The sequence below is a fragment of the Cavia porcellus genome, unplaced genomic scaffold (assembly GCF_034190915.1).
Source record: "Cavia porcellus strain 051 isolate PalLab524CR breed Dunkin Hartley unplaced genomic scaffold, mCavPor4.1 scaffold_7, whole genome shotgun sequence".
NCBI lineage: Eukaryota > Metazoa > Chordata > Mammalia > Rodentia > Caviidae > Cavia > Cavia porcellus.
This window is the reverse complement of record NW_026947490.1, coordinates 18,704,409-18,762,924: the sequence shown is the minus strand read 5'-3', so window position 1 is coordinate 18,762,924 and position 58,516 is coordinate 18,704,409. Positions and strand designations below refer to the sequence as shown.

General features: G+C 40.4%; 1 protein-coding gene and 1 pseudogene across 4 annotated transcripts; both read left to right on the top strand.

Moving 5' to 3' along the window:
* Positions 1–28,444: 28,444 nt before the first annotated feature.
* On the top strand, positions 28,445–29,289 carry Cavporv1r-ps742 (vomeronasal 1 receptor cavPorV1R-ps742 pseudogene; annotated as a pseudogene).
* A 3,961-nt stretch (positions 29,290–33,250) lies between these two features.
* On the top strand, positions 33,251–56,643 carry LOC100716589 (zinc finger protein 780A). Of its 4 annotated transcripts, none has more exons than XM_063252747.1 (6): positions 33,251–33,370; positions 40,518–40,571; positions 42,374–42,500; positions 48,338–48,433; positions 51,597–51,638; positions 52,425–56,643. In XM_063252747.1, exons 2-6 carry the CDS (start codon positions 40,569–40,571, stop codon positions 54,512–54,514), a joined length of 2,358 nt encoding a protein of 785 aa, XP_063108817.1. In that variant the 5' UTR covers positions 33,251–33,370; positions 40,518–40,568; the 3' UTR covers positions 54,515–56,643. The 4 variants fall into 4 exon arrangements, with proteins under 4 accessions (XP_063108817.1, XP_063108815.1, XP_013014593.1 ...); XM_063252745.1 differs by having other exon boundaries at positions 33,252–33,370; positions 40,518–40,577; XM_063252746.1 differs by having other exon boundaries at positions 33,348–33,428; positions 40,518–40,577.
* The last annotated feature ends 1,873 nt before the right edge of the window (positions 56,644–58,516 follow it).

The following is a 58,516-nucleotide window of genomic DNA, read 5'->3' as shown; positions in this document are numbered from 1 at the left end:
CCACGAGAGGAAGCACAGAGAGAGATAGAGAAAGTCCACCGGCGAGAAAGGACTGGTGGCAGAGAGGAGGCCTCGCGGGGCCCACGCGGAGACAAATAAAGGCAAGGTTGCACACCGCCAGACTTTGTCGTGTGTCTTTCCTGCCGGCCGGGAGCGACCCCGACATTTGGTGGCCCGTACGGGGACTGATCAACCCCGAGACACGGCGGTGGTGTGCAACGCTCCAGCGTGGTGCTGCCAGACAGGTGAGTTGGGGATAAGCCTGGGCTCTGGGTGGCGCGCACCTACAGGGCTTTTAGACTCCCCTCAGGCTCACGCGTAGGTGACGGGTTCTCTAAGTCACACGCGGTGAGTTACAGCCCTTAGAGGTTGAGGATGGGTAATTTACCGAGCGCAGAGGCGCGGCCCTTGGTAAAGGCCCTTAAAAAGCTTTTAAAAGCTAGAGACCTCAGGGTAGGTCAAAAAACACTGGAACTATTCATAGCAGAGGTAGATAGGGTGGCTCCCTGGTTTTTACCCACAGGGCATTTAAACCTGCCGTCATGGGAGAAGTTAGGCGGAGACCTCGCCTCGGCGGAATTGGGAGGCGATATTTCGCCGGCTATTCGCCCCCTGTGGGAAATGATACATGTGTGCCTCGACTCCTATGCCGAGTTGCGCCGCAAATTGTGTGCGTGCGCCGCTCAAAAAAAGCAGAGAGAAAAAAAAGGACCCCCGAGAGCTCTCTGGCGGGGAGGAGATAGAGAGCCATCCGCTCCGCCCTGGAGCTCTTCTCCAGAAGCGGCTCCCCGCCGAGAGGCCGCTACAGGGAACCCTCCCTTCTCTCAGCCGGCACAGGAAGTGACGCCCCGTTCCACTCTGTCGCGACCGCCGTCCTATGACGTTGCGCCGCGGGGCGGACGGTATTTTCATGGGCGGCTACTCTGCCGAGCAGGCTGAAAAAAACGCCGGTCGAGGAAACGGGGGCTGGGGATTTAGCTCAGCGGCATAAGCGCCTGCCTTGTAAGCAGGCAATCGCGAGTTCGATCCCTGGCACCGATAAAAAAAAAAAAAAAAAAAAAAAAAAAACGAAAAAGACCAAAAATAAAAAAAAATAAAAATAAAAAATAAAAAATAAAAAGGGGGAGTAAGCCAAGGCCTGCCTCCAAAGGCGCGGTTATCTATGGCATGACAATGGATGGGCCCGGATCCGGTGGTTAGCTGGAACCGAGGCGCGGTTTGTGTTTTTCCACAGGAACCGGAATGAGAACCACTGTGGGTCCCAGAGAGGTTGACGTGACAAGTCCCTCGACTGAAGATCAGGCCTGTTCCACCAGAGGCCAACCGCAGACCCAACAACAAGATGAGCCCTAAAAAAACTGCAGAACAATCCCTTTTTGGGGAGCCTGGAATGGCTTGCTCCCCTATGTTTTACCATTGTTAGGTCCCCTGTGCTCCTTGCTTCTGCTCTTACTTGTAGGACCATTCTTGCTCCGATGGGTCACATCATTTATTAATGGGCGCCTTGCGGCGGCCCGGCGTCAAGTACGCCTGGTTGCCCATGCGGCCCTGGCAGCAGCCCGTGATGGGCACAATGACCCCCAGGCTTACGCATGGCTCGCTCGACTGGCCTACGACCGGGTCTAGATGTGGCGGGTCTTCCGCACTCCTTCCCTATTGACACTACACAGCTGGGTGGGTGAGTCAATGATGGGTAAGAGCGTGCCTCCCCAGCACGACTCGACCTAAGCCAGGCCCTACCCCATACTGCACGAAAGCCGCTGGATTACTAGAATCTGCCCAGATCTAGATGCCTCTCCGAGGGGATCACACAGAGGGGCATGAGTGCATGCCTATGTGCATCCAGGTTCCGTCCAGTTCACTCCTGGCCCTGGAAAAAGGACGAGGGTCTCAAGGCCTTGGCGGACCCAGGGGCGGCCAACCAGGGTCCAAGCCAAGGGCCTACGGTGGGCCTCAACACAGGGCATAAGCCTCTGCACTCGATCCAGGGCGGGCTGTGATGCATACATTCATTCAAAGTAAATAAAATAGGGGGAGATGTTGGGAGCCGCGGCCGACACCGGTCGCCTTACTTGGCGGACGTAGGGCCTGTGGGTGGGAGCGGAGCCTGAGCTAGATTGCCCCTCCCATCGAGTGAGCCAAGTTGGCGCCTGCTTTCTGCCCCCTGATTGCGCTGGCGACTTAAACAACCCGCTCTGTAAGATAGTCTGCCTAGCAACAGCTGATGTTAGCCAGTCAGCCCGCATCGCGCGCTTTAAACTGATTGGCTACTGTCACCCTATAAAAGTGAATGCCTCTCCCGCCACGAGAGGAAGCACAGAGAAAGCACAGAGAGAGATAGAGAAAGTCCACCGGCGAGAAAGGACTGGTGGCAGAGAGGAGGCCTCGCGGGGCCCACGCGGAGACAAATAAAGGCAAGGTTGCACACCGCCAGACTTTGTCGTGTGTCTTTCCTGCCGGCCGGGAGCGACCCCGACAGTAACTTACCAAGACCCTGTCTCAAAAAGGGAGGGGTAAGGGCTAGGAATGTAGTTCAGGGTGAAGTTCCTGGGTTCAACTCCCAGAATCACACATGCACAGAGATACACACAAAGTGCGTTTACAACCAGACCATGCCAGGTCATGTGTGAAAATAGTGTCTGGGTAAATGACTTGGGGATGACAGTGCGCAGTGTATGAACCACTGTTGCCCCTGGTTGAAGTGTTTTGAAATTTTGTTGTAATTGTTTTCTTCTTGTTTTTCTTTCTTTTTATCCTTTAATAAAATGGATTTGAAAAAAAAAGAAGAGGCCAGAGGTTTAGCTCAGCAGCACAACTGCCTGCCTGATGAGTGTGAGGTCCTGAGTTCAATCCCTGATACCAAAAAAAAAAAAAAAAAAAAAAACAAGTTTCTGAATTTTCATGTCGATCATTTTGGCATGGACTGGGACCTGGAATCCTTGGATACAGAATTAACCCTGAGCAGAATTGAGGCTGGTGAACTTTCCGTTTGGGTCTCCCCCACCCTTGGTGGATACTGAGCAGTGCTTGCTCCATGAACAAATTGTGAAAATCTGATTTTCTACCCATTTTCCCATCGAAATGCACACTCTTCTGCACTGTGCACTGTGTTCCAGCAAAGTCTGCTTTCTACGAATTCCATCATCCTGTCCTCCACCCACTTCTTGGTTTCACAGAGATGGAGGCTGTTTTCAGATACTAATGCCTTAATTCGGAACTCTACCATTTGATTTCTCTTTCTGATCTCAGTAAGGTGTCCTTTTTAAATTTTTTTTTAATTTTTTATCGGTACCAGGGATCAAACTCATGACCGCCCACTTGCAAGGCAGGCACTTAAGCCACTGAGCTAAATCCCCAACCCCATCAGTAAGGTGTCCTGTGTTTCCTTCAGTGGTGCCTTAATCAAGAGGAAAGACCAAGGTGTGTGGGCTCCCACCCTTTCCTACTCTGTGTCATTGAGTTAGAAAGCTAGTTGATGTGTATTAATTGTGCCTGTTCATTTAAAAAGTAATTGTATCCTGTTCCTAGCTTTCAAAGACTACAAATGCATCCGCTCATCTCTCCCACACGATTCCTCCTGCGCAGAGAACCCTAAGGCATAGGGAAAATTAAAAAACAAGGGAATGTCTGTTATGAGCTGAACTGTGCCCTTCCCCTCCACATTCACAGGGTGAAGTCCTAACCTCCAGCACCTTAGAGTATGATTGATTGGAGACAGGGCCATTAAAGAGTACCTGAGATAATACATCCTGGTTCAATCTGACTAGTGTCTTATAAAAAGAAAAAACTTAGGGCTAGGGGTGTAGCTCAGTGGTAGAGGGTTTATCCAGCCTGCATGAAGACATGGGTTCAGTTCCAGAGAGGGAAAGAGAGAGAGAGAAAAGGTCAGGCGAGGACACAGTGAGAAGACGGCCACCTGCGTGTCACAGAGAGGGCCTTCATGAGAGATCACACCTGCCAGCTCCTTGGTCTTGACCTTCAGATGTGAGAAAATCCATTGCTATTGCTCAAGCCACCCAGACTGTGCTACTCTGTTATAGCAGCCTGAGCAGTCTCCAGTGGGACAGATCCAGATGCCGATTTGGCCCGGAGGGAGCAACTGTAATGTGATGGGGGTGGGTGGGAGAGAGGAGTAACACATGACCTTTCACCTTTCTGAGCTGTCCACATCCCCACGGAGTGCAGGCTGGCTTGGTAGATGGCTCAGAGAGCCGGGACTGGGATGTGGTCCCTGTCATCTCCCCTGCGTCTCTCTTCAGGGTGTCATTTCCAAGGGCTGCAAGTCCTTCCACCAGAAATGGGTCTGAGGACAGGCAGTGCCCATCTGCTGAGACTCCAGAGTTTCGTGGATGCCTGGATAGAGGTGTGTGGGGCCCTCTGGGTGGCATCGTGCTGAGGATTCAGGGCTGTGCTGAGGAGGAGGGCAGGGAGAGGTGTGAACAGCAGGAGCTAGGGAGGACGGGTGGGAGGGAGACACTTGAAGGCATAAAGCTGCTTTCTCTCAGGAGGACTGGGGAGCAAGGCTTTCTTTACCCCTTAGAGCTGAGATGGAAACCAGGGCCTCACCATGCTAGGCAAGGGCTTTGCCGCTGCAAGGCACCACCAGCCCCAGGCCCTGCCTTTTATGAGGTCTAGGAGCACGCCGGGAATTGCAGGAAGGGAAGGACATCAGGCGGGATGGGGACCAATGGTGACCCAAGGGTGGCGCAGATGTCTGGGCTTCCAGACTTTTTTTGCACCTCTTTATTAAACCAGTGCTATGGTCTGAACCTCTGTGTCCCCTCCCCTAAATTCTTGTGTTGAAACCTACCCACTCCAGTATTGGTATGAGGAGATGGGGCTTTTTGCTGGGGGCCATTATGTCACGAGGGCCCTGCTGAGTGTGGCAACACACCCCTGTAATTCCAGTACTCAGGGAGGCTGAGGCAGGGAAGTGGCAATTGACACCTGTCATTGAGCCAGCCTGGCCTGGGCAGTTTAGTAACTTGGTGAGACCTTGTCTCAAAAGTAAAAGGGCCAAAGATGTTGCTCAGTGCAAGCCCTGTGTTCAACCCCCAGTTCAACATACACACATAATACATACATGCATGCATGCATCCATGCACACATACATTCCTAAATACAAATGAGGACCAGGGCTGGGGATTTAGCTCAGTGGCAAAAGTGCCTTCCTTGCAAGCAGGCAGTCGTGAGTTGGTACCGATAAAAAGGAAAAAGACAAAAAACAAAAACAAATGAGGGCCATCCAGAAGTCAAAGAGAGGCTTGGAGCAGATCCCTCCCTCATGGCCCTCCAAATGAACCTGCCAACACTTTGACTTTGGAGCTCTCACCTCCAGAACCACGAGACAATACATTTCTACTATTGAAGCCACTGTGTCTGTGGTACTTTGACACAGCAGCCCTTGCTAACTAGCACACTGGCTTGGGCACATTTGCAGCACAGTAACCATCTTACCACTCAGGAGCTGCTCCTTATTCCTTAGTCTGAGTTCTTGCCAAGGAATGCAGGAGGAAGGAGGGATCCCACAGTGAACTACTTTTAAGATAAATCAAGCTGGCCATGCAGGACATTGTGGGCCACATTACTGCAGGGTCTCAAGGTTCTAGGCTTCTTGTATCACAATTGTCTCAGTCTGTTTTCTGTTGCTGTAATAAAACCCCTGAGGCTGGGTAGGTTAGAAGGAAGAGAGGTTTATTTAGCTCTGACTTCTGGAGATTAAAGGGCACTGGCTCAGCTCTAGTGAGAAACTCATGGTAGACAGCACTGCAGTGGTGGAATGTGTGAGAGAGGAGCCAGTGTGGAATTCAGAGGATTTCTCCTTTGTAACACCCCTCTTGGCTGGGTGTGGTGGTGCACACCTGTCATCTCAGCAGTCTGGGAAGCTGAGGCAGGAGAACCACAAGTTCAAATCCAGCCTGGGCAACTTAGTAACTTAGTGAGACCCCTGTCTTAAAATACACACACCCGCCCCAACAACAAAAAGTAGACTAGGGTTGTTGTTTAGTGCAAAGGGTGTGGGTTCAATCTTTAGTGCTTCAGAAACAAAAACCAACCAGCCAACCAAAAAACAAAACAAACAAACAGAAACAAAAACACAACCCTCTGTTGAAAAGTAACTGGGGTCCCGGAGAGCTAAATCTGTTTTGAGGCAGATGCCTCCAAAGATCTGAGAATTGCCGGTAAGCCCACCTCTTCAGGTACCACTGCTTCCCAACATCACCACCAAGCTTCCAGCGCATGACCCCTTGGGGAACAAACCTCGTGCAAATCAGCCGTGTCAAAGCCACAGGAGGTCTGCAGAAGGCCCTGCAGGGTCACACAGCTTGCAAATGCATGCACTGAGGAAGGAAAGAGGGAGGTAGGACTGCAGCTCAGAAGCGGTTTTGCCTCATATGTGCTATTTATTTATTTTGAGACTTGGTCTTGCTGTATAGCCCAGGCTGACCTGGAACTCACGGCAAACCTTTTGCCTCAGTTTTCCAAATGCTGGGATTATAGGCATGAACTACCATTCCCAGCTGCTTTGAGAAAGAGAGGAAGAAAGAGGAAGGGAGGGAAGGAGGAAGAGGGGAGAGAGAGAGAGAGGGAGAGAGAGAGAAAGAGAGAGAGAGAGAGAGAGAGAGAGAGAGACAGATCCACATCACTTTCTTAACCACATAATTACACAAGCTTAATGGCCTATTTATTTATTTAGTGGTACTGGGGACAGAACTCAGAATCACATCCCCAGCCCTTTTTTATTTCTTATTTTGAGACAGTGTCTTAAGACACTGGGTTCAAACTTGTGATCCTCCTGCCTCAGTCTCCCAGAGTGCTGGGATTATAGGCACATGCCCCCATGCCCAGCTTTAATGGCCTTTAAACTTAAGAAAAAGGTTAGTAAAGTATATTTTTTAGTATTTGATCTGATTTTAGAAATCATCTTTAGTTTTCCAACCAACATATGCTTTTCACTTATAGATTTCAGTTAAAGCTGTTTAAAGCCATAAGAAGAATTCCACTATAAATATCTTTACAGGAAAGAAAAGCTTCACATGTTTCACTAGCACTGGGAGTATTTTTTCTGTCTTTTTTTCTCCTTAGGTGTCAGAAACTCCAGAAGAGTAAATATTGTGCAATTCAAAAATACATTTGCTTTGAGATTTTCTTTGACCTTCAAACGCAGCTAACATTTAACCTATTGAAAACTAATTCCTATTATTAAAAGGGAAGCACATATTCTGATTGTGTATTTTCTCCAAGAAAAGGGCTCATGTGCATTGTGTTTAGATGAGGGTCTTGCATATTCAAAGCATAGATCTTGAGACTATGATTGCTTTAGGAAATTCAAAGATTCATATATCTCTGGATTATGAAGCTCAACAGAGGAGTATGGGCTGTAAGTGGAGATAGATTTGAAGAGCCTTTTAAGTTGTGTTAAAGTGCTGAAATGTCTGGAGGGGAAGGGGAAATTAAAAAGGCCTACAAAGTGATATGTGTATCACATACACATGTGCAACACACATGTACCATCATGTGTATCACATGCGTGCAAAACACACATTTGCATTTTACATGTGCATCTCTTGTGCTACACATACACATATGTGTGTCAATATGTATCACATTTACATGTGTATCACGTGTGTGTCACATATGTGCCACAGTGAGACACATGTGAGATGTGTGGCACATGTACATAGCATGTGTCTCATGCATGTGTGTCACGTGTATAGCATGTACATGTGAGGCATGTGTGTTGTATGTGTATCACATACACATGTTTCACATGCATATCACCCACGCATCAAGAGTGTCACATGTGCGTCACATGTGTCACATCAATGTCACATGTATGCCACACACATGTAGTTCACATGTATACCAAAGCATACCACACACGTACCACATGTACATGTGTGTCACATGTGTACTGCACCCAACTGCACCACACATGTATCACGTGTGTCACATGTACATCATATGCATTCCACATGCACATGTGTGTCGCATGTGTGTCACATATGCATCACATGTGTAGCACACACATGTGCATTGCATATATCACATGTACATCACATACAATGCATACCAAACACATGTGTCATATTCAGGTCACATGCATTGCACGCATATCATATGCATGCCACTTAGACACATGGTGCATGCATATTGTCACATGTGCATCACATGCACACCTGTGCCACATCTGTATCACATATGTGTTATATGTGTTGCATGTGTATGTGTATCACATGTGCCACATACATGTGTATCCCAATGCAACGTGTTCATACCATGTGTCCTACATGTGCACCCCATACATGTGCATCACATGTTGCATGTGTTCCACACACATGTGCATCATGTGTGACACATGTGATACACATGCAACACACAACACATACATGTAACACACAAATATTACATGTGTGCCACTTGTGTCATATTTGCCCATGCATATGTTTCACATGTGACATGCATGTGCACCACATATATGTGTGTTGCATGTGTATCACAAGTATCCAAGATGAATATATTCACCATATATTGAAAACATGTACTAATAAAAAATGAAAAGTTGAAATTTCACCTGGGCACTACGGTAAATGCTGGTAATCCCAGCACTGGATTAAGCTGAAGCAGGAGAATTCCAAGTTCATATCTCTCCTGGACCACTTTGCAAGGTAGGAGGAGAGGAGGTGAAATGGAAAAGAATTAAGATGTTTTCTATACATGCACTGATTCTCTATGATAAGTGTAGCCATTCCCTCCAGCAAATGTGCACTCATGAAAATGTAAAAACTGAAAAAAAATAGAAACAGAAGGCTGTGAATGTACCTCAGTATGGAGGCCCCAGGGTTAAGCCCTAGTATTGCAAAAAACAGACAAATACAAAGAAGCAAGTTGAAATTTCACCTTGGTTGGCTGGCAGGTGAGTACTAAAAGATGTTTGGAAAGAATCAAATCACCTACTTTCCCATATCTAGAGCTTTTCTGGATGGCACCCCGGGGGCTGGAGTGGAGAAAGCGGGGATCTCAGGAGGAGTCAGATGAGCTGTGATGCTACTGCCTCCAGCTCCAAGGGCAGCCCCCGTCCTGTGTGCTGTGCGCTGGGGCAGCGAAGCTACGTTTCCCTTAGCCCGATGTCACGTGATTTTATCTTAGACTCTAGAGGCGGGTTTGCCAGGAGACTGCAGAACCAGGGTGGTCACCTCTTTGCCCAGGGCTTTCCCACTTTTAGCGTAAGGAGTTCTGCATCTTGGAGCCCTTCCAGGATGGCTGGACACGGCAGTCTGCCTGCTGTTGGTGTACGTTACCCCAGCAACGGTTCTTCATGAGGGTGGCAGCAGCAGCTCAATCCCCTTTGTAGTTTTCTAACTTGCAAAACCAGCTGCATCTGGAACAAGGGCTCCTACCAGTGTCCCTTCTTTATAGCCATTGACCTTCAACTCTGGGGATGATTATTCTTCTTATACTTGCTACTTCTGTAAGAACAGTGGCTCTCAAAGAATGGTTGACAGAACACACCAGCAGTAATGTGAATGTCTAAGAAGTTGATAAAAGTGCAAATGTGCCGGCTGAGGAGGTATATGCCTATAATCCCAGAACTCTGAGAGGCTGAGGTAGAAGGATTTCAAGTTTAAGTCCAGCCTGGGCAGCTTAGTGATTTAGCAAGACCCTGTCTCAAAATTAAAAAAATAAATAAATAAATAAAAGGCTGGGGATGTGGATTAGTGTGACGGCCCAGGGTTCCATCCCCAGTATGGGGCTGGGGAGTAGAGAATGCAAATGTTAGGGACCTGTCATGTCTGAGCGTTAAGGGTGTTGTCATGGAATCTCAGAGGTGATAGATTATTTGATTAAGTAGCCAAACAACTATAGCAGTAAATGAGAGAGTTAGGATTTGAATCTATACTATCTGAACTTAAAGTAATTTTGCTCCTTGCCTCTTTGATGCTAACATTATCTACCATGTGAGCTAAACTGACCACATTTACCTTGTAAGTGGATATAAAGTGCTCCAATTAGGGGTATGTTAGTCTGGGTTCCCTTGCTGTAACAAATGCCTAAGGTAATCAACTCATCAGGAGGAAAGGTTTCTTTTGGTTTATGGCTTTGGGGGTTCAGTCCATGGTCAGTTGGCCCTATTTCTTTGAGCCTGTGGTGCAGTAGTACATCATGGCAGGAAGTGTATGGTAGAGCAATCTACTTCACTTCATGGCAGTCAGGAAGCCAAAAGAAATAGGCCAGTTTGGGTCCCACAATCCCCATGAAGGCCACCCCAATCACTTAGCATCTCTCACTAGGCTCATCTTCTTAAATCCTCCATTACCTCCCAATGACACCAGCATGGAGGCCCAGTCCTTAATACATGGGCCTACAGGGAAAATGAAAATCCCAACTATTTCAAGGGTACATTTAGAAACTCCTAGTATGTGTGTGCTACATAGAGAATGATTTTCCTCTTTACGTAAGCCTGTTTATTAGAGAAAATACTGCTGGCAGAAGATCTACACACATCTCAAGAAATGTTGAATTTCAAGTGACTGCATAGCAAGCATTATCCAGAAAACGAAACTATAGAAATTTATTTTAACAGTACAGAGGTCCAAAATAACACTGAGGTGAAATGTCTGGTTAATTTCTTATTAAAGACGGCCTGACTTCATCAACCAGGCCTCCTCACCTAAAAGGAAAACAAAACTCCACCTACCTGGCTTTCCAGATCTGTATAATTTGGTCTGTTTTGGACTCCTGGAGGTGGTGATTTTTCTCCTTATTTTTTTCTTTATTTGTGGATACTTTTTCCTAACAATACCTCTGTTTTATTAGAGACTGATTAATGGAATAAAACCTTTTAGAAAAGCTAAGTACTATGTTTCTTTGTTTAAAAAAATCCAGGAAAATCTTAAAATAGGAATTCCTAACATTCAGCCAAAAACCAAAGTGTGGTATTTTAAGGTGAACTACTTGTGACCACAGCTAAGTCAAGAATAGAATTTGCCAGCTGACCAGCCGCTCCTCCGTGCCACCTCAGCCAGTCTAACCGCTCCCTGCCTCCAAAATTAACCAGCAGCCTGACTTCTACAGTGGTCTCCTCTGGGGTTTTGTTACTTTTCTCTCTCTCTGACTTGTTCTTTTCTGTCTGTCTGTCTCTCTCTCTCTGTCTCTTTCTTCTCTCTCTCTCTCTCTCTCTCTCTCTCTCTCTCTCTCTCTCTCTCTCTCTCTCTGTCTCTCTCTCTCATATTTTTCTTTTTCCAGCCAATGCTGGGAATGGATTTTAGCACCCTTGCATACAGGGCAAGTGCTCTGGTTAGAGCTACCTCCCTATCACTAGTGTGGAGTTTCAGTAGCTGTGTACAGTGTGTAAGTGTCAGATCAGGACACTGACATATCCACCACATTAGACGTACATCATTTCTTTGTCTCCATGGATGTCTTGCCTCCTTTTATTGTATATTTTAGGCATATTGACTCTCAGTTGTGACATAATATAGACAGGGTTTCACTGTGTGGTTCAGGCCGGCCTTAAACTCACTTTGTACTCCAGGCTGGCCTCAAACTCACAGCAATCCTCCTGCCTCAGCTTCCTCATTGCTGGGATTACAGGTGTGCACTATCACACCTGGCAAGTTGTGAATTTTTTTTTTCATTTTGGATTGTAGTTTTTAGCTTTTGTAGAGTGATATATTTTATTTTTAACACACAAAAGGTTTTCATTTTTATCTGGTCACTTAACAGAAGTTTCTGGCTCTTGGTTAAAAGTTTGGAAAATATATCACCTCCTAGTTCATGAGGAAATTCGACAGTGTCTCATTATTTGTGAGGGGTTTTCTCCTTTTTAGATCTTTGATACACTCAGGATTTAATCTGGATAGTACTGGAAATGGATTCAAGATTTTCTTTTCCCAGACATTTATGTAATTGGTCCCACACTACTAAATAAAAACCTTCCCTGAAGTTTCTTTCTAAACTAAAATAGCTATTATAATATCATATTTATATTTTTAAAATAAACATGATTTCTATTTCTGGATTTTCTAATCCTTTCTTTGATCTGTCTGCTTTATTCACGTGCTGATAACAAACACACTCTTTACACATATTGGGCTTTTTGGAGGTTCTGAGGATTGAACCCGCGGACTCGTGCTTGCTAGGCAAGTGCTCTGCCAAGGAGCTACACCCGTCTTGTTTACATTGATTTTAATTTAATGTGGTAGAACTACCCACTTTATTAGCAGCAGTGGCACCTTCTTTTTTCATTATTTCCCTTTATATTGGTCTATTGTTTTTTCCAAAGTAAACTTATAATCAAGTTGTCTAGCTCTGGGAAAAAAGGGATAATATTTTTATTGGGATGGGGAAAATTTTGTAAAAGAACTCAGGGGTAATTAACTGTGTTGGCAGCCTGTGTTTCTATCCTTGGAATCCAGGCGCCTTCTGGTGGCCATTTTTTGCAAGAGCAATTTTCTAGATTTAAAACCGAAAATTTTAGCGACTAAAAGTGATAAACATTTATTTCATACACTCTTCGCGGGTCGGGTGTTCAAGAGTAGATTATCTAGATGGTTCTGGACGGAAGATATTGACCACAGTCCCAGCCATGAGCAGTCCAGGGCTTCAATCGTCAGACTGCTGGAAAGGGGCTGAGGATCCCTTACAAGGTGGCCCATTCACAGGCCCAGAAGGTGGTGCTGGCTGTCTGCGGGAGGCCTGGGTTCTGCAGTGTGGCCTTCTCCACAGCGTCCTATGGGATGGCCGGGCACGATGAGTGAGCCCAGAGCAAGACAAGAGCTGCAATGCTGGATAATTTTATTTATTTTTATTTTAAAAAGACTACAACCAACCAACCAAACAAAAACAACAAAGCCAATCAAAACAGCCCATTGGTTGCATCCTGGGTGCTTCCTGCCTTTTCTGGCAGTCCCTTGGTGCGGTGATTGGCCTGGGTTCCTCCGAGCCAGTGTGCCTGGAGTGGTGGAGATGCAAGGTTGGAAGTTCACCCCTGCTCCTCTGATGGCGGTGGGACCTCGAACGGGGGTGGGGTGGGGTGGGGCGGGATGCGTGGTTTCTCTGGGCCCATGATTACTCACTGCATCTCTCCAAAACACTGGCCTGGGGCCTTAGGGCATGGCTTCTTCCTATTCAGCTCATTTGGTTCAGTCCATTTAGTCCTATTAAGGCCACATTTAGTTCAGCTCTGATATCGCTTTGCTGATTTTCTGTCTAGTTGGTCTGTCTTTCAGGGATAATGGGGTATTGAGGTCTCCCATTACTACAATTGTGTTATTGCTCATTTGATTTTCCATGTCCACCAATAACTGTCTGACACAGTGGGTGCTCTCCCGTAGTAGGTGCATTTGCATTTATGATTGTTATGGCGTCTGTGCTATCTCCAAATGGCTCATTGTTCATTGACCACCAGCAGTTTTGTGTTGTTCTTCTTGGCTTTGTTTTGTAGCTGATGGATTGACTTCTTATGATCTCTTGCTATTTTTAGGAAATCTTTCTTTTCATGATCAGTAGCTGCAATTCTGTTTAAGATCTGAAATTCTATCCATTCCTTCATTCAATTTGTTTCATATACTTTCCTTTATTTTTTGGTACCAGGGGTCAATGTTGCATATACTTTCAATGGAGATTTTAATCTCCTGGATCTCTTTTTGTGTCTCTTCCATGGATTCTACTTCTCTCCTATGTTGGGCACTTTTTGTGTTCATCTTTTTCTAAACTCACCTATCCTGTTATCTGTGTCTTCTCTAATATCTTTGATTTTAAACATCATATCTCTTTTCTCTCTACCCTTTTCCACTTGTCTTTTCACTTCTGCTGTTATTCAGAAAGTTCCGGTGTTTGACTTCTAACTTCGTGCATCTAGTTGAGGTCCAGGCCTGTCCTGGGTGGGCTGGGGGTCTGGGACTGCACACCCCCACACCTGCATCCTGCCATTCTCCACCTTTTCTGTTTTCTTTTGTCTTCTGTGTTGATGCTCACCAACCTCCCATGATATATAACACTATCACTGGCGTTTGAGGCCTCTCTCAAGGAGGAAAGGAGCCGTTCGTGCCTCAGGATGCTCTCCAGATGTAGATGGTTCTTTATAGCCATCCTAAGATCCTACCTCCTTGTAGTGTTTACAGTTCTGTGATAATGTCAGTGCTGCATCCTAGAGGTGTGCTGGCTATGGAGCTGACCTTAGCCTCTGGAGGTGGAGGCTGGAACTCTGTTGGTGGAGTTCTCCAGAGTCCAACTGGTGTCTCCTAGCTGCAGCTTCACCAAGCTCCTTTTAGATGCGCCTTGCACCTTTAGCAAGTCCTTTTAAGACTTTGGCAGTTTCGAGTAGTACCAATCAAGTATTTTATAGACTGTCCCCACTTTGGGCTTGTCTGATGTTTCCACAGTTAGAGGGAGGTTATAGCTCTGAGCATTGTCAGAGGCAATGCTACCAGGCCTGGTGTAGTCCCTCTCTCCACTAACTCTGACTTCACTTCTCCACACTCACTCTGTGTTTATCCTGTCTGGGCCTCTCTTTCCCGGGACCCCTGTCCTTTCTATACTCTGAGGCCTCTGCTCAATCGTCACCTTCTTGGTGGGGGTGTCCCTGACTGACCCTCTGAACATGCATCTCCTCCTTAACACTCTTTATCTTTTTCTTTAGGCCCACTTTTCTCTGTTGCATTAGCCATCATCTAATATCATTTATGTGTTTAGTTTATTACCCATCAACCCAGCAGAAAGTACAAGGGTAGGGAATTTTGTCCCTTTTGCTCTGTCAAACCTCAAGCACTAGAAATAGGGACTGACACATAGCAAGTGCCCAGTTAATATTTTGAAATGGATGTAAGAATGAATCGTCTGTGCCACTGCCCTTATGTTAGAGTGAATTTGCCCCTTCATGTTCTTTAATTTTAATTACACTATGAGTATATGAATGCATTTTTTTTTGGTACAGGGGATCGAACTCATGACCTTGCACTTGCAAAGCAAGGGCTTATGCTACTGAGCCAAATCCCTGGCCCTATGAATACATTCTAAAAACTTTCAAATAGTTGAGGAATCACTAAAGTTTCTCTACACATGGGTAGTAGACATTTTACACTTTTTTGTAAACCCAGCAGCCAAACATTCCTTCTGTCTTATGAGAATCTTCTGCTATGTGAGTATAGTGTGAGAAAATCGACACCTCCCATTGCAGAAACGGCAGAGAAGTTTTATCATCTGTGGCTGTGGCTTCAGTATGCTGCTGGCCTCATAGAATGAGTTAGGAGTATTCCAAGTTCCTCTAGTTTTGGAATATTTTGATTTTGAAGAGAGTTGTTAATTCTTTGGATGTGTGGTCCTTGATTGAGAGTTTTTTGTTTGTTTGTTTTTTGTACCCAAGATCAAACTCAAGACTTTGCATTTGCCAGGCAAGTGCTTGTGCTGCTGAGCTAAATCCCCAGGCCCCTCCCCTTTTTTTGTCTTTTTGAGACAGGGTCTCACTATGCAGTTCGGGCTGGCCGCTGAGCTCACGTTGTATTCAGAATGGTCTTGAACTTGCAATGATCTTTCTGCCTCTAGAGTGCTGGATTACAGGCATGCGCCACCATGCTTGGCTTCTTGGTTGAGAGTTAAAGAAAGTTCTTCTTAATTTTCAGATTCAGTCTCCTTATTAACATAGTTATGGGTTTATTTAGATTTTCTACTTCTTCTTGTGTCAGTTTTTGGGGAAAGTGTGTTTCCAGGAATTAGTCTGTTTCCTCTAGGTTATCCAATTTGTTGATGTATAATTGTTTATATTATTCTCTTATCTTTCACGTAAAATCAGTAGTAATGTGTTCACTGTCAGTCTGATTTTCACAATATGATCTTTCTTTCTTCATTTCCTTTCCTTCCCTATTCTCTGGAGATTGAACTCAGGGTCTCTGCATTGAACTACATATCCAGGCCATTTTCAATTTTTAATTTTTTGAGACAAGGTGAGCTGGGCATAAACTTGTGAACCTCTAGCTTCAGCCTCCCAGGGTTCTGGGATTACAAACCTGTGTCACAGGTCTGGTAATCTTTTGTCTGTTTTCTTAGTTTAGCTACAGGTTTATTCATTGCTGATCTTTTCTAAGAATCAATTTTAGCTTTGTTGATTTTCTCTATTTATTTATTTTTTTTTACTTTACCTAAATAATCATTATTATTTCCTTCCTTGGGCTAGATTTTGGTTTTGTTTGCTTTTCTTTTTGCAGAGGGGAAAAATGATGTAAAGTTAGGCTATTGATTTAAAGTTAGGGTAGAGTTTTTCTTTTTAATATAGGCATTTACAACTATAAATTTTCCTCTAATAATGTTTTTTAGTACATCCAATGAATTTTGACATATTGTATTTTTATTTTAATACATCTTAAACTATTTTATAATGTTTTGTGATTTCTCCTTTGACTCACTGGTTGCCTGAGAGTTTAATAACACTAACTTACTTTTGATAAACACTATGTTCTTACTTATCCTTTCCTCTTTATACTTTCTCATAAATTACATTTTATAACTTAAAAGCTCATTAACATAGATTTGTAGTTGTTTTATGTATAGCCTTCTAAACCACAGGAGAGAAGAGAAGTTATCAGGCAAAGGTGCAATAATCCTGGATTTTATGGTTACTTTCACATATTTTCTTTTTTCTTTTCTTTCTTTTTTTTAAATATTTTTTTTTGTCTTTTTCCTTTTTATCGGTACCAGGGATCAAACTCACAACTGCCTGCTTGCAAGGCAGACGCTTATGCCACTGAGCTAAATCCCCAGCCCCTTAAATTTTATTTTGAAAGTAGTAAAATACAACAGAACAAGACGGAATAAAGCCAACTGAGACCATGTAGTGAAATTGGTACAGAACTTCACAGCAGGTTACCGGGATAACAGTAATAGGTATCACAGTATATTTCGTTATCTTTACAATAGTTGTTCTTTCAATCACGTATATCAAAATAAAATGAAATATGGAACATTATAGGACTTATTAAAACAGAATATTGAATAGAGCAGTACCATTAATCAGAATAGAGCAAAACAGTAATAAAAATATTTGCCTTCAAAGAGATGGTGGAAGGAAATCCCCCTTATTTGCTATGGTCAACCTCCCAGGAGATACTCAGATTTCTGGTTCCCATTTGCTAATGGGGGGAGAGGAGAAGGGGGGTAGAGTAAGTGGGATGTTTGACTCTAGGCCGTGCACCAGTAGGTTCACTATTGCTTAGCAGGGAGGCAGGCTGGTTGCTTGGTTTCCCAGCTTCGTAGGTTCCAACATGGTGTGGATCTCAGAAGACACTGGTGGTTCTCCCCCTGGAGGGGCCATAGTCTGACACACCGCCGTGATTACCAGGGATGGGAGGTGCTTGCTTGGTTTCACAGCATCCTAAATTCCAACATGGCACGGATCTCAGGAGCCGCTGGTGGTTCTCTCCCTGGAAGGGCCACCTCTTTTTCTTTCTTTCTTTCTTTCTTTCTTTCTTTCTTTCTTTCTTTCTTTCTTTCTTTCTTTCTCTTTCTTTCTTTCCCTTTCTTTCTTCCTCCCTCCCTTCCTTCCTTCCTTCCTTCCTTCCTTCCTTCCTTCCTTCCTTCCTTTCTTCCTTCCTTCCTTCCTTCCATCTTTCCTTTCTTTTTTTCTTTATGTTTTTTTGAGACAGGGTCTTGCTATGTAGTTCAGGCTGTCCTTGAACTCACAATGATCCTCCTGCCGCAGGCTTCTGAGTACTGGGATTACAGGCATGTGCCACGATGCCTGGTCTGTTTATTCTTGCAGTTTAAAGTTCCTGTCTAGTATCCTTTCATCTCAACCTGCAGGATTGTTTTACTGGAGACAGAATTCTGGATTGACTTTTTTGGCAGTGGAGCTTTAAATATGTTATCTCACTGCCTTTTGGTCTCCCTGATTTCTGATAAGAAATCAACTGTTAATCTTTTTTTTCTTTTTGGTACCACGGATCAAACTCATGACCTGTGCTTGCCAGGCAGGCACTTATGCTGCTGAGCTAAATCTCCATCCCTCAAATGTTAATCTTATTGAGGACCTCTTGTATGTGATAAATTCCTTCTCTCTTGTTGCTTTCAAGTTTCTGTGTTTTGGGGCTTCAACAGTTTCATTATGGTAAATTTACATATGGATCTCTTGGCATTCATTTTTCTTGAGGTTTGTTAAGCTTAAATACAGAGCTTTTTGTTTTTCATCGCATTGGAAAAGTTTCAGACATTTTTTTCAAAAATTTTTTCTGCCTCTTTGTCTCCTTTTGGAACTTATGTGTTGGATTTGGTGGGTTTCTCTGGCTCTTTTCTCTCGCTGGTTTTGTTTCAAGACAGCATTTCACTATGTAGTTCAGGCTGATCTTGAACTCACAGAGATCCTTCTGGACCCACTTCACCTTGTGGTTTTGCTTTATAAAAGTCCCTAGAAAAGGCCAGTACTGGCTGAGCCTGACAGGAGAGAACCTGGAAACCATGCCCTCCCTATGAGTCAGTGGGTGCACGGGCAGGGAAAGAAGATCCAACCTGCAGGATTGAAGAGTCCCTCAAGAACAGCTGATTCAGAGGAACACAGGCTGAGGTGATAGCAACTGAAGTAAAGAAAAAAGTTAATGCTTGCATTGTCTGATTGACTTTGCAGATCTAAAGCCAGTAGTCTGAGCATCTATTTAGAGGATAACAATATGCAGTATAATAACTACAGTGGATATCCTACCGTCTTGTTTTTGAAGTCCAATATCATTCTCATTGTTTTATTTTGTCTCTTTTTATTGTTTTGTTTTATTCCCTTTAAAATTAAAAAAATACAATAAAAAATTCACTGAGCTGAGAAAAAAAATTCCTAGAAAAAATAGTCCTCAGCAACCAGCTTGAGACCCCTTCTGTCTCTCTCAGACAGAAGCTTTCTTTCTCTCAATAAATATATTTGCTCTTAACCTCAGTTGTTCCTAAAATTCATTCTTCAATTTTAGTGAACACGAACTCCTACTGGACATCTAGTAGTTGGGAGTTTCTTTCCCCTATATCACTTGTAAAATGGTTATTAGCAACTAGAATTAGTTACAGTAAGATTAGCTAGGGCAAGATCTAGGCATACATTGTGTGAGGATTTTAAATGTGGTGCTGTAAATCTCATAACTAATATGATGACTATCAGAAAATCACATGTAGCTTACACTATTATTTCTACTGGACACTGTTCATCCAGACAATAGAAGTAAATCAGTAATAGTTCAATAAAATGTTCCTGACAGGTTGATTGCCACCAAGCTAGACTTTACCTTCCCCTGTACCAGGGATCAAACTCACAATTTTGTACTTGCCAGACAGGCACTTGTGCCACTGAGCTAAATCCTTGGCCCCAATCTTACCTGATTTTTGTAGTACTGATGATTGAACCCAGGTCTATACCTCCAGCTCCATTTTATCTTTTATTTGGAGATGGGGTCTTTCCAGGAAGCTATGTTGTCCAAATTGGGCTCAAACTTGTAATTCTTTTGTCTCAGGCTCCCAGAGTGTTGGGACACTCTGGTTTACACACTAACCTTTAAGAGCTTTTCAGTTTAATTCTTCAGCCTGTGACTCCATGTAACATGAGAATTTTGCATATTTCTTGAAGAGTCCAATTTATGCACTACAGTATCCCATAGAGAAAAAAAAAGAGTCCAATTTATTTGAATTCTTTCTAATATCCAGTTGTGTCACTGTATTCCGTTATCACTACTTCATGGCACTTCCAAAATCCTCTGTGGTTTTTCTGAAATTGCTAGGGGCAAAATTGGAGTTCTCAGTCTTATCTGTTTATATTGATTAGTACCCTAGGGAGGAGTCCTCATAGTCTGCAGTAGTGATTTACCTAGAGGACTGCAGAAACTTACTGGCTGTCCTGAAGGTCCCTCTCCCTGGTGGGATTTTGTCACTTGGCACCTGGGTACCATAAGTGTTACAGCAGAGTCTAGATGTTCCTCCAAAGCATCATGTGGTCATAGGTGAGGCTTTTCAGAAATGGCTGGATCTAGAGTGTGTCACTGATTCATGGTTCAAAAGTAGGATTAAGGGTGTGTGTGGTTCTTGCCTTTGGGCTAAGATACAGGGAACACAAAGGGTTGTTTTGGGTCCCTTGCTTGTTTTGTCACCTTTTGTACACCATGAACTGTTTCTCCTCTGCCACACTACTCTGCCTTGGAGCCAGCTGATTATGGACTGCAAACTGTGAGCTAAATAAACCTTCTCTTTTAGTTTTGGGTGTCGGGTATTTTCTCTCAGCAAAGAGAAAAAGTAACCAAGACAATAAGTACATTGTCAGCTTCCCCTTTGATCAGCTAAATTCTGTTAATTTGGCAGACATCTTTAGTAAGAAATCAGAACCCCTCCCCCATGACCCAGTAGTGAGGATTAAACAGAGCCTTAGTGCTGAGGTGCATCCGTAGACTTTTTTTTGTCTTTTTGAGACAGCGTCTCACTATGCAGTTCAGGCTGACCTTGAGCTCACTTTGTAGCCCAGGTTGGTCTTGAACTCCCAAAGATCCTCCTGCCTCAGCCTTCCCAGTGCTGGGATTACAGGCGTGAGCCACCACGTGCAGCTAAATTGTTTCAGTTTTTAGTTTTAGATTTTTTTTTGGTACTGAGACCTTGTGCCTGCCAGGCAGGTGCTGTGCTACTGAGCTATATTCCTGGCCCCTGACCTTCTTTAGTTCTTATTTGAGACAGAGTTTTATTAAATTGCTAAATTGCCCGAGCTGGGCTTAAATTTGTGATCCTCCTACCTCAGCCTTCCAGAGTGCTGGGATTACAGTAAATCAGTTTGTTGAGCCCTTCAAGTCCCCACTCTTACATATCTTTCAAAAATTTTGCTGTTTTTTCTGTGTCTAAGTCACAGCCCTTTGCCTGAGCCATGCTCAGAGTCACAAGTACACTACACCCAGAATGTGCAGATGACCTCAGAGAGACTAGAGGAAGCTCAGAGTTTGTCTGGAAAAAATTCTTCTTTCTATGGAACTCTATTTCTTTAATCTTGTTTTTACAACCTCCAATACCTTTAAATATGATTCAAGTGACAGATACAGCTTTTCTAGTTGTTTTGAGCAGAAGCATTTATTACTTTAACCTGCTCCATCCTACACAGGCATAATTGTCTCTCCCTTTTTTTTAGTTTAATCAAGTTTATTGAGTTATAATTTACCTCTGATGACATGAACCACTGTAGGTATACAATCAGAGTTCTGCCAAATGTACACACCCATACAACCAATGTCACAATCAAGATATAAAACATTTTCACCACTCCCAAAACAGTCTTTTTCTTTTTCTTCTTCTTTTTTTGAGACGGCATCTCACTGTGCAGTTTGGGCTGGTCCTGAGCTCACTTTGTAGCTAAGGCTGGTCTCAACCTTACAATGATCCTCCTGTCTCAGCCTCCTGAGTGCTGGGATTACAGGCATGTGCCACCCTGCCTGGCTGTTTTAATCTTTACAGTTATTTTCAGTTTTCTCCCCAACTATGGACAACTAGCAACCACTGATCAGCTTTTTATAACTTCTAGAATTTTACACAAGTGAAATTATAAATTATGTGTGCTCTAGAGTCTGACTTAGTGATGCAATAGAATGTTTTGTTGTTGAGATTTATCCATATTTATGGTTTTGATCAGAAATAACTCCTGAAACTCACTCAGTCAGGAACGGTGCTTTTGGGAGGTAATTGGACCACAGGGGTGTGAGAGCTGATTTATGTTAATGTTAGGAGCTGGAGCCTGACCTGGAAGAGGGATCTCCCCACACCTCTGGCCCTGGGGCCCTCCCTTGTGGTCGTTCTGCTTCCCGTCTGCTCTGAGGTGAGCAGATTTCCTCTGTGCAGCTCCTTCCACTCTGCTGTCACTGCCCTGGAGCCAGTAGAGCAGGGACTGTAAACCTGAACAAAAATGAGCATCTTCTTTAATTTTGGGGTGTTGAGTATTGTGTCTCAATGGTAAGAAAGTGACGGAGCCATTTAGTTTTAGCTCTTGAGAACAATCCCACTCAGTCACACGAGTTGCTCCTTGTGGAACAGGGCTGTGCTCCATGCTGTGGATGGACCAACATGTTGTTCTGTCTTGCTCATCTGCCCACTGGGTTTTTCCATTTTTTGGCTACTGGTTAGGGTAATCAAGCTGCTATGAACATTACTGTATAAATCTGTGAGGATACAGATGTTCATTTCTCTTGGAATGATTGTTACATGGTAACATGTTTAATTTTACAAGAAATTAAGTACATTGTTATCCAAAGTGGTCTCAATCCTTTATATTCCTGCCAGCAATACATTAGATCTCAGGCTGCAATTCATCAGTGTCAGTCTTTTAGACTTTACTCTTCTGAGTGGTTGTACTGGGGTATCTCGCCGTGGTTTAAGTGTGCATTTCCTTGATGACAAATGCTACTCGCTGTGGTTTAAGTGTGCATTTCCTTGATGAGAAATGCTACTGAACATTTTTTCATATGATTATTGATCCTTTATAGCCCCTTAGAAGTGACTGTTTAATATTCTGGTTATTTTTGAAGGTTATTTTGTACCCTTTGTAAAGATTTGCAGGATGCAGGAGGATCCCAAGTGCTAGCTCAGCCTGAGCCTATCTCAAAATTGATGTAAAGGGCTATGAATGGGTTCAGAGTGAAGGCTGAGGTTCAATCTCCAGTGTGGAGAAGAAATGTAAGGATTATTTACGTGTTCTGACTACAGGTTCCATATTTAATGTAGTATTGTGAATGTCTTCTTCCTGCTTATGGTTTGCCTTTTTATTAATATATATTTGTGATACATAATTATTACATTGGTTTTGGGGGGCTTTTTAGTGCTTGATTGTGACTTTTGATGAATTCCAAAATTTTCTGTTATAGTTCGTATTTTTTTATGTCATATTTAAGAACTCTGTGCTGACTCAAAGGAAATACATTTTCTCTCTGGATCTATAATTTTAGGTTTCATGTTTAGTTCTGTCATCAAATTTGAGTTAATATTCATGTAAAGTGCACAGGTCAAAGTTTGTTTTCTGAAAGAAAGTGTTAAATTGTTCTCTGTGTCTTTATATTACATATGAACATTTTTTGGTCTTTTTGAGACATGCTTTTGCTATGAATTTCAGGCTGGTCTTGAACTCACTTTGTAGTCCATGCTGATTTTGGGCTTTTGGCCTCCTTTTGCCTCAGCCTCCTGAGTGCTAGGGTTACAGGCATGTGCCACCTCATCTGACTCATGAATTTCTTACACACAGCTAATAGTTCAGAATTTTTTAAATCTAGCCTGAAAAAATTATGTTTTTTACTAGAATTGTTTACACTGTTTATCTTTAATGTGATTGTTGGTATCATCGTGTTTAAATCTACCTTTTCTGGATATGATGGAGTACATCTGTAAGCCTAGCACTCAGGAGGCTGAGGCAGAAGGAGCACCGTAAGTTTGAGGCCAACCTGGGCTTCAAAGTGAATTCAAGGCTAGCCTGACCTGCATAGTGAAACCCTGTCTCTAAAAGACGAAACACTAAAAAATGTACTTTTTCTAAGCTGTGTGGTGGCACATACCTATAACCCCAGGACTCAGGTGGCTGAGGCAGGAGAAGTGCCATGAATTCAAGACCAGCCTGAACTACATACTGAGACCTTGTCTTCCTCTCAAAATCTGCCTTTTCGGGGATTTTCTGTTTTCTCTCTCTACTGTTTATTCTTCCTTTTTTATTATTAAGTATGTTTAGTATTTCATATTATCTCCACTTAAGGCTTATCAGCTATAAAAAAAATTTTTTTGCCATTGTTGCTGTAGGTTTACAATAGATACCTTCAACTTTTCACAGTCTGCCATTAAATTATATTAGGCTACTTCACATACAATGGCATATTTTGGGACAGTGATTTTTTTTTTTTACTAAGCCACTAAAGTGGTTTGAATTTGCCATCCTCCTGCCTCAGCCTCTCCAATTACAGAGACATTTTAGCTGTGTGTTGAGGAAGCTCTTTATTTCTTTTCATCTTTTATATATTTTATTTATTTATTTTGGTGCTAGAATTGAACTCAGGACCTGGTGCTTGCCAGGCAGGCATTGTGCCATTGAGCTACATCCCCAGCTCCTTAACCTTTATATTAACCCTCACTTTACACCTGTTCCTCTTTCCTAAGTATGGTAAATGGGTGATGTTCCTCTCTGTAATACGAAGATTGATTTCTTGTTCTTCATGGGGCCTGTTTGTTTTCAACTAGTAATGGACCTTGACCTAAGTAATATTAACCATATATGCTGCTATTCATTAAAGGCTCTTACCCATCAGTACTTAAACTCTCCTTTCATCTCATGCAGTTTGACTCATTACAATGACATTTATTCAGAGTGTGGTCTTCAGTTCCCCTTTCTTTGCTTGCATGGTCCTGTAGATTCTTGGTCCCTATAGTAGTAGGTAACATTCTACTATTTGACCTCTTTTATAATGGGTTTGAAGGCAACACCAGCTCAACGTGCAAAAGCAGAGGCAGTCTTGCCTTGAATGTGATTTGTTTTTTAGACAAGGTCTCACTATGTATCCCAGGCTGGCCTTGAACTCACTGTGTTTTTCCTGCCTCGGCTTTGTAAATTCTGGGATCATAAGCATGCACCACCATGCCTGGCTCACTTTTTTCTTTTTCTTTTTGGTACTGGAGACTGAACCCAAGCCCTTTTTATTGAGGGGCATCCTACTCTCCCCCTCTTTTCATTTTGGGACAGGGGCTCACTAAATTGCTGAGTTTCCCAGGTTGGACTTAAATTTACAATCCTCTTGCTCAGCCTCCCAGAGTCCTGGGATTATAGATATGCACCACCACACCAGGTTTATCATTGCTACACTAACTATATACACATTTTTTCTTTAGAAGACCTTTTTCTCTGCCAAGTGTTTAGTAGGTGGATTTATCACATTTTTAGAGATTTAAGAATTCTCTAGGAAACATAACCCTCAGAGCTTTTTGGAATACAGAAGGGTCATGTTTGTTTCTCCCCAAGTCTTTTGGGTTTTGGGTGTCACCATTATTAGATCTCATTCCTGTAGGGAGAGCAGAAAAACTTTTCTTCAGTTCCCTCTGTCAGTATCCTGGGAAAGTCTCTGTAAACACTTAATTGATTTGGATAATTAATGTGTTGAGAAAAAATATCCAGAGATTTTTTTCTGGCAGGCACTGTCTTTGATGGTAGAAATAACATGATAATCACAGCTCTAGAGAGAGATGAAGTCAAGGAAACAAAACCTTTCTCTTCCATGACAAGTCTGGTAAACATCAGGTACAAGTTCTTTGGACAAAGGTGAGTGAAGATGTATTTCAGACTTAGAAATTGTTTGTGAAAGAGAAGAGTGAATGTTTCAGAGATGCGAATCTATACCATGGGTGTCCAAACTTTTATCTTGCCTGGGCCACACTGAGGGAAGAGGAATTGTCTTGATATTCATATAACACACAGAATATAATATATATAAGTAGTAAAGCTTCCTTTACTTAAATTTTTTTTTGTCCTTTTGAGACACTAAATTGATGTCCAAGGCCACATGCAGCAGCAGGTGACCCATGGGTTGGACATGCAGGTCTGGGCAATGTCTGAACCACATGCTTTTTTCATGAGAACATGTAAGAATCGCCATAAGGTTTTCCCTTTGATGTGAGATGTTCTCCACTCGCAGAAGAGTCCCTTCTTAGCGTCTCACCTGCACATGAATCCTCAGCTCTTCCCCTGCACTAGTTTTATGTGAATTTTCATCTTTGTTCTTGATTCGTTCTTAATCTGAGATTCCTTCAGGATGGGTTAAAATTAATTCAATGGAAAATAGGGATGATTAGAGGCTAAGTGCACAGAATATCTAAGGTAAATATTAATGTCTTTTCATGCCACTGGATCTTGTCTGAGTGATACTTAACTTGGTAAACCATTTATATCAAGAGCTTTTGTGTGTGCCCTGCCCCACCATGCCAAGCTTAGTTTGCAAGTTCATTAGAGTTCATGCACCAAGAAATGGCATGTTATCGTACAGGCTGATCTTCTCAGCAAAGTGATGCCCGTTGGAATACATGCCAGACCTAATGACAGGAGAAGGCATGTTTACTGGTGGATGTGCTCACGGCTCAGCCCTTCCGTGCAGTAGCATCTGTGGGTCAGAGAGGTGAATTCTCAGATGAATTCCTGGCCTGCTGTGACCCGAGTCACAAAGTTTCAGAAACTGAATATGATAGGGCAGTGGCCTGTGTAGGGTGAGTGCTAGAAGAATTTAATGGGTGAATGACATCTCACTGAACCACAAGGAGCCATCCCCATACTTTTTGCTCAAGCCCATATTATTGGCTGTGAATCTCTCCTGGCTGACTGCAGAGACTGCTGTTGGTACTACAACTGGGAATCTGGTGCTTGTTCTTGGTCGTTTCCTGCCTCTGTTTGTCTGTCTGTTGTCTCTGTCTTTTCTCTTCTCTGCTCTGGAATGTGTTTGTAAATTTTCTTTGGTGGTCCAACATTAGCTTTCCCAAATCATTCACCGGTTTTTTTCTGGCCTTTCACATTGAGCAGGTGTATTTTCATTGGTTAGCTTTTCTGGACACTTCTTTCTGAATCACTGTTATATTTGACTATTTTTGCTTGTATCATGTATTTTAATTGCTGTGTTGTTTTAGAAAATTGAGTTTATCCAATTCATCATCATTATCATTTTAAAAATATGACTTGGTCGGACCATCTCATTGACCACTGAGAACAAAGAATTAAAAGAGCAGATTTAATTAAAATAAAAACGGCTTGGTTTCTGTATGCTTGAAAATTTTGACAAAGTGGGAAAATGATGTGGATTTTCTTGTTCAATGTATAAAAATTTTGATATAAATTCTGATCCCCAACAAAATTTCTTTTGGTTTTGATTGATGTTGAGTTGAACCTGCAGATTAATTTGAGGCAGTTTCAAATCTTGAAAGCATATTATGTCTTCCCAACTGAGAAGGTGATGTTTCAGTACAGTCATTCAAGATTTCTTTTCTAGTATTTGATATTTTACTTTTATATTTTTAGCACATTACTGATCTAGTTTCTAAGACTTTTAAAAGTGTTTATATGTGATGCATTCTTTCACTTTATATATTTGTGCTATATTTTTGAAAATTACTATCTTATTACCTCTATGATATTTTAATCCTCTTTGAAAGTAACTCATAAGAATCCTCCACACTCAAAGACAGATAGCTTTTTCCTCTTATTTTGTTGACCAAGTCAGAAAAATAGTGAATAGTTGTGCTGTCTGACATCTTCATCTTTTCATCTTTTTTTTGGTTTATCTGGGACAGGTTCTCACTATACAGTTCAGGCTGGTCTTGAGTAAACTTTGTAGACAAGGCTGGTCTTGAATTTGCAAAGATCCTCCTGCCGCAGCTTCCTATGTGCTGGGATTACAGGTGTGCACCACCATGCCCAGCAATAATGTTTTATATTAATTTTAATCATGAGTGTTCCTGAACATATCTTTCTTCATGTTATGCCACTTTTTATTTTTACTTTTTTGAGACAGAGTCTCATAATGTAGCCCAGCCTGGCCTCAGACTCACAGTGATTCCCTTTCCTCAGCCTCCTGAATGCTGGGACTACAGGCATGCGCCACCATGCCCAGCTCATGTTGTGTTGTAAAAACATATTGCTTGCCTCAGTTCAAATTTCTGATTAAAAGATTGTGTTGGGTTATAGAAAGTAATGTTTGACAGAGTATTTGATCAAATCCAAGTACAATGCAAAACACTGAAGCCCAGAAAACCACATTTTTATACAAAAACAAAACTCACAAGTCAAACAAGGATATACAATTTTGAATAACACAATAATTAAACTTCATACCCTAGATATTTTTAATGATCAAATAGAGAACCTGCATTCCATGTAAAGCAATCCATTAATGTAAAGGCTGTCTTGAATGGAAATAATGACTCTATTTCTTCATTCATTTCTTCAGATAACATATTTATTAACTGACTACTAGAAGTATATTGCTTTTGACTCTAGATATGGACTGAAAGCAAGATTTAAAAATGCTATTCTTCATAACGTTCATATTTAGTTTTCTATTTTCTCTTTTTCTGGGGTTTGAACCCAGGATCTTCACACAGAGCTGGGGCTATAGGGCTATAGGTGTGTACTACTATGTCCAGTCAGCTTGGATATTTCTACTGGAAGAAACTTAATTTTGTCCAATAGAAATAGGATAACTCAATGAGATAATTTTAGTTATTACTACCACCGTGTATGCTAGTGATGAGGAGAAAAAAGTTTAATGGATGGGACTTTTAGGTGTGACAGTGAATAGGACTGCCAGAAATAACAGTGAGACTATATTTCATCTGGCTTCAAGAAATTCATGTGTTCTCTCTGTTTTCTACAGGTTCCTGGATATGAACAGAAGTACTACACCCCATGCTCTGAGGAAATGTTTTTTGTGGACATGGTGATGGAATTGGGATGTTGGGGAATTGTTCCTTCCTTTTCCCTTATATTTACTCTTTTTTCAGGAAACATGAATTGAGACCAGTAGCTCTTATTGTCAGCCATCTTGCACTGGCCAGTACATTGTGGATTCTTAGTGGAGAAATTCCTCAGACAATGGCAGCCTTTGAGTTGCAGTATTTCCTGGATGACGTTGCATGTAAACTTGTCTTTTATTTTTACAGAATGGCCTGGGGAAATTCTCTCAGTACCACCTATATTCTAGGTGGCCTCTGGGCCTTCAGTATCAATCCAATGATTGTGAGAAGGTCAGAACTCAAATCGAAATCCATAAAACATATTCATTCTACCTATATCCTGAGTTGGGTGTTTCATTTGCTGGTGAATATCATTTTTTCCATGAGAGTGTCTGGCCAAAAAAATGGCAGAAATAATACTGTGAATTTAAATTTGAAATATTGCTCTCATCTTTTCTTTGGTATAATTACAGAATCAGTATGTTTATATTTTTCTCCTCTATTGATATTGTTTGTTTGGGATTCATGATATGGGCTGGTGGAACCATGATATGTTTCCTTCGTAGGCATAAACAGCAAGTCAGATATATTCATAGCACTGGACAGTTTCCTCAAATATCCCCAGAGAGCAGGGCCACAAAATCCATCCTGCTACTCCTGAGCACTTTCGTCTTATTTTATTCTCTCTCCTCCACTTTTGAAGCTTATATTTTTCTTTTTGAGAACCCACGGTCATGGCTTGTGAATACCAGTGTGATTCTAACATCTTATTTTCCAACCATCAGCCCCTTTTTGCTCTTAAAAAGCAACATCTATATCTTTCATTTCCCTTCTTCCTGCTGAGGTCAGAGAACTTCCCTAGCTATTGGCAGGATTGCCAATATTCCCTCGGCTGTTCACTTCACCGTGAAATACCTTCTCCGAACTACTTCTGTTTTACACACAGCGCTGAGGAGAAGGTACCTGCAATAGAGTCTGTGGGAAACCCACACCCTAGAGGGACAGTGACACAAATGATGTGGCTGTAGGTGCACGGGGTGCTGCAAAGAGAAGCTCAGGGCAGTGTGTTTAAGATCTTCATTAAGTACAATGTTTAGGAGGTCACATTTGGCTGGATTCTGCTCTTGCCAAATTAAATGTTTATCTGACCTTCTAAAAAAAATCAGAAGAGTGAGAGATTACAGCCAAATTCCCACACAGGTCCATTTTCGTCAGCATGTCCAGAAATCCCTACTGCTCTAACCTTTACAAGGAAAATAACTTTGAAACAATCAATCCCTTCTGGGTTTTGTTTCTGCTTTCCTCTGCTCTTTTTTTTTTTTTTTTTTGAGTCGATCTAGTTATATAGTTCAGATTGGCCTTGAACTCACTATGTAGCCCATTGCAGGCCTTGAACTCACAATGATCCTCCTGCCTCAGCCTCCCGAGTGCTGGAATTACAGGTATGTGTCACCACACCTGGCTCCCTTTTTGGATTCTAATCTAATTCATCAGAAATCTAATCTAATTCATCAGAACTCTCATTCTATTTTATGAAGTGAGGTGTTGTCCAATTCTAGAATCACAAGTAAAGGCCAATTTGGATTATTAAATTACATTTGTTGTACTTTTCTTTTGATCCTTTGTATCTGCAGTTTAGATTGCTCCCTGAATATTTTGGAGACGCTAACCAGCCATAGTGGGTACTTTAGGCATATTGGCAAGCGTGCTTCTACAAGATGTACAGGAAGGGACAGGGTGAGGCAGGGGATTCAGGCAAGTGGGAAGGAACTACTAAGGAAATGCACAAAAAAACACAGTTCCTGAGGCTCTGCACCTGGGAGAATGATGCATTTAATTTTTGTGAGCACTCCAGAGGGTTTTGATAGATCAGTTTAGATCTGAATCAGCCCAAGCAGTGCAGAATACAAAAGACAGCTGTGGTCTGCTCTCAGAGTGTAGAGCTACTGCTTGTTCTATTTTTAATTGTCCCACACCCATAAGCAGAGCATGTTTCTTTTCCTACCTTTAATAAATTGTAAAACCTTGTTACCTTTTGCACTTGTTTTGTTTAATTCTTTGTTCAGGACAAAAACAACGCAGAAAGAATCTCTAGAAGGAGCCCCCAGAACCCTAAAACCTGGTAACCAGGGAACATATCAAGAATTGAAAGCAGTCTTGTGTTTCTGGTCTTCCACCAATACGAGCATTGGTTAGGAGCAGAGGTTATAGAATTGGAGTTTGACAACTTGACTAGGTATTACAGATTAGGCTAAGAATGTATGCTGGAAATCCCAACAATAATTTCAGGGAATTTAAGGATTTTACCAAGAAAGTAATTTTACTAAGAGAGAGAGTTTAATAACTCTGAGGCTGAGGCAGGAGGATCACTGTGAGTTCAAGGCCTGCAATGGGCTACATAGTGAGTTCAAGACCAATCTGAATTATATAACTAGATCGTCTCAAAAAAAAAAAAAAAGAGTAGAGGAAAGCAGAAACAAAACCCAGAAGGGATTGATTGTTTCAAAGTTATTTTCCTTGTAAAGGTTAGAGCAGTAGGGATTTCTGGACATGCTGACGAAAATGGACCTGTGTGGGAATTTGGCTGTAATCTCTCACTCTTCTGATTTTTTTAGAAGGTCAGATAAACATTTAATTTGGCAACAGCGGAATCCAGCCATCTTGCCTAACAAACAGTAGACTGTTTATTGGATCAAGCAAGCCCAAGGACAAATGAATTAGAAGACATTTGAGATAAACTGGTGGAAGGGATGAAGAGTGGGGTAAGGATGATAGGAGTCAGCATGAAGAGGACCACATAAACTTCATAAATACTTCCTTTAGCAGGAAGTATGTACTGAACTCAGCCATTATTTTGTAAAGGGTTGTTTGAGAAGTTCTGGAGGGGAAGGTGACTTACAAATTTATCTCCCTTGAGCATCTAAGAGATTATGATGGGATTTCTTGATTTTGAGAAACCAGGTAAGCTGTAGTTTTGGTGTAAAGATGATGCATTCTGTTTTTAGCACATGGAGTTTGTTGTGTGTCTAAGGTACCTTTCTCATGCAGGTCATGGATCACACATGTATGTGTGGACAGTGCCTGCATGGAGGGCTTGCTTTGAAGAGATACTTTTGACCATCAGCAACACAGATTAGTGACAAGACCTTAGATAGGGAGAGAAAGGAAACTGGAGAGTAAAGAGAAAAGGGCTGAGACCTAGTAACTAAGCTTCACTTAGTAATCAGAGAGAGGAGGTGGAGTCACATTTTTAGCTCATTCATCCATTCTATAAAGAATATTCCAGCTGGGCATGGTGGCACATACCTGTAATCCCAGAACCCAGGAAACTGAGGCAGGAAAACCACTGCAAGTTCAAGGCCAGCCTGGGCCACTCAGTGAGTTCAAAGCCAGTCCAAATTCCATAATGAGACCCTGGCTCAAAACAAAGGAATATTCAATGATTTATAACTATATCCCTGTCACTGTGATAGGTGATATTGAATATAGTAATAAATGAAATAGAAATATAAAACTGTCCCTATGAAGTTTACATTCTGTTGGTAGTGGCCTAAAATGTTAAACACATGGTAACGATATAGAAGGTAGGTGGCAAAGCTGATTAGGGAAATAAGAGAAACTTTTGAATTACAAGATCTCAGAAGGGTACCAAGTAATTTCCAAGGGCCCTTCACATAGAGCTTTTCGCGGGTGTTCCCAGGACCTGTGGATTGCATATGACACAGACACAGGAGGAGCTCACTATCTTGACCCCTCACTACAGCCCACTCTGCATCAGAATGTACTTTTATTTTTGCATTTATCCTTTCTTCTCTTTGTTTGGCTCAAGTTTGCTCTATAGAACTAGTTTTTTCCTTACCCCTAACACCTCACTTTTCAAATAAACCTTTAGCACTGATGTCTCATCCAATTCTTTGTTGAAGGCAAGAAGGACCTGGAATACTTTTAATTGGTGAGTCATTTCTAAGGGAACGAGCCGATAACGGTAACATTATGTTGTTTCAGTGATGGTGAATGTTCTACTGAAAGGTAATGATTAGGGGGATGACAAGGAGGTTCTTGGCTGTGTCAGTTTTATTCCCAAGTTTACGTTTTTCTTGGTTTTTTACATTTTAAAATTTGGTTTGTTTTCATAGAAATGACTGCAACATTGTGGCTTAACAAGGTTATTTGCAAAGTTACTGGGAAGTTCTCTTCATGTAAGTGGCTTGGTTGTCTCCTGCTGGTTTTTACCATCAAACAAATCATCCATCTCTTCACGAAGCTCCTGGCTTCATTTTTCCTGGGTTATGACACGAGTGATTTCATTTTGACACAATAATTTCTCGATAAAAAAAAAAGGATATTGGATTCTGAACTCTCATGTAAAGTACATCTCTGCAAACATAAAATCAACCAATTCTTTACTTCACTCTACAAATTTATTCTATGTAAACAGCACACAGAATCCTGCTGGGGTTTGAGATAAGCAGACCAAACCAGCTACATCTTGACACGATTTTACTCTGAGTGTTCTTTAAAAGTCATATTCATTTACTTCTCTCTATAAAGAAAAATATATTATTTATGTGGACCGCCCAAGAAGAACAACCCTTCTCAGACAACCGAGTCTATACGCTGCTGCTAGAATTTTCTCAAACCACCCGCCTACACTTGGGCTGCCATAAGGGCGAGCCCAAATTGCATGCTGGGATCAATCTGAGCCATGGGACTCCTCCTGGCTTCGCGGGGGTTGCAGGGTAGGGTGTCTCCTCAGGTGAAGGACTCCATTTCCCAGAGGCCACCGCGCCAGCGCCAACAAATCTGCTTCCGGTTTCCGGGGATGGAGGACCAATGTCTTAGTGGGGCGAGGCCTTCAGGTGAGAGGAAGGAGTCGTCTGAGGGAGGGGCTTCTGGCCACCCGCTGCGAGTGCGGGAGTTCCAGGTGCGTTTGTCCGCGTGCTTATGGTAGAGGAGGGTAATTATAATCGCGAGTGACGGAGGTGAGAGTGGGGGAGGTGTGCCTGTGTGGGGGCCTTGTGTGCAGGACCAGACGGCCCTGTGGACGCTGAGGGCGCTGTGTGGTGGCCGTGAATGTCGCTGTTGCCGGGCTCTCGGCTTCGGCTGCTGCTTGCGTCTCTCGGGCTGCAGCACGGGACCGGCCCCGATATGGGTAACATTCTGAGTTTAGGATGAAGCGTTCCACGACAGTGTACCGATTGGGCATGGGATGGAAATTTGAGGTACCTTTGAGAGCCCCCCGGAGGCTCGGTACAAGTGAACTACGGCGATCTTACAGCTCTGTCCCCAGCAGCCATTATGCATACCCAGACAAGTTCCTACTGCTTTTACTTGGGTTCCCTTTTGTGCGAAATGAGGGAAAGTGGCGTGGAAGATGCTTTCAGGCTTGGTCTGCTCTGCGCACCAGGAAAACCCTGAGGGATGGTCCCTCTTGCCTCCTCGTCCCATCGCGCCATTATTCAAAAGAAGGATCGGTAGAAGAATGAGAGCATTATTGCTACATGACTAAAAGTCGAGAGTGAATTTGTAGTTGAAGAAATGCAGTTTTGATTTTCTTTATTTATTTTTGTTGAGATTTTAGAATGTAGAGGACAAACCAAAATTCAGTAAAGAAGGGAGGTGTGCAAACTGATACCCTACGATTGTGGATTTTTTTTCTTTTTTCAATAGGCCAGGCTACTTTGTAACGATTGTGGATTTTGTATCCTTGGACTATCTCTTCGTTTTTCGCCTTTCCACTTAATATTCACGTTACCATTTGACAGGTTTTTCACATCATCCTGTGCATATTTTTCATAAGATGCCAAGGAAATAAAACTCCAGTTAGACTTGGGTTTAGTAAGGAAGAGACCAGTGGTTACATGGAATTACGTGCCAGGTATCTTTTGGTCTTTACAGAGCTCTTCTTTTCCAAGCTGAGGAAGAATGGAGATGGTTAAATAATTTCATTTCGTCTGTGAGACTTTCAGGAGTGGGAAAGTGACAGACAGCACAAGATTTGGTATCAGGCACCAGAATTTTACAGGGTGTCCATGAAATTTGTAATACTAGTGCTGATAGTGCTGGGGTTTGGCAGCACTGTTGTGGGCTTGTTTTTTTGAACTTACTATGTGGCCTCTAATTTGCAGAGATCCTCCTGTTTCAGTCTTCCAAGTGCTGAGATTACAGGTGTGCCCCACCACCCTGGCCAGGCATCTTGGAGGGTTTTTGTTGGGGGGGGGGGGCTTTGAGAGGCAGGGCAGTGTTGTGGTTAAGTCAGGGATGTGAGTCTGGAGTACCTGGGTTAGAATCTGGGTTTTGTCTCTTTTGGCTTTGTAGTAAACATTAGAATGAATTAATATTGTAAAGTCCCTTAGAGTAGTGCTGGGCATCTTAGTAAGTTTGTGATCAGTTTAGGTCTCCTCAATTTTCTATATGAGATCTACTTTTTTAGATTACATGCATGAGTAAGATCATGTGTTATTTGTCTTTCAGTGCTTGGCTTATTTCACTTAATATAATGTCCACCAGATTCATCCATGTTGTAGCAAATGACAGTTTCCCCATTTTATGAATCAGTATCCCATTGTGTATGTGTGCCACATTTTCTTTATCCATTCATCCACTGGTGAGATTCCATACCTTGATGAGAATCCTGAAGTAAATGTGGGAATGCAACTATTTTTGAGATTCTCTTTTCTATAATGGCTATATTAATTTACATTTTCATCAGTAATGTACAAAGATTTCCTTTTGTCACATCCTCATCAACAGTTGTTATCTTTTGTCTTTCTGATAATAGCCATTCTAATGAGTATGAGGTGATTGCTTATTGTAGTTTTTATTTCCCTGATTTTGATGATTGGTGATGTTAAGCATTTTTTCATATATCTGTTCATTATATGTATATCTCCTCTTGGAAGGTGTCTACTCAAGTCTTTGCCCATTTTAAAAATTGGGTTAAATCGTTTGAGCACCTAAAAAGTTCCTGTGTAGATGTTTTGGATATTAATCCTTTGTCAGATACCTAGTTTGCAAATATTTTCTCTCATTTTGGTGGTCATATATTTCCTCAGATGTTCTTTGTCATGGGAGTATCTTATTTCTCCATCATTTAAATTTTTTTTTTTTTTAAATTTTATATTTTGGGTACCAGATATTGAACTCATGACCTTATGCTTGCCAGGCAGGCACTTATGCCACTGAGCTAGATCCACAACCCCTTTCCATCAGTTTTGAAAGATAGTTTTGTGGGGCACATCAGTCTGGGTTGAAGGTTGTTTTCCTTTAGAACTTGAACTCTCCAATATCTCCTTGATGTGAGGGTTTGTGTTGAGAATTGTGATTCTGATGGGCTTTCCTTTATAAGTGATTGTTTTTTTTCTCTAACAGTTTTTAAGATTCTATTATGTTGAATTTCTGGAATTTTCACTATGATATACATGGCTGTAGGTTTTTTTTTTTTTTTTTTTTTTGATTATGGCAAATTGGAATTATGTACGCCTCACTTATATGTATGTCAGATTCTTTTTCTCTACAGGAAAGTTTTCTGCCATGACGTTCATGAACAGTTTTTAAAAAAATATCATTTGTGCCATTTCCTGCATTTTCATTGACTCCAGTTAATCTTAACTTATTCTTGTTTGTCTCAGCTGGCAGCTGCTGGATTGATTCCTCTTGGTCTCTTGCTATTTTTTGTTTGTTTATTGGTTCGTTGGTTTAAGGGATCAAACTCACCACCCTGTGCTTACCAGGCAAGCACTTGAGCCACTGAGCTAAATTCCTGGCGCCCCAATTCTTTTTGTTGTTTTTTTGTTTTTTGAGGTGGATCAAACTCAGGACCTTGTGCTTGGCAGGCAAGCACTTATGCTGCTAAGCTATATCCCCAGCCCAGCCCTCACTATTATCAAGAAATCTTTCTTTTCATGATTACCAACTGCAAATCTGTCTTTTAGAGCTGAATTTTTGTCTTCACATTGGCTTAATCTACTGTGACTACTTTCAGTGGAATTTTTATTTTCCTGGATATCTGCTTGAATCTGCTTTAGGGATTCCATTTCAATCCTATGCTGAGCATTCATGGCTTCCACAATTTGCTTAAGCTCATCTATTTCTTTTGTCCGTATCTGCCCTAGAGTCACTATGCATAGTCTTCATTGTAGACACTATCTATGCAGTTATTTGAGAAATTATTTCTGATTTGATTTTTTTCCAGAGCCTCATTCAATTGCTTTGTTGTTACCACTTTAGAGAGACCAGAGAGGAGGTTTTGAGTTGCCCCACCTCATTACTTTCTGGGTTTACATTTGGTGAACTGGATGTCAGGGGTTACATCTTATTTAAGTGTCTTCTCATTTTCTTTTCTTAGTTTAATTCCTGAGGTGATGCTTGTAAATTGCCTATAGTGGGTTGCTTTATTGCTAGTATTTAGAACCTTTAGGTGATGACTTCTTCCCCCAGATATCTTCCACGCGTAGCTGGTTTTTGGATTTTGAGTCTGTTGGAAGATCCTACATTTTCAATTTGTTGGAGTTGAGAAATTGTTGCTTGTTGGGTTCTTTGGCACTGTGCCACAATATTTTCTATGTGCCTTAGTCAATCTCAGTCATAGAATACCATGGTGAACAGCTGTTTTGAACCAGTATGGCCACAGTAATACCATTAACATCAAACACATTCTAGAAATTACAAACTGAGGTAACTGTTAATTTGCCACATTTAATTGGATGAACTAGATTTGTGGTTATATATCAAAATCTAAAACATCAGAAAATTTTAAGTAGTGCAAGTCCATAATATGTCAATTTTACCCTTTAGGGTTAAAATTTAAAATAGGTTAAGAAGAAAATAGAGAAGTGGAAGAAAAGGAGGAGATTAGAAGAAAGGTTGGAGAACAAAGGGGGATCATGCTAACTTTGGGAAACTGATATAGGAGACCGGAGGGAAAGAGAGAAGGAAGAGATCTTCAAAGGACAGAACATAATCACAACCATAAAGAAGTGAGAAACCACATTCACACTCATATAAAACAAGATTAAACAATGTCGGAGAAAAAAAAGCAAAAAACAATGATAGCAACAAAACCAGAAAAACCAAACAAATGGGGGAGGGGGAGAAAAAGTCCACTTCCAGGTTGTTTCTGCTGTCATTGGCAGACAACATGTGGAGACAGAGTCCTGATCCATGCCCATTTACCCCAGCAAGCCAGCAGTGGCTTTTTGGTGGCATAGTGGATAATCCCAGTGTGCCTACCTGTGATAACTCGGACCCCGGTATAAAATCCAAGGAAGTAAGAAATTAAAATTTGGGAAGCCAAAGGCTTTATTAGGTAAAATCCAGGCCTGGTGACGAGTCTCCGGGAGCCAATTTGGAGACTGCGCACCTCACAGCTAAAAGTCAGGACTTTTTATCTTGTAAATCCACAAACAGCTGCTGGTCACACAATGTAAGGAGGGGGATGGGGGTATGACGCACTTACAAAGCAGAAACGACAATTCCAAGTCTCCCTGCATACTAGCAAGTTTAGATAAGAAGAAATCTTGTCTTTCTTAACAAAGAATAGAGAAATCTAACAGCAGTTAACAACCTTAGCTACCTTACTTTAGCACCACAACTGTTCTATTTGTAGAGGGCAACAATAGTTAACATATCAATTAGGTAAGATTTTACAATTCTTTACAGAGGAGAACATTGATTAACATATCAACTCTTTGCCCAGAGGGAAAGGAAAACACATTTACAGTAAGGCCAAGTTACAGGTATTGTTATGATATAAACGAAGCTATTTTTGTGAAGAATGTACAATCTAATACAATATAATGCAATTAACACAATTTGTGACGGGCTACCGGTAGGGAAGACCCGTGTTGTCAGGCCTTTGTTTTATGGCCTTTAGGAAGTTTAAACTTAACCTAGTTAGATTTGAAGGGAGAAGGGGAGAGGAAGTAGCAGGTGGACTTATACAGAACACATCTTACTGCTTGATAGTTAGGAGGCCTTAGGTTATAACACTACCTTTTCTGGCCAAGATCAAATTCATTTGGCCTGCAGTCATCTGGGCACCTTCTCTGGGCCTAAGCCCAGCTGGGAGCTGGTAGATGGAACTAGCAGCAGCTCTGAGTTCTGAGGTCCGCGGCCACTCTCCTAGATGGCTCCTGGGCAGTCGCTCACTCAAGTGAGAGGACTGAGCCCTCAGCACTCACCCCCAGCCAGTGCAGTCCTTCACATCCACTCTTCCCCTTTACTGCTGCATCTCTCCATGGAGACTTGGGGTTGCCAGCTGTCACTGTGTGTCCACAGGTTTGAATTGTTTCGCTTGCATGGTGTCCTTGTCAGGGAGAAGGCTCCACCAGGTATCTCCTTGTTCGTTGAAGTTTCTCTCTTCACTGTCCGTGGGCTTCAATTTGTGCTTCAGAGTCTTCCTGGGACCGGGGACCCACTTCCTTCCTTGCCTGCTTTACATTGCTATATTCCATTGTCTGGGCGGTGACTCTCATAGAGGCTGTTTCTCTGTTGCTTACCACTCTACCATCTTGACACTCTCACCTTTCTCTCATTTTGTAGATTGTCTCTTCACTGTGTTGGTTGTTTCCTTTTTTGTGCAGAAACTTTGAGATATAATCTCATGTTTTCTTACTTTTGTTTGTATTTTTGGGGTTATATGTAAAAAGTTACTGCCCCTTCCAGTGTTGTAAAGTCTCCCCTCTCCCCACTGCTTTTTTTTTTCTTTTTTTGGTACCGGGGATCGAACTCATGACCTCACACGCTTGCCAGGCAGGCACTTAAGCCACTGAGCTAAATCCCTGACCCTCCTCCTCTTTTTTTTTTTCTAGTTGTTTTAGTGTCTTATATTTTAATTCTTAATCCATTTTGAATTGATTTTTGGACTTGATAAGAGAGGGGTGTCTAATTTCATTTTACATGGAGATATTCTGTTTTCTTATTAGTAGTAATTGAAAAGTTTTTTTTTTTCTTCATTGTACTTTGTTTCCAATTTTGTCAATATCAGTTGGCTGGGCAGGAGATGTAGCTTAGTGGTACAGCACTTGCTGTATTCCATCTCTAGTAACATACACATACACACACTTTGGTTGGTTGTAGAGACATAGGCTTATTTCTGGGCTCTAAATTAGGTAGGGTGATGCTTTCAGGTTTGTTTTTATTTTGTTTATTCATGATTTCTCTGGCTATTTGGGCTCTTCTACAATTCTGTACATATTTTAGGATTTTTTTTATTCTGTGAAGAAGATAGGACAGAAATTCTTAATCTGTGTTCCTGTGACTCCATGTATGGTCTTAGGGACCACATATCTATGTCTGAAGTGTTGTTGAGATTGATAAATGTACCAGGTGTGGCAGCTCACACCTGTAATCCCAGCACTCCTGAGGCAGGAGGAGGATCACCATGAGTTTGAGGCCAGCCTGCACTATGTGCTGAGACTTTATCTTAAAAAAAAAATTTGATAAATGTGAGTTTTGTAGGGAGAGAAAGTACATAATTTTGTAAGATTTTCACAGGTATTCGTGATCCAAGAGAATTAGGTCTGTTGACTTAGAACAGGGTTTTTCACGTGGGTGTGTGTGCTCTTTGTAACTAGGGGGCAGAGGTCAGGAAAGTTGCTGAACATTTTGTAGTGCAGAACAGAAGGATCTGTTTGGAGCAAGATATGGGGCCCAGTCCTAAACCTGGTTGTGCATCCCAAAAGTGGAGGACTGGTTGGAATCCCTCCCATTGGGGTATTTTGTAGAAACTTCTGGGAAGTGCTCTTCATTCGTACCCAGCACAGCAAATTCCCTGGGAATTAGGAAGATTCGGTTTGCGCAGATGCCTGCCTGCTACCAATTTGTGTGTGTGTGTGCGTGTGTGTGTGTGTGTGTGTGTGTGTGTGTGTGAGAGAGAGAGAGACAGAGAGAGAGACAGAAAGTGTGTGCGTACACGTGTGAATGTGAAGGTGGAAGCTGTGGGGGAGGCATGTGTTTGTGGAGGCAATTGAGAAATAAAAGTGGAGAATGAAATGGTTATATTGATTTTAAATTGTTTTGGGGGCCCTGAGACACAGCAGTGATTTAAATCCTTTTCTTTTGTTCCTCAGGAGAGGAAGACTAAAGAAGATTAACCAACCAATTTTTGTAATTTTAAAAACATGGTCCGTGTAAGTTGGTCTTTTTCTCTTCCTCTAGAATCTGATAACTTTCAGGTTAAGTTAGATGACTGCTATCATTTGTCTTGAAGCTTGCTACCTAAGAATCCAAGCTTCTTTGGCTCAGTTTGTGTCATTAACAGTAGATGTTGGAAGTTTTAACGCTTTTCATCTTTGTGCCTTTCTTTCCCACCAGTGTTTTGTTTTCTTTGAATACATTACTCAGCATCTGCTCTGTGCTTGCTCCCAGTCAGGGAAATGCAGGAGCAGTAGAGGAGCTGCTCACAGGGGAAAAGGTGTCCAGGGAGCTTATGAAGTTAGAGATGATTATGCCATTTGACTGCATTTGGGAAAGCCCTGAAATTTCTGCCCAAATATGAACTTCGATTCTCAGAATGGGGAAATATCTTAAAAGACATTGACTATCCAAAACATATAAGTACAAAAAGTAGTTAATCTAATATGTCAAGATTGGCAGGGTGGTAACAGGCCTGTAATCCCAGCACTCTGGGAGACTGAGGCAAGAGGATTACAAAGTCAAGCCCGGGCTGGACAACTTAGTAAGTGAAACCCTATCTCAAAATTAACAGAAGCCGGGAATGTTGTTCAGTGTGAAGGCCCTGAACCTAGGACACAAAAATAAAAACAGAAAAGCTGATACATCAATTATGTGGATGGTTAGTTTATAAAAGTCACTTGCCATGATAAGAAAAAAAAATTCTTCTGATATATTTGACACAATGATTAACTTAAGGATTGAGAATGCTTGCTCTGTGCTTGCTCCCAGTCAGGGAAATGCAGGAGCAGTAGAGATATTTAGATATTTATTAAGATATTTTATATAAAAGTTGGGACATATCATTTTTCAAAAGTGAATTTTATTGGTACTTTTTAAATATACATAATGATAGCATTCATCACAGGGAATTTGTACTGTACCTGATATATCTTCATTCTTTTTTTCCCCTTTCCTGCCTTCAACCCTTTTTCCCTTCTTTATTTTTAAAAGCTTAGTTTCTGTTGTTTCCTTCTTTTCCCCCGCCCCCTTACCTAGTTCCCCTTATCCTTTGAGTATTTTCTACTTGTTTCACAATATCTATTATATCTAATTTTGGTCCATATTAACCTTTTCTCTGGTGTGAGAAATCATGCAATATTTGAACATGTGTGTCCAAATTATTTCTCTTAAGAGTATAGTCTCAAGGTGCATGCATTTACCTAGAAATGTCTGAAGGGTATCCTTTATGGCAGAGTAGTACTCCATTGTATTAAAACAGAAAAACAAACAAAAAACACATCTTTATCCATTCATCCATTGATGGGCATTTGAGCTGTTTCCAAGATCTGGGTATTACAAACTATGCTACTGTAAATATGACGTGTCATCTTTTTTATTGTTGTTGGTATAACTTACAGAGTAAAGATGATATAGAAGTGCTAAGCATTTACTAAGCATTTACTAAGCATTGTGAAGCAGATTTGCAGCAGGCGGGGCTGGGGTTTTAGCTCATGGGGCTGGGGATTTAGCTCAGTTGGCATAAGCGTGTGGTGGTGAGTTTGATCCCTGGTACTGATTAAAAAATAATTTGCAGCAGGCACTGTGATTATTTATTAGAGAAATGCACAGTGTTTCACCTGTTCCTAGACATAAGTGTTATTCTGTAGCATTGAGATTCTTCAAGAACATGCAGATGTTTTGCAACTTTCCATTTTGTTTCTTTCATACAGTTTAGTCCTTTACCTCCTCTCCTTCTATCTTGAAACAGTCTTGTTCATTTTCACTATAACATGTGTGTTTGTGGTTTCAGGGGTCAGTGACCTTCAGGGATGTGGCCATCCACTTCTGCCGGGAAGAATGGGAGTGCCTGGACCCTGTTCAGAGAGACTTGTACAGAGAGGTGATGTTGGAGAACTACAGCAACCTCATTGCAGTGGGTAAGGTCATCTGCTTCTGTTAATGTAGTATGTGTTCTCTGGGACATGAGCTTCCCTCATTGTAAATTAGTCAGTTTATTTAGAGTAAGAAGTGTTTATTGAGAGAAAGAAGGTTTCTAAGAGGGAAAGAAGGGGAGTGGGTGGCCTGCTTCTCAAAGGAGCTTTCTGGAGTAAAATCACAAGATGAGGTGGGTGTAGGGTGGGATAAAACTATGGTTAACTAATAAGATTACAAATATAGTCTCTTAGATAATGTTGATGCATTGGAAAATCACAAGGTTGTGTGAGGTGAGGCAAAACTAAGGTCAACCAATAGGAGTACGAGTATAGTCACTTAGATAATGTTGATTAAATGGGGATCAAATGGAGAAGCAAATCACAGAGCAAGTGCACGTAGGACTTTCCTGGAAGGGGTGGGTTAAGGGGGTTTTGGTCCTCCATCCAGGGTGATTGGTGTCTATTTAGAATATAATTACTGCTGTTCATCCCTAGGGGGAATATATGGCAGTAGTCATTCCTCTTTGTCCTGAGGCCTGTCCTTCAACAATGCACCTCCAACTACAAGTGTCTTCTTTTTCTTCTTCTTTTTTTTTTTATTATGGAGAAAAATAAAAAAAAAACCAGAAATAGGGTACAAGTTATACAGAATTTCAGAAAAAATAAACAATAGGAAATCACTAGTTAATAGATTACATATTGTTATCTTAGAAATAGTTGTTCAAGTTACAAAATTAAAGCATATAAAGTGGACTTTCAAACAGTGAGACTGGAAACAGTTTTGTTCAATGATCCAACAAAACTCAGTAATATGGTTATCTGTCTTATACACTTAAATATATATGTGGTTATATTCTTTAGAGCACTTTCTTTTCTTTTGTACAATGACAATTACACATTTTGGGTTTATTACTCTCACAGTTCTTACTACTTTTTTTTGAAGAGAGTAAAACCAAATGTGACATAACAGAACAGAGTCAGTCAAATCAGAAGGATGAACATATGGGGGCTGGGGATTTAGCTCAGCGGCTTAAGCACCTGCCTTGCAAGCAGGCGGTCATGAGTTCGATCCCCGATACTGAGAAAAATGAAAAAGACCAAAAAAAAAAGAAGGATGAACATAATAGATAATGTAAAAACAAAATACAAGGTGATCAACAATGGTTACCATACTGCCTCTTGCTATCTTAATAAGAATTGCCTATATCATCAATTATAATAAAATTGAACAAAACAGTAAAGAATAAAACCAAAACATTGGAGTCATTACAGGGCTTTAAAAGAAGATAATAGTCAACTGGAATGGGCGTCATAATGAATCTTATTGTCTTTACAGTTGTTGGCTATACTTTCGAACTTGGTACTATCAAGCAAAGCAGAATAGAAGAAAATCAGTCAAAGCAAGATGGTGAGGGCTATACAGGGTTTCAAATCAAGTTAATAGGAAATCAAAGTGGGTTACTATAATGTATCCTGCTATTTTTTATTTTTCCCTTAATTAAAAAGAAAAACAAAAAAGTAAATAATTTAAAAAAAAAGAGACTGAGATAAAAGAGGGCATAACAACAAAACAGCGCAGGTCAAAGCATAACCATTTAAGCAAAATAGTGTTTCACCACAAGACATCCCGACATAAAAGTAGTTACCATAATGTCTCTTTCCTACAAGTATCTTCTGCACTAACCTCTCAAGGGCCCCAGCCCTGTCTGATTGCCTCGGCAACCTTTTCTAGTAGCAAGACAAGGCTAAGGTTTTTCAAGTTCATTCTAAAATTTCTGTGTCTCTGAAGCACACAGGTTAAACTTATACGTATCGCCAGCAACCACAGTTCACATGTTAGTGAAAGCACATCTGTCAACCTACACACACATGATAGAAAAGAAGGGCTAAAATCTGTTAGCATACTCAAAGCACACATGTAAATCATCCCCTGATAGCTGCTTTCCTCTTGAAAGGCAAACAGTTGCAAGCTGTTTCAGCCTGATTTCAGTGAGAAGTGGACTAACAGCTGGTTCTAAAGTTAACTCCCAGTGAGTTGGAGAAAAACTTGGATTTCTAATTTATTAGCAGAGAGTGCACTCAGTTCTCAATAGGGGCTTTAAGAAAGGGCTCTAATCACTGTCTCTGGTCATTCTGGGACAGAGGTTACCAGATCACTGAAAGAGTTAACTCTCACCTCACTGAGGAGTGCAGGTGGGGGTGACAGTTCAGTGGAGATTTTCCTGCTGGTTACCTAGTCAGACTGTCATGACTCAGGTTCTGCTTAGGAACTTTTGGGTATCTACCAAGGAGTAGCCCTGCCCATGACTCCTCAGTTTTCCTCTCAGTTTCCAATGGTCCATACAACCAGGGATTGGTCTCTGGAAGGGAATCCAGCTGCTTGTCTGATCAGTGTTCCATTGACCATTGGCTTCAGTGGGGTTTTGCCGAAGGTGGTAAGTCTGCCCTTTGCTTTAAGAGTGGCAGCTTCTCTAAGAGTATTTAACTAGCTGGCAGAGTGACCACTGTTTGTTAAAGTTCTATAAGGGATAGATAAAAACGTGACCTAAAAATCTTTACTAGATTTCATGTAAGACCCACATTACAGAATTTTATATCAAGGTTCACTAGGGGGTGCTCTAACATTACTCTTCCTAGCTCTGTTTTCTAACAAGTCAAGCAAGGAACACCAATAAATTCAGCAAATAGTCCAAATTCAGTGCATACAAAACAGGCGTCAAATGTCCCATTAAAGAAGCATCATAACCTTACATGTTCTCAACTTAAATTTATCATCATTTTAACAAAACACTAAGCACTTGACAAAGACATAATATAAAAATTCAAAGCATAAAAAATTTTGACGACCTAAATGAGGCACAATCTAGAATCTGCAAAGCAAAAGCAAACTTTTACTTCCACTCAATTACCTTTTTACGAGACCTCGAAATGATATAGGGTGTGTGATACAGGGATGATATAGGACCTACATATAATCCAAATAGTATAAGGGAAATAGAATTCCTGACCTGCTAGATGTCTGATATGCTGAGTTTGTGTTCTCTAAAATCAAAGAATGAATTCTAGCAAGTGGAGGTGCAGAGTAGAAAATAGGAGCCATCGATTTAGCTCAATGTCATAAGCACCTGCCTAGCAAGCTCGAGGTCGAGAGTTCGATCCCTGATACCAAAAAAAAAAAAAAAAAAAAAAAGAAAGTATTGAAAGAAAGAAAGCTTCTGTTTAAGAGGGACAGGAGAAGGTCCCAAGTGGTGTTGTACCCTAAGAAAATAGCTTTGTTATATGTGTATTATAGCAAACCTGTATAGGGGCTTACTAAATGTGTTTGTTTTATCCTTTTTCCCTAACTGATATGTTAAGGGACCTAATTGATCTGTTGAGCAACACTCTCCTCTGTAAATAATTGCAAAAATCTCACCTAATTGATATGTTAACCATTGTTGCTCTCTACAAACTACAGAAGCTGTGCTAAAACAAGCTAACAAGGGTTGTTAATCACTGCTAGGAGCCTCTATTCTCCGCTAAAGAGCTAAGAAAAACTAAAATGGCAATTAATTTACATTTGTTTAAAGTAACCTGCTTGTGTGCAGAGAGATTTGCGTGTGAGTTTAACCCTTTACCCTGACCTTGACACATTACCGCCGTTTTCTGTTCTGTATGGCGCCTTATTGCCTCCCTCTCCCCTCACCTATCTATCTAGGCCATAAAGAATTTGGGTTTCTGGTGACCTCCCCCTGACCCGGTGATGATCTGTTGTAAAATGAGCCTGCCCCAATTTTAAGAACTGCTTAGCTTAAACAAATTACCGGGTAATACTATGGCCCAAACCCCAATCGGTGCTTTCCTTTTGTTCTGTATGTATCAAATGAGTTAGATATCAGGTCTTCGTAAAACTTAAGTTCCAGCGTCTCATAACTTGTGACCCCTTCGCACTCACTAGCGAAGACAAGCTGTCCTGAGATAATTAACTGTCCACTTTCTTCTCCAAATATTGCTGCAGACGTCCCACTCTGAGATAATGTCAGTCTGCAGGATGGAAATAATTTTTAAAAAACACCAGAAACTCCCTAGATTGTCAGAGCTAAGTGGACAGCAATACAGTTTCCAGACTCGGGTCAACAAGTTTGATGGCTCTACAGGTTTCTTTGTTTCTCTCCCCCCGCCCTTTCCTCCAGCCCCTTTTTAAAGTCCTCCCTTCAGCTTCTAGGGGACAGTCTCCAAATTGGCTCCCGGAGACTGGTCGCCAGGCCTGGAAATAAAGCCTTTGCCACTAAATTATCGGTCTCTTGCCTCCTTGGATTTTATACCGGGGCTCAAGTTATAACAGTGGGTGGCCCAGTTGTGAATTTTAGAATGTTTAAGAGGTAGCTGAATTTCTTCTTCCCAAAGGAATAGTTGAAATTTGTTGGGTTCAAAATGGGCACCTCCATGAAGTACCTGCCTCTTGCCTACCTGCAGTAACCTTTCTCTCTTTTGCTGGTCTTCTCTGAAATTGTCCTTATTTTTTAATGATTGAGGGACTCAGTTTGAATCATTGACGTTCATTTTCAGATTATCATTTAAGAAATTAGGTTTTATATTATGTTTGCTCTTACAATTTTTATAGATGTTCTCTTTTACCCCTGTTCCTTCTTTCTTCTTTTTTTTTTTTTTTTTTTTAATTGGTACCAGGGATCGAACTCACAACTGCGTGCTTGCAAAGCAGGCGCTTATGCCACTGAGCTAAATCCCCAGCCCCTATCCCTGTTCCTTCTGACATTCCTATGAGGAGAATAATGTCTTTGATTTTTCTGTCAAAAGAGCCTCTGTGATTCACAGTGGATACGTTCTGTTTCCTTCAATAAATATTTCCTTTACCTGCTTTGTAGTTGAAAGTTTCAGGGCATGAAACATAACCTTGTCATTGACTGAGTATCCAAGAATAACTAAGGAGGCAAAAGTAATAATAAAAGCATAATTTTTAACATTGTGGTACTATATAAAGACAATATTCAGATTATTTTAAATATATCTAATGTCAGTGTCAACCCTATAAAACAGGTACTGTTATCATCTTCATTTTACAGATAGGAAAGCTGAAGGACAGAGTTTTATGTGACTTGCCCAAGGTTATCCTGCTGTGGGGGCCAGGAGAGGAGTTGAACAGGGCAGTCTGGCTTGAGGGTTCAGGCTGTCAGTCACTAAGTTACATTTTCTCTTAAGGAACAAGAGCTTTTCTAAGTATAAGTGAAACTAAGTCTTATATTTCCTCAGGATTTTTGGGGTTTTTTTTTTAGCACATAGCTGCATCTCCAGACCTTTTTTATTTTGAGCCAGGATCTTGATAAGTGACTGCTGAGGTTCTGATTTAGAATGTCTCCCAGGCTGGATTTGAAGAAAGTGATTAGATTAGGCCCTGACCTGGAAGGCTTTATCTCCCTTCCTGGCTCTCACTCTGCTGCCTGGCCACCATGACTTGAGCAGTTTTCCTCTACCTAGGCCCTTACTAGCCATGTACTGAAACCTCTAAAAATTGTGAGCCTAAATAAACCTGTCTTTAAGTTGTGGGTGTTGGGTATTGTGTTGGTGACAAAAAATAACTAAAATGGTTTTTAGATTGCCCTAACTGGGCTTCAATTTATAATCATCCTGCCTCAGCTCCCTGGACTGCTGGGATTATAGGTGTATAGCAGTGCATCCAACTGTAAGTCTTTTTTTTTAATCTAAAATGATCTTGTACTAGTCCTTTCACCCTTCTGTGAAGCTTTTTGTCTTTTATTATAAATTTAACTAGGCTCAGAGTTTTAAAAAATTAAATTTGTATTTAAGAAAAGAACTATGTTGTGTGTTTTTCTTTTCATCAGGAAGTACCATTTCTAAGCCAGATGTGATTGCTTTCCTAGAGCAAGAGAAAGAGCCCTGGATAGGTGTGAGGAAGGAAACAAGCAGGCGATGCCCAGGTAAGTGGGAGTAAGGCAGGCAGGGGAAACCAGCGTCGTCTTAGACAGCTCATGTGGTTTGGCAGACTTCTTCAGGGTGATTCAAGGCCTGATGAAAAGGCATACCGAAGACCTAGAAGGAAGTAAAGCTCCTAGCAGGAACTTTCAAAGAAACTTTGTTTTTAAATGAATCATCTCATTTTTGTTATCTTATTTCCTTCCACTTTTAGTGGAGTAAGTGCCCTCTTTCATTCCCAGTGTTAACTTTTAACAAACATGACTCAATCCAGCTGCTTCAGGTGATTGCTTAATTAATGTATTCTGTATTCAGCCCATGTCTGCCTTTTTCTCAGACTCAACTCCCTGGCGCTCAGTGATAGTGAGGACACCAGAATTAGAATTGCTTATTGGTTTTATCCCACTTAATGTGCAAAACATTCTAAGAACCACAGTGCCAGTATCACAACTGTTACTCTGGAAAACAGTTTATGCCCTCCCCACGTTTTTTCCACTTTTCAGTTTTACTTTATCAATACTTCAAAATACATGGCCATTCTACATTGTACTCTTTTTAAAAATCTTCTCTTAAAGTTAATTGTGTGTGACAGAAACAGTCCATGTAAATGAGAGTAAGCATCTATAGACAATTTGATTATTTTAAGTTTTTATGTTTTGTAAGTAAAGCGTCATGGGAACAATGTTCCTTAAGTGTAAATTGATGACATTTTATAGTCCTTTTTTAATGTAACACTTGAGATCATTCACATGCCATAAAATCTATCCATTTACAGTGTACAATGGGTGGTTTGTGTACATTCATTTCTCCACCTCAGAAGGAAATCCTATGCCCATTAGCGGTCACTGCCTATTTTCTCCCAGTGTGTTTTCTATGACTCAGGCATACTTGTTTTCATTTCCCTGCATTGTTATGTGGAAAATGGTATCTAAACAACAAACAATAATCATTAAATTTCATTTACAGCCATTATCTAGACTTGCCAGTTGCCAATACTTTGCCATATTTGCTGTACTTATGTACATATCTAAACATTTTAAGCCTTTTGTGCTGAACTATGTGATGATCAGTCACTGATGTGACGCTTAGATACCTAAATATTTTGATGTGCGTTTCCTTATGACTGCTGAAATCACTCATAGCTGCTAACATCACTCAAGTGAGATAATCAGACATGAGCCAACCCACTAAAGTTCCATTTCAGGATTATCATCTAAGGTAAAATTTTATTTAAATACATTCATAGAATGCATTCTCTCTTCTCCCCTGACACAGCTAGGGAACTGAAGCTAGGGATTGGCACATGCTGGGCTCGGAGCTATAACCCCTCTGCTTTTTTATGTTTAAATTTTGAGGCAGGGTCTTGCTGAGTTGCTTGTAGCTAACTTCAAACTTGCAGTTTTTCTGCTTCAGCCTCCTAGGTAGCTGGGATTACACAGGTGTGTGCTACCATATCTGTCAGTTTTCACGGTTCATTTGATTTTTTTTTTTTTTTTTTTGGTGAGGTATAAGTGTCCAATCAAAGTTTACAAATTAAGTTGTTAGGTTTCTTTAGTCTTTTGTAATATAAAAGACTGCTTTGCCTTTTTCTTTTCTTTTTCTACTTTTTAAAAATTTCCAAGTCTTAAAGCCTAGCAGCCTTGGGGCTGGGGATTTAGCTCAGCGGCATAAGCACCTGCCTTGCAAGCAGGCAGTTGTCAGTTCAATCCCCAGTACTGATAAAAAAGAAAAAAAAAAAAAAAAGCCTACCAGCCTTGCAAACATTCTGAATTTGTGTGATTTTATGTTCTCCCCACCATGCTTTGGCTCCGAAAACTCCATAGAGGATATTTCCAGGAGTATTATGTGAGGAAGCTCCTAACTTTGTCTCTGTATAGATTATTACAATTTTGTTCAACCATGTATAGTTTTCCATTTCCAAACAAGTGTGTAATCTATGCTACTGACTTTAGCATGAATTTACTATGAGCAGAGAACATACTGCAGGTTGAGCATCTCTCGTCTGAAAATCTGAATCTGAATGTTCCAAACTAAGAAATTTTGAGTTATAGCTGTGACACCACAAATAGAAAATTCCACACCTAACCTTAGATGACAGTAAAAACACATGTGCAGTAAAAGTACTGCATGATATCACCCACAAACTTTGTAAGGTATATGTAAAATTCAAATGAATGTTGTACTTAAACTGGGACTCTTATTTCTAAGTTTATATATATATATAAAACCTGAAGTAGTAAATAAATTATATATATATATATCTTACAAAGTTGGTGGGTAAGTTTTGTTGAGCAAATGAGATTAGAAACTAGGTATATAGTGGTGCATGCCTGTAATTCCAGCTACTTGGGTAGCTTAGGCAGGAGGATTGGAAGGCCAAGGCCATCTTGGGCAATTTAGGGCAACCCTGTCTCAAGATAAAAAGGGCTAGGAATGGAGTCAGTGGTAGAGCACTTGCCCAGCATGCACAGGCTTTTGGTTTATTTGGTGTTTTTTTTTTTTTTTTGTACCAGGAATTAAACTTACTACCTCAGGCTTGCCAGAGACTCTTGATTTAATCTCTAATATAACGACAACAATACCCCAAAAAACTCTGCATTAGAATTGCTGTTTTATAACTTGCCTTTTTCAGTTAGTGATGACCAGCTACTACTATACGGTTCTTTTTACGTGGCAGTTGTTTTACACTGGTGCATTAGTAGCATTACATCCATATATATATATATAGAGAAGACCCCATCACACCATCATGTAATCTTTATTTTCAGTTCACACATGTTCTACAGAACTCAAGAAGAAAAGATGGTCTATTATACTTACCTCAAATATTTACCATTTCTTTTGCCCTTCTTTTATTTCTAGCATTTTACATTTTTATTTTTCTGGTGTCATTTCCTTTTTCTCTGAAGAACTTCATTTAGCAAGTGTTTTAGAAATAGATCTGTCGATAGCAAATTCTTTGTTTTCAGTTATCTAAAATTTTTCTTTCATTTTCATTTCAGGTCAATATTTTTAAAGGATATGTAATTTTAAGTTGAAAATTTTTTTATCACTTTAAAGTAAGCCATTTTCTTTCTCTGCCCATGTAGTCTCTGATGAGAAGCCTTCTGCTGTTGAATCATTATTTCCTTATGTAAGGAATTAATTGATTCCTTTTGGTACTTTTAGGTATTTATTTTATTTGCCTTTTGTTTTTGGAACCTTGTGAAGGTAAGAAATGAGACTTTGGAATGGAAATAAAAGATAGATAATGTATGTGCTTAGCTAGGGCCCAGCAGGTACCACTGCTCGATAAATACTGAGACTTCCACAGTGAGTAGGGTATTTTCTGCAAAGACCCAAATCATAGGATTCCTGGGCAGTGAAACAGTATGAGAAAAGAAAGAAGATATGGGAATAGCTATATCATGTTTTAGGAATTACAGGTAGGTGATGTGATACAAAGAATAGTAGCTTGATGTTCTGTTGTTCTTGGTATTTTTTGAATTTTAAGAGTGAAGATAAACCATTCAAAAAGTTTTTAGTACAGTCATCAAACTTTAATCTGCATCAGAATCAAATATATAGCTTCTTAGGATTTATTCCTAAAAATTCTGATTCTGTGTATGAGTTGCCTGAATGTCAGTGTTTGTAGCAAATGTATCAAATAATCTTGATTCACATTGAATTTCCCAAAGTTAATGTTTCCCTGATAGGAACATCACCATCTCACATATACTTTATTTATTTATTTATTTATTTGGCCTTGAGCTGGCCTTGAGCTCACATTGTAGCCCAAGATGGTCTCAATCTTGCGATGATCCTCCTGTCTCAGCCTCTCAAGTACTGGGATTACAAATGTGAGCCACCATGCCCAGTGTGCTTTATTCTTTATTGATATCCTTGTTCTTTTAATACCTTAAAGCATTTAGAGCTAGTTAGTTCATTCATGTAATGGATTTTGTTTGTGTATGTGCTACAGGAAAATAAAACATAATTACTTTTTTTCTCTTTTAGATTATGGAGCTGAGGAAATACCTCCAGAAAATTATACTTCTGAAATAAATTTATCTAAACAGGGTATAAAGCAAATAAGTAACACTCTTGGCCTTAGGTTTTGCAGTTCTAGAAGTGACTCAAAACACAATTTTGAGAGACTAAATGATGGATCTCAAGAAGAATATATCAATCAAAAGATACTCAGCTATGAGAAACAAAAGCCTGCTTATACCAACTATATTCTTACACACAATCCTGATAAACTATATAAATCTAAGAAATGTGGGAAATCCTTTAGTTGTCACTCAAATCTTATTCAACATCAGAGTATTCATACTGGAGAGAAACCCTATGAATGTAAGCAATGCGGGAAGGCCTTTAGACTTCGTATACATCTTACGCAACATCAGAAATTTCATACTGGTGAGAAATCTTTTGAATGCAAGAAATGTGGGAAAAGCTTTAATCGTAATTCAAACCTCAGTCAGCATCAGAAGACTCATACTGGTGAGAGACCCTTTGTATGTAAAGAGTGTGGGAAGGCATTTAGATTTCCTTACCGTCTTATCGAACATCACAGAAGTCATACTGGTGAGAAACCCTTTGAATGTAAGGAATGTGGGAAAGCTTTTAGAGTTCACTTGCAACTTTTTCGACATCAGAAAACTCATACTGGTGAGAAATCCTTTGTATGTAAGGAATGTGGGAAGGAATTTAGATATCATTACCTACTGATTGAACATCACAGAATTCATACTGGTGAAAAGCCCTATAAATGTAGAGAATGTGGGAAAGGTTTTAATCGTGGTTCAAACCTCAGCCAGCATCAGAAAATTCATTCCAGTGAGAAACCCTTTGTATGTAAGGAGTGTGGGCAGGGCTTTAAATATCATCACCAATATGTCGAGCATCATAGAGTTCATACTGGTGAGAAGACTTATAAATGTAAGGAATGTGGGAAGGTCTTTATTCTTCTGACACAGTTTGTCCAACATCAGAACATTCATACTGGTAAGAAGCCATTTGAATGTAAGGAATGTGGGAAAACCTTCACTTGTGGCTCAAATCTTGCTCAACATCAAAATATTCATGCTGGTATGAAACCATATGAATGTAAGGAATGTGGGAAAAGCTTTAATCGTAGTTCAAATCTCAGTCAGCATCAGAAGACTCATACTGGTGAGAAACCCTTTGTATGTAAGGAATGTGGAAGGGCATTTAGGTATCACTACCGTCTAATCGAACATCACAGAAGTCACACTGGTGAGAAACCTCTTGAATGTAAGGAATGTGGGAAAGCTTTTAGAGTTCACCTGCAACTTTCTCGACATCAGAAAACACATACTGGTGAGAAATCCTTTGCATGTAAAGAATGTGGGAAGGAATTTAAATATCAGTACCGACTTATTGAACATCACAGAAGTCATACTGGTGAGAAACCCTTTGAATGTAAAGAATGTGGGAAGACTTTCAGACTTCATCTACAACTTTCTCGACATCAGAAAACTCATACTGATGAGAAATCCTTTGTTTGTGAGGAATGTGGGAAGACCTTTAGATATCATTACCGACTGACTGAACATCACAGAAGTCATACTGGTGAGAAACCCTTTGAATGTAAAGAATGTGGGAAGACTTTTAGACTTCATCTACAACTTTCTCGACATCAGAAAACACATACTGGTGAAAAATCCTTTGTATGTAAGGAATGTGGGAAGGCATTTAGATATCATCACCGACTTATTGAACATCATAGAATTCATACTGGTGAGAAACCCTATAAATGTAGGGAGTGTGGAAAGGGCTTTAATCGTGCTTCAAACCTCAGTCAGCATCAGAAAATTCATTCTGGTGAGAAACCCTTTGTATGTGAGGAATGCGGGCAGGGCTTTAAATATCATCACCAATGTGTTGAACATCACAGAATTCATACTGGTGAAAAACCTTATGAATGTAAGGAATGTGGGAAGACTTTTAGACTTCACCTACAACTTTCTCGACATCAGAAGATTCATACTGGTGAGAATCCCGTTGAATATAAGGAATGCGAGACTCCTTCAGACATCAGTACTAGCTTACTGAGTATTGGGGAATTTATACTAGTATGAAATCCTATGAATGTGAAGGGAAATTGTTTTGATACTTCATATCTTATTCAGTATTAGAATATTCATATTAGAGAGAAGCTCTTTGAATATGAGAAGAGTGAACAGCTTTTAGTCTTCCCACACAGCTTAATCATTATAATACTCTACAGGTGAGAAACTGAATGAAAGAAATGGGAATCCTTTAATGTGTCAAACCTTGTTTAGCATCAGAGTATTCATATTGGTATGAAATCATATCTGTGGGAAAGGACTTAATCAAACCTTGGCATCAGAAAATTGATACTAGTGAAAAACGTAAGGAATGTGGGAAAGCTTTTAGATATCAAAGACTTACTGAACATCACAGACTTGATACTGGTGAGAATCCCTATGAATATAAAGAATGTGAGGAACCCTTTAGACTTTTTATCAATTCATACAGGTCTGGGACCCTATCATTAAGAATTTGGGAAAGTTAGGGGCTGGGGGTTTAGCTCAGAGGCATAAGCGCCTGCCTTGCAAGCAGGTAGTTGTGAGTTCGATCCCCGGTACCAATAAAAAGAAAAAAAGACAAAAAAAAAAAAAAAAAAATACGGGCAAGTTTACTGTAAATACTTCGTTTTGTTGACACCAAAAATTCGTAATGTCACGAGTCCTATAAATTTATAGAGTGGAGAAGCCTCTGAAAAATTTACTTATCTGAGAATTCATATTGACAAGGAATTCTATGTATAAAAGAACATGGGAAGAACTTTCACCATGGCCTGGGATTCGCTCAATATCAGAGTATACATGTGGCTGAGAAACACCTTAAGTACAAGAATGGGGAGTTCGTAATTAAATTTCAGGTCCAGAGTAGATACTGTTGAAGAAGTCCTTAAATGTGAGGAATATAACCAATTTAGTCCTCCTATTGTATCTTATTCCCCATGAGATATAATAGATATGGTAATTTCATAATCTTAGGAAAACCTTCCAAATACTACGCACTATAGTATATTTGAACTATAGAAAAGTTACTGGAAGAAATGTTTAAAAAGCTTTATCTGAAGCACATTAGTTTTTTAATTTAATTTTTTTTTTTTTTTTTTTTGTCTTTGAGACAGGGTCTCGCTATATGGTTCAGGCTGGCTTGGGCTCACTTTGTAGTCCAGGCTGGTCTCAAACTTGCCACAATCTACCTGCCTCAGCCTCCCAAGGGCTGGGATTATAGGAGTATGCCACCATGCCCAACTTCACCTCTACACGTGACATTTAAACTAGAGGTTTATTTTCTTTTTGAATTATTTGTAAAGTAATAATATCTAGTAGTACAATTATTATAAATATAGTACATGTGATTTTTTTGTAAGTGCATATCGTACAAAACAATGGATTTCACTGAGTTTCATACATGAAAATGAAATGCTTTGATTGTATCTACCTCAATATTACACTTTTTAATTGCCCTCTCCCTTGTTCTTCTTTTCCCTAATTGCCCCCCTTCAGAGAAAATATATCCTTTGAGTTTATTTTGCTTAACAATGATTTCTAGTTCCATCAATTTTTATTCAAATGACATTTCATTCTTTATGGTTGCATGGTGTGTGTTAATCCACTGATGGTCACTTAGGCTGCTTCAAGAATTTGATGCAGGGAATAATCCCATGACAAACATTGATATGTGGTATCTCTTTTGGACGTTGACTTTAACTCCTTTGGGTATATACCAGGAGTTATATAGATGCAACATATAATAGTTCTATTTTTATTTCTAAGGAACTTCTATACAGTTTTATCTAGTGACTTTATATACTCATCATTGTTGTATAGGAGCCCCACATAGCAGTCCTCAGTAGTATGTATATTTTGTTCTCTAGATGATAGCCATTCTGACTAGAAAATCAGTGTAGTTTTTTATTTTCATTTCCATGCTGGCTAAAGATGTTGAACTTTAAAAATATGTATTCCTTCCCACTACTTTTGAGATGTGTAGCTCATTTGCTTATTTATTGAATGGATTACTTGTTCTTTTGGTGTTAAACTTTTTGGATTCTTTATGCATCCTAGATTTTGTATCAGAACAGCTGCCAAGGACTTTCTTCCATTTTGTAGGCTACTCTGTTACTCTGTTAATTGTTTTCTTTGCTGTAATGAAGCAGCTAATGTGATGCACTTGCCAATTCTTATTTTTAAAAATAGCACATATTTATCATACATAATGACTACATTCCTCATAGGGAATTTGTACCTGTGCATAATATATCTACATTTTTATTTCTTTTTTTTTAAATTTTATTTTATTTAAAAGGAAAAAGAGAAAAAACAAAACAAAACAAAGCGGTGTAAGGGTACAAGTAATATAGAACTACAAAAAAAAAAAAAAGTAAGAAATCACCAGTTAATAGATTACATATTATCATCTTAGAGATAGTTGCTCAAGTCACAGTATCAAAGCATACAAAGTGGACATTCAAACAGTGAGACTGCAAACAGTTGTGTTCAATGATCCAACCAAAAACATTAATATGGTCAGCTATTTAACACCCCTAAACACACTTGCTGTTATATCCGTTAGAGCTCTTTTTTTTTCCTCCCTCTCTTTTTTACAACAAAATTTACACATTTTGGATTTTATTACTCCTTAGTTCTTATTACTTTTTTTGGCAGGGGGAGAGAATAAAGTCAAATATGGCAAAACAAAGCTGTCAGTCAAAACCAAGGATATACATAGTACATGATGTTAGAACCGAGTACAAGGTTATCAACAATGGTTACCATAATGTCTCTTGTTTCCTTAAAAAGAATTGTCTATCTCATTAGGTATTATAAAGTTGAACAAAACAGTAGAGAACAAGACCAATAAAACTTAAGCATTGTAAACATTACAGAATTTCCAAAGGAGACAATAGTCAAACCAGAATGGGCATCTTAGTGAATCTTACTGCCTTCAAAGTAGTTGCGTATACCCTCAAACTTGATACTATCATACAGAATGGAACAGAGTCTAATCAGTCAAAACAAGATAGTGGGAGTATTACAGGACTTCAAAACAAGTTAATAGGAAATAAAAAAAGTTACTATTATAAATCCTAATTTAAAAAATTTTTCACCTTAATTAAAAAAAAAACATAAAAAATAACTTTTTTTAAATGAATAATGGAGAGATTGAGATAAAAGAGGACATGACAATATAACAATACAGGGCAAAGCATGACTTTCCAGCAACTTAGTGCTTCACCACCAAATAACCTGACTTAATAGTAGTTACCATAATGTCTGTCTTTTTCCTTGAAAAATTTGAATAAAACTTCATATACTATAGCTTTAAATATTTCCATATCAAGAAGCCCAGAATAAAGCCTTTCCAATTAATAAGTGAAAACTTTATAAGGCTTCAAGGCCACATAATGGGGAATCATGATTACCACATACTTTTATATATTTGAATCATCACTTACATTGGGGAAACTTTGGTATTCACACATGTGAGATTGATTTATTTCACTTATGAGTATGGTCTCAAGCTGCGCCCATTTATTGATGAATATCTCAATGTGATCCTTCTTTATAGCTGAGTAATATTCCACTGTATAGAAATACCACAACTTTTTTATCCATTCCTCAGTTGATGGACACTTGGGTTGTTTCCAAGATCTGGCGATTACAAATTGTGCTGCTGTAAACATAGGTGCACATATATCACTGTGGTATGATGCTTTCAGTTCTTCTGGGAATATGCCTAGAAGTGGAATAGCTGGAATAAATGGGACTTCCAATCCCAGCTTTTTGAGAAATCTCCAGACTGACCTCCACAAAGGTTGCACCAGTCTACACTCCCACCAACAGTGTAGAAGAGTTCCTTTTTCCCCACAGCCTCTCCAGCATTTGTTATTGTTGGTTTTCTTGATCCTGGCCATTCTTTCAGGAGTGAGATGGTATCTCAGTGTGGTTTTAACTTGCATTTCTCTAATGACCAATGATGAACATTTTTTCATGTATTTATTTGCCATTTGTATTTCTTCATCAGAAGTGCCTATTCAT

What these genes read in the sequence shown, in the direction of transcription:
- LOC100716589 (XM_063252745.1), top strand. An exon ending in CAGCAACCTCATTGCAGTGG is followed by an intron (nt 42,501 to 48,337) that starts GTAAGGTCATCT and finishes TCTTTTCATCAG; the next exon opens with GAAGTACCATTTCTAAGCCA. An exon ending in GTTTTTGGAACCTTGTGAAG is followed by an intron (nt 51,639 to 52,424) that starts GTAAGAAATGAG and finishes TTTCTCTTTTAG; the next exon opens with ATTATGGAGCTGAGGAAATA.